General features: G+C 49.8%; 5 protein-coding genes and 1 long non-coding RNA gene across 8 annotated transcripts in view; 3 read left to right on the top strand and 3 right to left on the bottom strand.

Annotated features, from left to right (window-relative positions):
- The first annotated feature begins 12,086 nt into the window (after window positions 1–12,086).
- LOC111256861 lies at window positions 12,087–21,091 on the top strand. Of its 3 annotated transcripts, none has more exons than XR_002677177.1 (4): window positions 12,087–12,436; window positions 16,742–16,818; window positions 20,470–20,760; window positions 20,863–21,091. It is a non-coding gene; the product is annotated as an uncharacterized LOC111256861 (long non-coding RNA). The 3 variants fall into 3 exon arrangements; XR_002677178.1 differs by having other exon boundaries at window positions 20,470–20,756; XR_002677179.1 differs by lacking the exons at window positions 12,087–12,436; window positions 16,742–16,818 and adding an exon at window positions 18,463–18,542.
- Window positions 21,092–25,423: 4,332 nt separating this feature from the next.
- Window positions 25,424–27,854, bottom strand: LOC101760271 (cytochrome P450 89A2). Its single transcript, XM_022825231.1, has 3 exons — window positions 27,234–27,854; window positions 26,633–27,157; window positions 25,424–25,873 (listed from the first exon to the last, which is right to left on the bottom strand). Exons 1-3 carry the CDS (start codon window positions 27,852–27,854, stop codon window positions 25,559–25,561), a joined length of 1,461 nt encoding a protein of 486 aa, XP_022680966.1. The 3' UTR covers window positions 25,424–25,558.
- Window positions 27,855–43,063: 15,209 nt separating this feature from the next.
- LOC101780100 lies at window positions 43,064–44,393 on the top strand. Its single transcript, XM_004961701.4, has one exon. The coding sequence runs from the start codon at window positions 43,288–43,290 to the stop codon at window positions 43,948–43,950; it is 663 nt and encodes a 220-aa protein (XP_004961758.1). The 5' UTR covers window positions 43,064–43,287; the 3' UTR covers window positions 43,951–44,393.
- Window positions 44,394–56,706: 12,313 nt separating this feature from the next.
- Window positions 56,707–59,111, bottom strand: LOC101780502 (protein NUCLEAR FUSION DEFECTIVE 4). The gene is made up of 2 exons (XM_004961702.2): window positions 57,637–59,111; window positions 56,707–57,511 (listed from the first exon to the last, which is right to left on the bottom strand). Exons 1-2 carry the CDS (start codon window positions 58,791–58,793, stop codon window positions 57,085–57,087), a joined length of 1,584 nt encoding a protein of 527 aa, XP_004961759.1. The 5' UTR covers window positions 58,794–59,111; the 3' UTR covers window positions 56,707–57,084.
- A 7,261-nt stretch (window positions 59,112–66,372) lies between these two features.
- On the top strand, window positions 66,373–70,297 carry LOC101780905 (alanine--glyoxylate aminotransferase 2 homolog 3, mitochondrial). Its single transcript, XM_004961703.4, has 9 exons — window positions 66,373–66,723; window positions 68,040–68,270; window positions 68,380–68,550; window positions 68,754–68,897; window positions 68,998–69,177; window positions 69,293–69,518; window positions 69,602–69,715; window positions 69,800–69,886; window positions 69,986–70,297. The coding sequence occupies exons 1-9, from the start codon at window positions 66,481–66,483 to the stop codon at window positions 70,027–70,029; spliced, it is 1,440 nt and encodes a 479-aa protein (XP_004961760.1). The 5' UTR covers window positions 66,373–66,480; the 3' UTR covers window positions 70,030–70,297.
- A 14-nt stretch (window positions 70,298–70,311) lies between these two features.
- LOC101781311 (TOM1-like protein 6) overlaps window positions 70,312–70,424 on the bottom strand; it is a 4,797-nt gene continuing 4,684 nt past the window's right edge. The window contains exon 8 of the mRNA XM_004961704.3: window positions 70,312–70,424. This exon is cut by the window's right edge and continues 1,009 nt beyond it. The gene's annotated coding sequence lies outside the window, so the exon portion shown is untranslated.

Below are 70,424 nucleotides of genomic sequence, written 5' to 3' on the forward strand. Positions count from 1 at the left end.
TGCGCACGGAGAGGCGGCGGGATGCGGTAGTGGCGTGGTGAGCGGCATGTTGTGGTGGGGCGTGGCGAGGGCGGGGGCTGGGGCGCCCATTGGTGCGGCCTGGGGTGCGGCGCGGTGCTGGAGCGGGGAGCGCGGTGAGCTGGGAGGCAAGCGGCGCGGCAGCGGCGCGGCACTAGGTGTGGTTTGCGGGGTGAACCCGGCGTCACGTGGGGTGCTGCGTGGCCCGGCGTGGGGTCAGGGCGTCGGGGTGAGTGGGGTGAGCGGGCAGTGGCGCGGCAAGAGGTAGGGAGGTTAGCACGGCCTGGGCAGGAGGGCACAGCGTGTGCCAAGCGCCAGGCCGCGGAGCGGGCGCGTGCGTGCTAGGGAGGTGTGCAGGTGCGGGACCGATGCTAGGGCCAGGCGGCATGGACACGTGTCGTGCGCGAGGGGGAGAGGTTGACGCTGGCGCGCAGGAGCAGGCGAGTGTGGGGCGCTGGCGCGTGTGCTGGTGGGGCCAGGGGAAAAATGGCACCAGGGAGCTAGGGAGCAGTGCTAGGCACAGGAAGGGGTGCTGGGGAGATAGGAAGGGCTAGGCGCTAGGCGCCAGGGGGCCAGGGAGTGGCCAGGAAAAGAAGGAAGAAATGGAAGAGAAAAAAGGGAAGGAAAAGGAGAAAAAGAAGAAAAGAGAGAGATGGCGGCGATTGCGGGAACGGTCATGGGCACGCGTGGCGGTCTTCCGTCCGGCACGTGGCATGACACGTGGAGAGGAAAAAGGGGAAAAGAATGGACGGTGGCCGGCTTCGATGCTGGGATGGTGAATTCGCCAGGAAAGGAAAGTTTTTTGAGAGCTCAAACGGTGAAAGATTTTGAAAATGATTTTAGCAAGTGCTTTCAGTTGGTGAATTTTACAGGCATTGCATCCAAGTACTGGTGGATGCTAATCTTCTCCAGGAGAAAGAGTTCATCGATTGGAGGGAAGCAGACGACAATCCCTGGCCTCTGGAGAGCTACCCTGACGAGACAGTCATCTTCACGCATTTCGTTGAGCACGGGCTGGCTCTGCCATCATCCGACTTCTTCCGGGTTCTTTTGAGGTACTACAACTTGAAGTTAATCCACCTCAACCCCAATTCTATTTTGCACATTGCGATCTTTGTGCACCTCTGCGAGGCATTCCTAGGCATTCAGCCCCACTTCCAGTTGTTCAGGATGTTCTTCAGAGTGAAGCCCCAACCTCGAATGGACCATACGGAAGTAGTCCGGGGGAGGGGGGATCCAGCTTCGGGAGCAGTTCAAGGGCGAGTACAATGAGTATAAACTCATAGACTCCTATTCTGGTTGGAAGCAACGGTGGTTCTACTTCAAAAATCACGAACCCCGTCTTCCCAAGGTCACTGGCTGGACGAGCCGAGTACTGCCGACAGCTTTCAGCTACCATATTTAATTAAGAAGATCGACGCCCTCAAGAGAGAAGGCCTGACTGGCATCGGTGTGGTCTTCAGCTTCATGAAGAGGCGTGTCCAGCCCCTATAGCTGTGTTGCATACTAGGGTACGACTACTTGGGTCCCAATGACCCGTTGCGGATGACGTCGGAGGAGTTGTCTCTTGACAAAGTGATGGCATGTCTGAAGCGCTTCTTCAAACACGTCAAGGGCATCTCGGCGATCGTGCAAGAGCACTGCACCGCTAACCCGCCAAACCAAGTAACTACCCGTGGCCTGCAGCCACCGAGTACTGATTTTAGTGTCTATCAGTTTGCTGACTAATCTTCTGTTTGTAGGATGAACTTAATTTGTATGTCTCCAACCCTCCTCCACCTGGTCCTGACGTCACGCCCCGTATACAGTCCCTTGTGGCTACACAGAGGGTGATCAAGGAGGAGGAGGAGACGGAGAAGGAGTAGGAGGACTCGCCGAATTGGTCCTCTTTCAGTAGCTCTGAATCAGAGGCTGTTGAAAAGTATGTAGTCCAGCCCCGTCTTTCCGACAAGGCAGGGTCATCTTCTGAGACGTCCAAGCATGCAGTGAAGGACATTCTGGAGGTCAAATTGGCACCACCCCTGAAGAAGGCGCGCATTGTCAACGTCGAATGGGTGGTGAAGAAGTTGTTGGCTGATGAAGTCCCGCCTCCGGTAAGTTTGTTTGAAGGAAGAAAAGATCCTAAGGATCGAGTGCTCCTAAATTGTTTGCTTTATTTTTAACTTTGACTCTGACATGGCTGATTTGCAGATAGTTGAGGTTGAGACAAAGGTAGAATAACTGACTATAGTAGTCATGCAGGAGAGGTTGCCGACTATAGGGGAAGTCCCGGCGCCGAGTAATCAAAGAGAGGAGATGGTAGTTAAGGCTGGCAAGGATCCAACTGTGATCCGGCGAGCCACGCCAAAGAAGTTGTCGCCTACTGTTAAGGCACTGTGCCTGGGAACCAGACCCTCCATCAAAATAAAGAGGTCCACCAAGTAAGTATCCGTGTACTGATTTTAACTTGATGTTGCCGAGTAGTGTGTTGTAACACTTATCTTGTTCTAGGAAATCCACCAGCGTGGAAGCTGAGGGCCTGAGTTCAAAGTCTGAAGCCGATGGCAGTAGTCGCTTGGCCCAGGAAGTCATCCCAGAGTCCGAAGTTCCGCCGCTGGAGGAGCAGCCGGCGCCGGAGATTGTTCCAGGTGCGGTATCCCTTGTCGCAGCTCTTATGCACGACGTCTTGGTGTCACTTAATGTATCTGCAATGCCAACCCCGAGCTGCTAGTGGCCGAGCCCATCACGGAGTGTACTTCCACGGTGAGGATGGAGTTGGTGGCCCTGATGCTGAATCCGGAGGCCAAGACGGAGCCAGAGGCCGAGGTGGAGGAGGCGGCTACTAAACAAGTCAAGGCTGCACTTGTATCCCCCGAGCTGGAAGCTGATGTCGAGGCTGGTGGGGTGCTACAAGTGTTAGCAGTTGTCCCGCCATATGAGGTGGGCTGTCGACTAGTCATGAGGTGGTTTCCTCCCTGCTTTAAAAGGTTGGTCCATTGACTAGCCAGGCACTGGTCTCTCTTGGTGCACTGGATGCCGGGGAGCACGTGGAGTATTATGATACTCTGGTTCCTCCGGTGGTGAACCTGGAGAAGATCCAGCTGCTAGCGGACCCTCTGTCCATCGTGGAGATGGAGGCCACGGTGATGAAGATGCATTGTTGTGTAGGCGAATTCACAGAGGTAAGGTTTGCTTCTGCCTTGGTTTTTGAGTTGAAAATTGGTACTCAATATTGACATCAGTACTTGCTCTACTTTGCAGAAACTGATCAAGCGCTCCCGCAAAAAATCACACATGATCCAGAGGTATGGGGACACCATCCTACGGGCTGAGGCGCTAAAGCAGAAACTAGCCGAGGAGCAGCAATATTCCTCTAGGCTACTGATGAAGTATGACGGCCAGGCCGCCGAGTACCAAAACCTTGTGCAGAAAGCTGATGAAGAAAAGGACCGGCTGTGGAAACTCAACAGAGGCCTGAGGAACCAAAATGAAGGTAGGCTGTTATCCTCCGTTGTCTCCGATTACTTGTTTGGCATTGGCGGCCCTGACTTGTTCTTTTCCTTTGTTCTTGCAGAGCTCACGAAGGAGAATAAAGATCTCCAGGGTCGTGCCATTGGCTGGCAGATCTCATACTATATGGATGAGTACGACAAGTTGACCGCGAAGTATGAGACCATGGAGAAAAAGCTGTGCGTCGATGGGAAGTTCCAATTGGTAGATTTGATGGAGAAACTCTGGGCGCAGCAGGCTGAGTTGGAGGTGAAAGATCTTGCTCTCAAAGAGCTAACAGAAGCCGCTCAGCCTGTTGTTGACATGGTGGAGCCCCCAGAAGAAGGCGTGTAGCCCCCACCCTTAGCAGTAATACTCAGGGAAGTATACGATAAGATCACCGGCTACGTCAAGAAGACGGCAGAGTCCGTCTCCAAGCAGCTGCTGGCAATGGTGAAGTCATTCTACCCACAAGCTAATTTGGCTCCCGTGACAGAAGGCATCACCGAGGATTGCTCTGATGAGCAGTTCCAACAGTATCTGCAGGAGATGGCTCCTGTTGCCAAGGAAGTAGCCGGTCAAATAGAGCTTGAGTAGCTGTAAAAAAACATTAAGTTATTGTAATGTAAACAGCTCATGAAATGTAAGTTATTTTGAAGTCTTGTCGCAATTCTTGTTTGCTTATGAACTTGTTTGAATCTTTTCGGTTTAGTGCATCTAACGAACTACCTTGATGTTTGTTTGTGTTGTAGTCGTGAGTGTCTGCGCACAAGGCTACTCTTGTGAGCCTCTTCAGATACATTACGTAGAGTACCTTTAGGATGTAACTCCTTTTTGCGGAGTGTCAGTACTCGTATATCTGGGTAGTCAAACTCTTCAGGCCAGTAGACTCTTCAGGACTTCACAAACAGGAGCCTACCTTTGCAACCTCTCTAGGTTGCTCGGGTGTTGTGCTCCGAAGGCTTGGAACTGCAGATTTGTTATTACAAGTTGCAGCTAGACAGAATTGAACTCAGGTAGTATAGATAACTCCCCATTTACTTGATGGCTTCTTTTTGTGAAGGTCGTCGATGGACAGATTTGTCCAAGGAGCTGACAAGCTCTTGATTGTGTGCGTAGGCTTGCCTTTTGCAAGTTGCTGCTATCAAAATGAGTTGAATAACCCAAAAGATATGTGTGCAGACTTGTGAATACAAGTTGCGAGTAGGCAAAGACTAGTCTTTTGTGACAAAAATAACTCTGCTTTATTAAACTGTAACTATACAACTAAGGCCGATAGCCAATTTACATGAGTATGTAAACTATGTGTAGAATCAACACGAGTGTTCATTGTTTCACGAGTTGTCAACTTCTTCACCAGAGAGGGTTTTGAGTCTATACGACCCATGTCCAGTGACCTTGGAGATGATGAAAGGACCCTCCCAAGGTGAGTTTAGCTTGTGCAACCCCTTGGTGTCTTGAATACGCTTGAGGATCATGTCGCCTATATTGAATGAACGTTCCTTGATGTTGCGATCATGATAGCAGCGAATACCTTCAAGGTATCTTGCTGACTAGACGAGTGCTGCACGACGAGCTTCTTCGAGGCTATCTAAGTCTAGACACCTTGTTTCTTCAGCTGCACCTTCCTCGTATTGCTCGACTACTGGAGATTTCCACATGACATCGGCGGGGAGGACGGTTTCTGATCTATAGACCAGTAAGTAGGGTGCGTACCCTGTAGGCTAGCAGGGCTGTGTGCGAAGCTCCCAGAGGACATTGGGTAGCTCCTTGAGCCACTTGCCTCCTTTGGTGTTTCTAAGGTCGTGTAGTCATTTCTTGAGAGCTGCCAATACCATCCCGTTGGCGTGCCCAACTTGGCTGTTGGCCCATGGATGAGCGACAGAGACATACCAGACATCGATCCCGCTATTCTCGCAATACTCCCAGAACTCATGATTGTTGAAATCTGAGTCCAGGTCTATGATAATGCGATTGGGGAAGCCGTAGCGATGGACAATCTCATCGAGAAAGTCAAGTACTTTGTTTGCCTTGGGACATGTCACTGGTTTCACCTCGATCCACTTAGTGAACTTATAATCTCCACGAGTACTCGGTTGAAGCCCCCAGGCGCTGTAGGTAAAGGGCCAATCATGTGTAGTCCCCAGCATGCGAAGGGCCAAAAGGGTGGCATGGTGATCAGCTTGTAGGCAGGGACGTGCTGCTGCTTAGCAAAGAATTAGTAACCTTGGCACCGGCGGACTAGTTCTTCGGCGTCAGCGACAACTATAGGCTAATAGAATCCCGCTCTAAAGGCTTTGGCCACGATCGTTCTGGATGATGCGTGGTTGCCACAGATGCCCTTGTGGATCTCCTTCGATATGTCCTTGCCATCTTGACGTGAGACGCACTTCATGAGTACTCCTGATGATGCGCCTCATCTGTAGAGTTTCTCCCCGACTAGAACGTAGTTCTTGCCACGCCGTGAGACTTGTTCTGCTTCGTTCTTGTCGGGAGGCAACTTGTGCTACTTGATGTAGTTGATGAAGGGGATTCTCCAGTCTATGTCAATCATCATAACCTCCCGACCTGGCTCATCGTTGCCCCGATCGGTGATTTTTGAAGGTGTCGGCTCTGCTATAGATGCTTGTGTTGTTTATGGAGGAAGACCCTAGCTGGGACTTGGGCACGAGTAGATCCGAGCTTGGACAAGACATCTGTGGCTACGTTGTTATCACAAGCCACGTGATGGAACTCTAGACTAGAGAACTTGTTCTCAAGTTTGCATACTTCAGGACAGTACACATCCATGTTGTCCTTGTGGCGATCCCACTCATCATTGACTTGATTGATGACCACTAGAGAGTCGTCGACCAACAACCGCTTGATTCCCAGCGAGACTGCCAGGCGGAGCCCGTGCATAAACGCTTCGTGTTCAGCTTCATTGTTCGATACCTCCCAGAAGATTTGTAACACCTATTTGAGGTGATTGCCTTTGGGAGAGATTAAGAGCACTCCTGCGTCGGTGCTCTCGAGCTTGAGTGATTCATCAAAGTACATGACCGAATGCTCGGTCCGTTCTGCCGGTTTGGGTACTTGCTTTTCCCGCCACCCTGCCATGAAATCAACTAGTGCTTGCGACTTGATGGCAGTCCTTGACTTGAATTCCAGGGACAAGGCTCTGAGTTCTACTGCCCACTTGGAGATTCTTCCTGTTGAATCTCTATTGTGGAGGATGTCTTCCTATTGGAAGTCTGTGATGACGGAGACGTTGTGTTCCTGGAAGTAGTGTCATAGTTTCCGCAAGGTGAGTAATATTGCGTATAGCAACTTTTGAACTGGCGGGTACCTGGTTTTAGAGTCTGACAACACCTTGCTGACGAAGTAGACGGGCCTATATACTTTGTACACAAAGCCTTGTTCTAGTCTTTCGACCATAATCATCGTGCTGATGATATTAGTAGTCGCGGCGATGTAAAGCAGCAAGTCTTCATTGGGAGTAGGTGCCGTGAGGACCGGTGGCTTCGACAAGAAGTCCTTCAATTGTTGAAGGGCTTGATCCACCTCCTTGGTCCACTGGAATTTATCTTGCCGCTTGAGTAGTTTGAAGAAGGCTATTCCCGTTCCCCAAGTCTTGAGATGAATCTGTTGAGGGCCGCCATGCATCCAGTCAGCTTCTGGACGTCCTCGATGCACAATGGAGTGTGCAAGTTGGTCATGGTAGTAATCTTCTCGAGGTTAGTCTCGATTCATCGATGACTTATGATAAACCTGAGTAGTTTTTCAGAGGGTACACCGAACATGCATTTTCTTAGGTTCAGTTTCCACCGTTATGCTCGCAAGCTTCCGAAGGTTTCTTCCAAATTTGTTATCAAATCGTCGGGATTTTTCTAGTCTTTGTGACCACATCATCCACGTATGCCTCTACGTTGCGATGTAGTTGCTTTTTGAAGCACTCCTGGATGGCTCGTTGATATGTGGCGCCTGTGTTCTTCAATTTGAAGGACATTGTAGTGTAGCAGAAAGCTCCATATGGAGTGATGAACACGGTCTTGATCTGATCTTCTTCTTTGAGAGCTATCTGGTGATACCCCAAGTAGCAGTCAAGAAAATAGAGCAGAGCGCATCCAGCCGTCGAGTCGATGACTTGATCAATCCTAGGGAGATCGAAGGGGTCCTTTGAACAGTGTTTATTGAGATCCGTGTAGTCGACACGCATCCTCCCCTCGTTGTTGTTCTTCTTTCGCACCAAGACGGGGTTGGCCAACCACTCTGGATGATAGACTTCTTTTATGAAGCTAGCCATGAGTAGTTTGGCCAACTCTTTTTTGATGGCTTCTCTCCTATCTTGGGCGAATCGACGTAGTCGTTGTCACTTGGGTGTAGCTTTGGGATCCACATACAGTGAGTGCTTGATCAACTCCATGGGCACCCCCGGCATATCAGATGGCTTCCATGTGAAAATGTCTCGGTTGGCCCGGAGGAAGCTGACAAGCGCGTCTTCCTATTTGGGGTCCAGCCCGGAGCCAATTAGGGCTTTTTTGCAGCTATCGCCAGTCTCAATGTCAATGGCTTTGATGTCGACTTTACCTGTCGGCTTGACCTTGGTTGCCCCCGATTTCTTCTCTGGGATCTCGAGTTCTGTTGGGGATAGTTTCTTGGATGCGGTGAAGATTTGCATCATCGAGTTTGGCACCTGAGTAGTTGCTGCCAACTCCAAGGCTTCTGTGTCGTAATCATATGATCTTTTCAAGTCTCCGCGTAGGGAGAGTACTCCCTTGGGTCCGGGCATTTTGAGTACTAGGTACACGTAATGCGGGTTAGCCATGAACTTGGCCAGTGCTGGTCTTCCGAGGATGGCATGATATGATATTTTGAAATCAGCCACCTCAAATCGGATGTACTGGGTCCGTTAGTGATCCTTTGTCCCGAAGGTAACTGGCAAAACCACCTGATCAAGAGGTACAGCCACGTTGCCTGGGACGATCCCGTAGAACGAGGAGTTCGTCGGGGTGAGCATATCCGTTACGTCGAGGCCCATCTTCCTCAAAGTCTTGCCAAGAACACATTGAGGCCGCTACCGCCATCGATGAGTACTTATGTGAGTTTGGAGCCTGCGACTACTGAATCCAGGACGAGAGGATAGCGTCCTGGGTCAGAGAAACTAGTCCACTGATCCTTTCTTGAAAAGGCTCAATGGACATGATCTCTCAGAGGGCTAGCTTCTAGGACCGCTTTGTGGCAGTACACGGTGTGCCGTCGAAGATGACGTTGACGGTGTTGGATGGGTTCTGGAATTTTCATTGTCGTCCTCGTCCTTGTCTTCTTTGGCCTTTCCCTTGTCCTTGGCTCCAGAAGGTTCTGGCAGATCTTTCATGACTCTGTGAAGGCTATAGCAATCCATCGCAGAGTGTTTGGAGTGTGGGTGACATGGGTACTGCTTCTTCAAGAGCTCCTTGAACGGAGTCCTCTCTTGATTTTTGCCACCTTTCTTGGAGGACTAGGATATCACCATGACAGTATTGTCTGGCTTCCTCTTGCGATTTTGACCACCCGAGTAGTTGCCTCGCTTGTCGTTGGAGCGATTCTTGTAGTTCTCATCGTTGCGTTGGCCGTTATTCTGGTTGTTGTTGTTCTGACCTCTATTGCGACTAGACTCGAACCGCTCGATCTCTTTGTCTTCTTCGTCAGCCCAGGCTTGTATCATGGTCTTGAGAGACTTGATATCTTCCAAGCGTCTTCTGCTAAAGTCTTGGAACATCTAGCGATGATAGAGACCGTTCTGAAAGCACTCTATGGCGTCTTGTTCCATGATGTCCACGATAGTAGCTTTCTTGTCGAAGAAACGATGTAGATATCTGTGCAGGGTCTCACCTTGTTGTTGTTTGATTTGCGACAAGTCGATCCTATTTTCAGAACGTTGCATTGTTCCAGTGAAGTTGTTTGTGAACACCACCTTCAGTTGACTCCACGTGTCAATGGAGCCCCCTTCTAAGGATTCAAGCTATGTGAGTGGCCCTGCTTCCAATTAATGGGAAAGTATATGACTTTTGTGTTGTCATTTCCTCCTGGCGCCTGGACTGACAACGAGTAGCACCTTAGCCATTGGACTGGATCTTGCTTCCCGTCGTACTTGGTAATACCCGAAGGTTTAAACTTGTTGAGTAGAACTATTCTGCGTACTCGTTTTGAGAAGGTGGGAAACCCGTCAGAGTCTTCACCCGAGTAGTTGACTTCCTGCTCACGGTCGCGGCAGTGCCCTTCGATGATGTCACGAGCGTCACGATTCTTATTGAGCTTCTGGCAGAGGTCGCGGGGTTGCTCAGGGTCTGGATTGGGCCACGGTGGTCACGGCCGTCCAAGGGTCTTGTACGACTACCTTCTGCCCTGTGCTGGCTTCTCCTGGGGTTCTCAATTCTGAGAACCTCGTTTTGACTAGGTTTGGTGCTACTGCCGCGATAGGAGGAGGTGCGTTGGACCGAGCTAATCATGTTTTGTCGATCAAGTTGCTCGTACACATGCTCTGCCAGCACAGCCAAATTCCTAGTATACTTGTCTTGTGTCATCGCCCGATTAAGCAAGTTGATGGATGCGATGGTGGCAAAAGGTGTGTGATGGTGACGCGATTGAACCGCTTCAAACGCGTGGTCCAAGTTCATGATGGGTAGATCAGATGCAAGGAGGCGGTGATGATCTGCTCATGCCACGTTTCTTGCTCGCCGACGTGTTCTTTGACTTTCGGTCTCTTTTCCTTGCACATTAGCGGAGAGCTCATCCGTCGACATGTCGTTTGGATGTCGCTCGCGTCGTGGATGTCTTTCTGGTGGTTTTTCGCCGTCACCCTCTTGAGGAGCGATGATGGCGAGTAGTTCTCACTCTGGACAAAAACTACCCGAGCTGGATGTGATAATGTCTGTAGGGCCGTCTTCATCTTAGATAGGCGACAGAGGTGTTCCCTTCTGGTTTGGGAGAGTATCGAGGTATGCGACAAGGTGTGACTCATCGTCCTTGTCGAGAGCAGATGGTTTCATGTTGGGCCAGTAAACGAATCTGCCTTGTGGAGTAGATGTGATTACCAAGCCCTGCTGTTGCAGACCTGATAAAGGGGTTTCCTCATCTGGATCCGAGTAGTAGTTGAGGTCCTCGATCGAATCTGAGTTGGATTGGGATCTGGACCGGGAAGCTTGGTAGACAACGCCCGCATTTCGAAGTCTGAATGGGAATCGAGTTGTATTGTAGACCAACTCGCCCGATGGCTTGAGCACTAACTCGTGGGAACTAGTCCGACTGGTGACAGAAGTCGAGTTGTACTTGGACTCGTCCCTTGGGCCTCAGAAGAGGTCAAAAATTTCGTTGAATTTTTCAACGAAATCCTCTAAAGCTTGGCGATGGAGGTTGATGTCGTAGTGCTTCTCCTCCGGAGCGGGCGAGATATGGCGGTGGAAGTTTTCAGCACCGTCCGTGATGCATACCCAGGAGCTGAAGACAAATGTCGTGCCTTCTTCAAACGCGACGATTGGCTTGATGATGATTTGAGCCATCGAGTTCGCCGGTGGATATTTGGCGAGATCCTCTACCTGGCACACTAGCTGTCGGTGTTTAGACCCAGCAACCAACCAAGGGGCACCCGAGGTAGTGTTTTATACGTGGGGCTCGCCGAAGACCAGGAACTCGAAGGTGAACTCAAACACACGATTTAGACAGGTTCGGCCTGCTTATGTCGCATAATACCCTACGTCCTGTGTATTGGTTGGATTGTATTGATTGAAGATGTTTGGAGGGGGTCCTGCCTCGCCTTATATAGCTGGGGATAGTGTTACAGGTCGGTTATTTTACAAGAGTACTAGTCGGATTCGACTAGAGAATCCTACTCTAATTGGTACGAGTAGTTTCCTAATCATCGACTAGTCCTTATCCTCCACATAGATCACACCGTCCTACACCGTAGTCTCCATGTGTGACACATCTCGGTGTACAGTCCCGTATGTAGGAGTGTCCAAACCTTCCAGTGAGCTCATATATGCATAGCCCACACTACGTCAATAGTTAAGGGACGTTGAAAGGACTTTTTCCCCAAAACGGTGCTTGGAACCGGGCTGGGCCATGACTATGTGCAGTCTATTCTTCAGTCAGAGATGGCGAAAACCCACAACCCATCAGCCCTACAACCTGTTTGGAATCCGATCCGCAATTTTTGATGAAAAGAATCCAGCCGAGGTTAATTTCTGTACTGCTGTGCATGCAGGAGCACGGATGCCGACGGGGCCTGGAAGCAGGGCATGCAATGCAATGCAACAATGTTAATGGAAGTGGGGGTCACGAACGGCTAAGTTGGACGACACGAGTGAGCAGGTTCGGTTGAATAGAGCATCCTGAGGAGGAGGATGACTTAACAACATCTCCAGCACCTTACCAAAACTTTATTGTCAAAATATTTTCTCTTTTCCTCTTTAATAGGAGCTGGGTTTTTGGAGACCATTGCTACAACGGACTACAAAAAATTCATCTTCAAAATCCCTTCTTACACATGGACCCCGCCTGTCAGTGTTTCTATCCATCGAGTGGTCAGGTCCCTACCTCCTCTCCCTTGGTCCCTCCTCTTCCTCCACTCTCTCTCTCTCCCCGCCGCCGGCCTTGCATGCGCTGCCCTACCCGAACGCCTCGCCGCCGCTGGCCATTCTTCTCCTCTACTCCAAAGGCTGCCATCAGCCTCGCACGTGCCCCCATCCTCACACCTCCCGCCTCCATCCGCCCCCCTGCTCCATGGCCTCGTAGGCACTGCCCGCCACTCCCACCCTCATGGCTTCAAACCTCTTTGCAGCCGGACGTTCCCCTCCTCTGCTCCTGGCGGCTGCCGTCCCGAGCTACGGCGCGCGGATCCATGGATGGCAAGCTCCAGCCTGTGGACATGGTGAGGCGGCCCTTTCCTCCCTCCTAGAACCACCGGAGGCATGGCGTGCCGGCGGCGGAGGTAGGTAGCTCGCGGATCCCCCCATCTCCCTCTCTCGGCCTCGACAGTGGCAGCGCTGTGGCGGAACCGCCCAACTTAAGCTGGTTTAAGTGCGCCTAATCGCTGTCAGAGCAGCAATTATCCGAAACGCACCTAAAACAGCATAAGTCCGGTAGTCCGTCGAGTGTCCCTAGGACTCCTCGAAAGATCCACGGCGTGTTTCATCACCATACATCAGGATAGTATCCGCGATGGGATAATATCAACAAACATTACATTTTTACATACATAATTAAGAGGTACGAGTTATTACAAGACTTCAAGTTGAAACAAACTTAGTGATGCATAGTTAGACAAGCTCTAGGATGAAACATAAGTATTTTAGGAGAAGATGCGTCAATAATGGTTTTCTAGAGTATTGAGAGACTCAGGTCAATACTCTAGGTCTTCGGGGTCTCCTCCTCGACAGCTTCTTGGGTAGCTTCTGAAAGATAACCACAAGGGGAAAACCCTGAGTACGGGGTACTCAGCAAGTCTTACCCGACTAACCAATATAATAGTTTTTCTTTGGAATGCATGTCGGCCTTTAGGTGTGCTTGGTCGACACAATTTTTGCCGAAAAGCTTACTACGAGTGAGGCCTTAGTTTTGTCTTTTAGTTTAGTTAAGTTGTTACCTAACCATTCTAGATTATAACAGAAGTAAAAGCAATCACAGCTGTTGATTCATACAGTACTTGGCAACAAAAATTTTATATCACATGAGTTCATGCTACGAAGCTTAACAGCGATCAAGTGCATTCATAACCGAGAATTGCGGCGATCCGGATCAATTTACATCCTGCAGGAGAGTACCCCGATCACCAGCATCATACGACTGTCCAGGTCGTACTAGCAACCTCTCGATTAGTAAAGTCAATGATTAGGAACACAACTACCCGGACCCAGGGATGCACCCCCACATGGGACCCCACGTCTGGCCTGATCTCCATGTGAGTTTCAGGCTACACCCCTGCCAATCTCCAGCACGTCAAATGCGGGTACGAAGCATTCCTGATCATAGAATTTACTAACCTACTGGGCTTTACTGGTCCCATACCCAGTAAGTGATCAGAAGTTATCACTTGATCAATGGTTAAGACACGGCCCGGTCCTTAAGCAGATTAATAAGCAGACAGAACTACATCTCTTAGTTTCTGTCTGGTTCTATACTTCAAACTATCTTTCCTAAACAGCATGTATGATCAAGAGTTTTCCCTAAGGTTGGTAAACCAAGCATGTAAGCGAGTAAGCAATTCTAGACTTGGGTAGTTTCTAGGATTTGAACAAGTGGCAAAGATGTTCTTAAAACAAGGTATGATCATACACAAGAATAGGTTTCATCCAACTCCTAGACCTAGTGCATACAATAACCAATTAACCTATAACTAGTCACATGAAATAACGACTCCAAAATAGATAGGTATAAATGCACCGGGGCTTGCCTCAATCGTTAAAAAGATTAGCAGGCGCCGACGGATTCGCTTCACAGGGGACAAATTCAAACACCTCCTCGGATTCCAAAGGTTCTTCCGAAAATTCCCAGTAATCCTCTTCTGGCGCTTCTGGATCTACGGTACATACATGCAGGGGTTAGAATGCAAACTTTTTAAATAACAGACTATACAACTTCCCTTCATGATAAAGTTGCAAGCCAACAAGGACTATACGACTTATCACGAATAGGTTGTAAGTCAACACGCAAAAGAAATCTAAAAAGATTAACTTAGATTTTTATTTTCTTAATTAACCCTTCCTATAGCTTTTTCTTTTTATTTTTAGAAAAAGTGGAAATTATTTTCTAACTTGAAAATCTAATTTCTTATGGGTTAAGGATTATTTGTGATTGATAAAGCATTATTCATATTTTATACATTTTATAAATATTAAGTATTTATTTAATTACCTTAAAAGGAAGGCATTAAATAAATACCTAAATTTTTATTATTTTCCTAGGGTGTAAAAATTTTAATGCATAAAAGAAAATAAAACAAGCCTAGCAAAATTGGTTTCACTAATTTTGGACACTCCTACAAATTTCTGTGATTAAAATGGTGTAAAAACGAATTTAAACAGATTATTTTGCTAAAGGAATCTAATTTTTCCCCGAAATTCCCTCGGAAAACTTTTCTTACTCACCCCCTCTCTACCCCCTCTCACGAACACTGGGCCCCCACGGCACAGACCCCACGTCTTCTGTTCCTTCTACCCGTCGGCGCTATTCCTCCCCTGACGGGCCCCGCGGGCCGATTCCTTCTTCTTTTTCCTTTGGCAGCCCAGCACCGGCCCACGGCCTCTTTCCTTTTTCTTCTTTTTCTTCGCGACGCCGGCTTGCGTCGCTTACGTGCGGCTTCCTGGGCCTTCGCGATGCCAGCCCACGATCCAAGCCGGCCCCTTTTCTTTTCTTTCCAGCCGAACCGCGCGCGCATGCTCTTGGGCCCTCAATGCGTTGCGGCCCAACAACCGACCGCACCGCTTCGGCCTTCTGCTCCTCTCCCCTCTCTCTGTCGCGCGGGCCCGGGCGCACAGCTCCTTCTCCTACCTCCCGCCAAAAGCGCGACCGGAACAGGGGGCGGCGCGGCTCGCCGGCCGGCGCCCTCCCGGCGGCGGGTCTCGACGACGACACCAACCCTAACCCTACACGACCTCGTGCGCGGCGACAGCTTCCCTGGAGACGACCGGAGCTACCTCCTCCACGGTGACGGGCGGCGACACCCACGGCCGGTGATGACTTCTCACGTCGACGGCACAACCCACTCAAACAACTAACTCGACACCATCCTAGGACCCTAGGGACTCGACTACGACTGCTCAAGAAGGAAGAGAGACAGCGCGAGGGGGTTCTCACCGAGAGCGGGCGGTGCGACGGCAGCGGACAGAAGCGGCGGCGATACAAGGTGTCACGGCGAAGAAGCTGAGCAACAAGTTGCTAGGGTTGTTGGTGGGATGTAGGCGGAGGTGTGGACGGAAGGAATCGACGGGAGCGGCGGTGTGGAGGTAGAATTTTGCTTGGCGGCGGCGTCTGGCAGAAGAGGCACGGGCGGCGGTAAAAAGAGCGGCGGTGAAAACGGCGGCGCGGGAGCGGTAGTTATTCAAGCGTTTACCCCTCGCATGGCTGCCACCGTGGTCTACCCGTAGGCGTATGTGGCGAGGAGGTGGCCTAGCTTAGCGGCGCTGGCGGACGACCGACGACGGCGGCGGCGACACGTCTGATGCTCAGTCACCGCCCGTGATCTTCAGAGCTTCTCCGCGGTTAAATCTCAATCCGACGGTGCTCAGATGCTTTAACCAAAGTGGCAGATAAACTTGAGCTCTTTAACTTTTATTTTGATTCCGGCTCGAGATAAACATCGAATTGGCTTGAATTTGGATTGTTTTCTCGTGTTCTTCTGAGATGCAACTGAAACCTTCATTCAGTTTCGTCAGTCATCGTCAGTGCCATGGAGCTCCCTTAAAGACTTGATTTCATGATCAAATTCTTCTGCCCTCAGTCCAACTTCACCTCAAACATGCTCTACATTGTCCCATTGTTCCATTTTGCCCAAGAACACCCACCCTTCTTGATCTACATTGCTCTGAATTCGAACTCAAAGTTAATGTACTGCTGATTTTCAGACTTAGAAAAATTCAGAGTTTCAGTCACTTGTGATTTTGTGCTGACTTTGAGCTCGAGTTTGACTTCCTTCCTTTTACTGTTCCTGGCCAACAACTCATGATTATTGTAGTCCAAGATGCATACTTCAATATAGTGTAGTTGTCCTGATGCACTTAGTTGCAAACTCTTCCAGAATTCAATTTCCAAAATCAACTCTGAGGCTGTTTTCTCTGAATTCCTGTTTTCGGACGGTGAACAGTACACTGAGTTTTTCTTTTTCTTTCTTTGATTCTTCTGAGGTATTTAGCACTATTTCAATTCCAAATTTTTGATTCTTCAGTTCCAATCACTCTTACACTTGCATTCCACATTTTTGACAAATTTTTCTGAATTTCAAATTTGAAATTCAAATTTCGGTCAAAATTTGGCCGAATTTGGTCTTTTTTGTTATTTTTCTTCTTTTTCTTTTGAATTTCTTTCTGAATTCTTCAGGATCACTATTTGACTTCAAATGGCACTTATTACAAGCGCCAAGCGTTGTCGCCGTGCGAAGCAGAAATTTTTGCGCGCTAACACCAACTGTCAGTTGAGGAGTTGAGTTTTTGGTGGTTGCAAAAAAAATGGTATTAGAGAAAACTTGGCAATTTGCTGGAGCCAAATCTCATTGCTTCAATTTGGTCGCCGTTCTCTGTAGTGCCAATTTGGCGAGGGTGTGCCGATGCTTCTCATCATTCAGGCAGAAAAAGAACGAGAACCACTGCATGAACACCTGTGAGTTAATTTCGGCCCAAATAGTTTTCATTTCTCTAGTTTGGGTGTCCAGCCGTCCCGTATGCAGAATAAAATTATGTCCTAATACGGGGTATTCTAAGTCGCCATCTGAAAAATTCCTGTGGGGTTACTACATAAACACCCAAACAAGCCATAACCTATATTTTTTTTGAGGAAACATGGTAGGTGCTCTACCTTTTCGTTGTAGTAGGAAGCATGTGCGGGTATTCACAGCCTGTTCTCCGAACAGTAAAAGAGCTCAAAGAGAGCTCTTTACTATGCACAATACTACGAGGTGGTAGTATAGAGTATAGGTTGTTTTTTGTATGGGTAAAATTATAATTAGCACAACATATATTATTCGGGGATTTTTTTTCCGCGCGGTATTTTCCCGCGCGGCCGTCGCCACCGCCCACACGAGGCGCCTGTCGATCTGACAACGCTTGGCCACCGTCACTGCCCGCACGCCGCGGCGCTCGTCAATCTCCCAACAATGCCATTTTACATATTTCCAATCATACCCCTATACTACCCATACTACTCATGCATACTACATATATTACAGTTTACGGTTTTAGTAGTATACAATTAATTTCAACCATCGGAACCTTACATACGAATCCCTTTCGAACAGTAGTATAAGTTAGTATCGTGTACCGTAAAAGAGCAAGAAAACAATAGCAACAACAACAGTTGTGCGTGTATATTACATGGTTTACTGAACTACATTAATAGCCTCCCTGTACGCCATTATGTCCTGCTTGATGATACTGGTTAGTTGGTCGAGGGTCATGGCCTTATTTTGGAATACCCTCCTGCATCTCCCCTTCCAGAGGTTCCAGGCTGTGTATATAATCACTTGTAGGAGGTTTCCGTTATCTGCCGAACCTGCTTTTGTGAGCAACCGCCACCATTTACGGACTGATCGCGCCCTTTGAGCCGGTATCTGGAACTGACCCCATGGTGCGATCCTTTGCCATATGCCCTGAGCATATACACAAGCTGCCATGATGTGGACAGGCGACTCTGCCGTCGTGTGACAGAGTGAGCAGATGGGATTGGCCTGTCCTCCACGCCTGATGATGCGATCCGATGTTGGCAATTTCAGCTGCAATAGGAGCTAGATGAAGAAACGACACTTGTTTTCAGATACTATTGCCGGCAGGTGCGGTGCAAGTCTATTGGCAAGGACTTTTGCCAGGATTTTGGCAACACTGTGCATCAGACTGATCGGGCGAAAATCACCTGCCTGTGTTGCTTCCTCCTCTTTAGCGAGCATTACAACGTTGGCCGAGTTAAGCAGTGACCACCGATCCCCTATGAGGTTGTAAATCTGGTGCAATGTTTCTAGCAAATCCTTCTTGATGATTGGCCAGCCCAGTTTGTAGAAGAGTCTAGTGTACCCATCAGGCCCCGGTGCTTTTTCTGAAGGCGTTCGAAACATAGCGGCCCGAACTTCTTCCTCCGAGAAATGCGCATCTAGGTGGCTCAAGTTGTGCTGCTGTATTTGTAGTTGATCCCAGTTTATGGCAGCATTTCTTGTTGTGTATTCCCCAAACAACGATGTGTAGTGCTTGAACAACTCTCCAGCTTTGTCATCATGTCCCGTCAGTGTTCTATCTGGAGTATCTTGCGGCCGCAGTGAGGCGATAAAGTTTTTCCACCGGCGACCATTTGCTCGGAGGTGGAACAGGCGAGTGTTGGCATCTCCCAGTTTAATCTAGGTTAGCCGAGATCCCTGTCTGATTTTAATTCACCGAAGGGCTGTGAAGCCCAGTACGCGCGCCTTTGCTTTCTTATGTAGTGTTATAGTTCAGTATCTGTGAGAGCTCGTTGTTCCTGTGCCTGATCCAATCTTACTATTACTAATTGGAGGTTCCTTTTGAAGCCTCCAAGTGAAGCCACCTAGGATTCTAGGTGGACACTCTAGAAAAAAAGAGAAATTCTAGAAATTCTCACAAAAAAGCAAAATATCCGACCATTGATCGATAGATTCAAATCATCATAGCCATTAAATCATTATGTTTTCTAAAAAATTACCCACCTATACCATTATGAAAATAGCCTAAAGTAACCCCCTAAATCTATATATAAATTACCCACCTCTGCTATTATATAAAATAAACTAAAGTAACCCCCTAATCTTCATCAAAATTACCCACTTATGCCATTATAAACAATATTTAAAATAACTCCCTAATTTGCAACCAAATTGCCCACCGCTATTACTTAAAAATTTAAAGTAACCTGTTAAATTTGCATCTATATTACCCACACATGCTATTATTAAAAATAACATGATAACCCTACGTTTGAATCAGATAACCTTAATTAAAATATACAGCAATATATGATTCTAAATCGTCTATATCTTGCACTATTGGTATATGATATAATAATTAAGGTCTATACACATGATGTGTCACCATTTATAAAGATATAGAGGAAGTGATGAGAATATAGATTTCTATGTAAAAATTGTATCACAAACTTAGAGTTCATTAAACAAATTCAAGCACATACCTGCGATGCAAAGTGAAAAGTTAAAGATTATAAATGTGGATAAAAATATTATAGAGTAATTACTAACTAAAATCTATCACAATTGGATGAAGATAATAAGTATATATCTATTGTGTTTGAATATTTAACAAACGAGAGGTAGCTTATGGTAATATTTTTTAGTAATGTAGTCCCATTTTTTTCCATTGGAGACTCTGCATTAGTTCCCATGAGACAAGCTAGAAAAAAAAAGAGACAAATTCTCATAAAAATCAAAAACATGAAACACCAATCCTGTAAAATCTAATAATCATAGCCATTGATCTATTATATTTTCTAAAAAGTTACCCACCACTATCATTATGAAAATATTCAAAAATGAGCTCTAAACCTATACCTAAATTACCGAGCTCAGCTATTATAAAAAATAATCTAAAGTAATCCCATAATCTTCATCCAATTTACTAATACATATCATTATAAAGCATAACTTAAAATGTCATTCTAAAATTTTATCTATATTACCCACGTAAGTTGTTATTAAAAATAACCTAAATTAAACATCTAAACTTAATCTAATTATCTTCATGTGCATCATACATAAATGTCACAAATAAACTAATATATAATTCTAAATTACCTATTTATATCATTATTAATATAAAAATACTAAGTTAAAGTATATACACATGATGAGTGTCACCATTTAGACCATTTATACATGTACGTGAGGAATCGATGAAAAATATTGATTTGTATGCTAAACATAATGTATGGAGGATTGGAGGTGCGATACAAAATGGAAAAAGTATGAATATGGATGAAAAAGTGCATAGAGTAATTATTAATTAAAAATCAATCACAATTGGACAAAGATAGGTACATATCTATATAAGTATTATGTTGATGTATTGAAAAAAATAAGAGAGTAGTAGGTAATCAATTTTGATTATTAACTAGGAGTTTAATTTCTAAATAATTTTCAAATACAATAGCTTCTAAAAATATTAGCCCGTGCGGGAGCACGGGTTGATGGACTAGTAGCCGTATAATTTCTGTTGCAACATCGGCTTGGAGTTTCAATGGCATTATTTGTTGTTTGCTCCATTGCTTCAATGCCTTCGCTAATCTTGCTAGTTTGATGTGCAGTACTCGAATTTTATCTACCGAGTGGATCGGCTTCTCCCATGATTGCTGGACCACGGTAAGGAAGTTTGGCAATTCTCCCAAGTATGATTCAAAACAAAAGGTGTTCCTTCTTTGCTGTTGCAGCATATACGAGAGTAGGAGAGGAGAGTGATCTGACATTGAGGATGAGAGAGCTTGCAGAAAGCAGTTCGGGTGGCCCATTTCCCATTGTTCAGTGTAGAACAGATGGTCGATTTTGGTGAAAGTCGGGGTGTCGGTGCCACTGGACCAAGAGAAATGCCGGCCGTGTAGGTGCAGTTCTCTGAGCTCCAGATTATTGAGTACTGTCCTAAATATGTTCATCAATCTGAAGTTAATACGGCTGTTGCTCTTCTTGGTTTCTCGGTATATTAGGTTGGAATCTCCCATGACAGTCCATTGCGGCAGCATTTCAGCACGCGTGGATGTTAGCTCTGCCATGAATTCCTGCTTGTCATTGTCCTCCTGCGGTCCATACACTCCTGTGAGGCTAAATGTATTGCCATTTGCCATGTTCTTTATTGTAGCTGACACCATGTATTTACCCACGAGAATGTCCTGCATTATATACTGATGTAAAGAACATGCGATGATCACTCCCCCACTTATGCCTACTGCTGGTAGAACTGCATAAGCCCCAACAAACTGAGGACCCAATGTTTCAGTGATTGTTTGGTCAGTTACTGCGGATAATTTTGTTTCTTGGATGCACACCACCGTGGCGTGATGGTCAGCGATCATGTCCCTAACCACCTGACGTCTCACCACTCCATTTAGGCCCCTCAGATTCCAGTTGAAAATAACACAACTGCTATCATTCATTGAGCACAGGGATTACACCATGATGGAAATAAGTTCCCAGCCTAACCCTTCGAATGTAATAGCAGATGTGCATCGTAGATGCAGTGATATGCCTCGACCACCGTAGACTAGATGAGGTGATTTTCTTCCACACCATCCTGCCTTGCCTCCTACCACTATTCCATCCAGCTACATCACTGTTATTTGAATTTGGAAAATACATAGATAAACTAGTTGTTGACGATCTCCGTGGCTGGAACCTAAGCGGTTGCCGCGCCCACCGTTGTGCTATCAGAGAGGAGGTCATCCACGATAGCCATGGCATGTGGCGGCAATGGATCCTTGAACATGCTGACGAGGCGTTTCTTGTGAACCTCCTGTAGTGTCTAGTTCTCAGGGAGGATGTCCAATTTCTTCATAAGCACCACCTGACAGCGAACCACTGAGTTGAGCTTGGCAATTGGTTTGTCAGCAAGACGCCTGCTTGAACGGCGCCCAACCTTGACGCCCGCCTCATCCTGTTCCTGTTCCGCCTGCATGGACTCTTCCTCATTCTGTTCATCCTGGGCTTCTTCCATCTGCTCCTCAGTGACCTCTTCATCCTGCTCCTCTTGTGCTTGCTCCATCTGTCCCTCAATGTCCAGCTGCAGGGTTATTGCTGGTAGATGTGTAAACAGCGGCGGCGCCGGCGTAGTGATGTGTTCCTGCAGGAAGATTGCCATGTCCAACTGTTGCTGATCCAGCAACACCACTTCATCCTGGCCCTGAATCAATACAGCCACCGCAGGCTCCTGTTCCTGATCCGGCACGGCTCCACTGGTTACTAGCACCGGCCGACTGTGTAGAATGTCTTCAACCGAGAGTGGTGTTTCCGGCGGCGAGTCTAGGAGCCCCGAATGCAGGTGCTGGAACTCAGCCATCGGATCCAACATAGCATCTGTCAACAGAACACCTTATCCCTTCTCTTGCTGCTTGGCAGCCCATACAGCTTTCTCTGGCCCAGTTAGGAATCGGAGGAGTGGAAGGTTGGAGTAGCATCGTTAGTTACCATTTGGGCCTGCTGGACGGCCCAAATGCTGTTGGGGTCATACCTGCGGGAGCCCACTGGGCTCAGGATGCGGCGCGGCGGGTCAGACCCACCCTCGGGCGCACCACCAATCTTCAAACAGTGGAGTTCTTCCGTCAACGCTCCACTGTCAGCCGGAGCACGCGTTGCAGGGGTGCTGGGCCCTACAGAGGCTATGCTCCCTGATAGGCGTGCGTCCTGACTCTGTCCCTGCATCTTCTTTCTTGTCATGTCGAGGGCCTCCTCCTGGTTGGGCAGCTTGGAATATTGTCCCCGTGGCCACGGCTATAGTTTTGCAAATGGGCCGCCCGGTCCTAGCCTGACACTAACCCGTCCTGGCCAAACACTATTAGGCCCGAAGGGTATTCGTGCCGGGCCGGGCTGGCACTACGTGCCCAGGAGGCGGCCCAGGCCCAGCCCGATGACCTTTTTATCGGACTGGCTAGCCCGCTAACACGACGGGCCATGCTGTGCTAGTGCCCGGTCCGGCACAAGCAGCGGCGGCAGCCAGCCCCCCGCGTCGACCCCCGATGGCGGCGGCAGCCGGACCCCGCGTCGGCCCCCGATGGCGGCGGCAGCCGGACCCCGCGTCGGCCCCCGACGGCGGCGGCAGCCGGCCCCAGCGACGGCCCTCAGCGGGCGGCGGCGCAGCTGGCCCCCCGTGGCGGCCGGGCGGCGGCGGCCCCTGGCGGCTGGCCCCCCTCGTCAAAAGAAGGTCGGGAGGGAGGTGGGAGGACCAGGGGAGGCTGGGAGCTTGGGGACGGGCCGACGACTGGGAGGTAGGGATGGCCGAATGGAGAGAATTGAAAGGATAAGTTAGGGTTCTGCATTTATATGGTAGTTAGATCGGGCCGCATCGGGCCGGTCCAAAAATCATGCCGGGCTCGTGCTGGCCCAGCGTACTAGGGAGGCGGCCCAGGCCCGGCACTATCATCGTGCCATGCCAGCCCTAGCACTATTCACTTCGTGCCGGGCCCGTGCTCGTGCCGTGTTTTTTAGTGTCGGGCCTCGGGCTGCCCAACGGGCCTAGCCCATTTGGAAATCTATACCCACGGCTGCTCGCTCCATGGCTCGCCTGGCCACGTGAGCCGCCGCCATGCACAGGCAATGAGGGAATCCATAAAAATTATTCAACAAGTCCCCAGGAACCGTTGGGTAGTGGGCCGCCTCTCCCGCTGCCGTCGGCGCCGACCCGACGAAGGGCGGATGTGTTGGTGTTGGACTCGCTGCTAGAGCCGGCGTCGTCGGGCGATGAGTAGTCCCTCTTGCGGAACACGAGCCGGTCATGAACCGGTGCCCGCACAGGCGCCTCGTCTCCATCCCGGACACCCGCCGCCCAGTCATGCTGATACGACATGGGCCAGGTATCGCCGGAGGAGGGGCCCGGGGATGCCGGCAGCCGGAAATCGACCACCTGGTCGATGTGGAGGAGCACCGGGTAGGAGGGGAGGCCAATTGGGCCCAGCGCACACGACGAGCATGGAAGTGTCCCTGTCCATCATTATGCTGGTAGGTCTCCGGACAGCCAGGGGGGAGGGGTGTTCTTTAGCCGGAGGAGACCAAACGTGATGACATTGGACTGATCGTGGTTCTAGATGCAGATGTTGAAGCAACCGTCCTCACGAGCAGCTCGGACGGTATTGTCCCCGCGCTTCAGCAACGTCTCAGGTGGCAGCAGTCTTGCGACCGTCCAGAGATGCCGCGCATGCAGGGGAACGTCCTCGAGGCAGAGACGCACCTTGTAGAAAACAATTGTTGCAGTCGCTTGTGTAGCTGGCATCCGTGGCATGAGGTGGTGGCGGAGGTTTCCAATGCACAAACCTCCCTACCAGGAGCCACCGATCGGTGCTCTGGAGTTGGCAGCTCGACGATGGAGGACTCCGGAGTGTACAGCACAACAACGACGAGGTGGTGGTCGAGCCCAAGCGCCCGGCCAAAGGTTCCAGGCGATCGTGGCGCTAGACGGTCGGTCACCGTTGCCCATGTCCACTGCCATGACAGCCCACGCCTGGAGATCATGAGCGCGGACGAACATCTCAGGGGTGAAGGGCGCGTAGCCAAGGACCGCGGATGGGCGCTCACTGGGGTCGCCCAACACGCGATCCATGGCAGGTGATTTCTACTGGCGTGCAGTGGTGGACAGCGGCGGGAACTGAGCTGCGTTCGAGGAGGTGGGGTGCAGTAGTGGGCAACGGCGGGAATTGGGCAATGGTTGGGGAAGGTGGAGGTGGAGGCGGTGGCTGGGTTGGTGGTTTTGCTGGCGGTGAATGAGCTCTACACTGGCGAGCACGGTGACCAAAGTTGAAGTAGAGGATGCATCGGGGTGGTTCACGGCATTGGTGGACCTTGTGACCCGGCGCTAGACACCTAAAACAGCGGTCGGCGGCTCGCTCATGGAAGAGCTCTCGGATGGGTTTGTTGGTTGCTGACAGGGGTCTAAGATGGTGGAACATAGAGATACGCTAAGAGGAAAGCCATTGTTTGGCCTCCTCCTTGCGCGTTCGCTTGGATTTGGCCGTCTCCCACCTATGGCCATCCTCCCACTGATAAGGCAGGGCGGCAGTTGCCGGGAAGGTGAGGCGGGAGGCAAGGGGGGTCTGGCCGCGGCTGGAAAGTGGAGTCGGGGTTTACCTCCATTAGGACCGACGATGATGGACCTCAACTTTGGCCTCATTTCCATCTGCACAGATGCTCTTGGCCCTCCCATCTGTGCAGGCGACGCAGCGGAGGGAAACATCGCCGCGGCACTGTGGGAGCTGCAGCACCCCGGCTGCTGGTTGGAAGTATTACCTTCTTCATCTTGCACACTCCAGGTCTTCGGCGTGGACAGGAGCACCTCAGCTCCTTGAACGACGGTGGTGGTTCCCCTGACGCATCCAGAACCCCGGAGAGGGGCTCCGGGCTAGGGGAGTAGGAGAAGTCAACCAGATCGGGGGGCGGCGAGGTTGGGTTGGGTGGGAATAGGGGCTGCTGGCGGCCGGAGTGGCTTCCTGGCGATGGGGAGGCTGGGGTGCGTGGGTGGGGGGTTCGGCCATTGAGTTTCAGCGTGCCATAACGTATACAAGGAGGTTGGAGTAGACCTCTTCATTATATTTCATATACTTTGTGATTGTGGCAAATTAACTAGTACCAGCAATTAAAAAATAACACAAAGACGTAATATCTTCAGTCTTATGGAAGACACATAAAATACAATACCCAACATCATGCTAGTTTAACCCTCGGTACAACCCGTGCGTGGAGCGGATTACACATGGTGGTGAAAAAGCCATGGTCTGCTTTCAAATCGACCGCTTCCCCTTCGACCGGATGCCACTCGAAGGCCGTGACCAGATTAGCGAGGAAGTACTCCATGTGAAGTGTCGCGTATCCCATTCCCGGGCATATCCTTCGTCCGGCCCCAAACGGCATCATCATCACCTTTGCTGCCTCCTTGGTTCCAATGGTCAACCGTACGCCTTCTCCTTCCCCGCCAGGCATGAACCGGTCCGGAATGAACTCTTCTGGGGATGTCCATATCTATTGTTTTTTAGAAGAAAATGTTGTTTAATTAGATAAAAGCTCAATATAAACCCATACGGTTGTAAAATGTTTCACTTTCTGTTCTCAAGTTCAATTTGGGTTAATTTGTTGGAGCCAGCAAACTATTCAGTTTCTGGAAAGTCCTTAAATGAGCCTCTCCACCAAGATATACGGTATATCGTTTTTAGTACAGAGGAAATATGCAAGAGATGCCATAGAGTTTCAGTTGATTTATTATTATGTCATGTCAGAACTAGCATCCCATGTTAGGAAAAAAGTATAGTTGCGTCATGCTATGTAAAATTGTCTACAAAAGATTGTGGTTTGATGTCTAGGACACTGCAAATGTGTGATTTTGTCTGAATGACTATCACTACGCTGTGTCCTAGAGATGAAACCACGTATTATCGATCCATCTCACAAAATCAACGAATGCAGTGTCTTTGGCCTAAAAGCCAAAAACTTTTATTGTTCTCTAGGCACATTAAAAATGCGACTGCGTAGAGATGCTCAGGTCAACAAATTAGATTGGATTTTATGAACTGAAATGAAACAATATTTATCGGTGTCTGTCTCACAAAATCAACGAATGTGGCGTCTTTGGACTAATAAACCAGAATCTTTTAGTGTTCGGTAGGCACATTAAAAATGTGACTGCGTAGAAATGCTCAGGTCAGGAAATTTAATTATTAGATTCCATGAACTCAAACGAAATACCAGTTTTTTTACAAGCAAATTAAATAGTTTTACTTGTACCTTGCTATCTCTGCCGATTTCTTCCAGAGAGAAGTTGACCAAGGTGCCCCGCGCGACCGTCGTGCTACCGACCACCACGTCGCGGCTCATGTGCCGCTGCACCGAAGGGACCGGCGGGTGCCGCCGCAGCGACTCCATCACCACCGCCCGCAGGTACGCGCACGCCTCGCCGCCGGCCGCCTCGACCTCGCCGTGCAGCCGGCTCTGGATGTCCGGCCGCAGCACAAGGTTCGCCAGCGTCCACTCCAGCACGGCGAGGACCGTCCCCGTCGACGCGCCTAGGTACTCTGAAACGAGGCCCACCATCTCACCGTCGGAGAGCTTCCGCCGCCCGTGTGGGTTTCCTTCGTCCGGGACCTCGAGGTTCAGGAGAGTGTCCACGTACGACGCCGCCGCCGCCGTAGTCGTGCCGCCGGTACATCGCCACTCCTGGCGTCCTCTGATCAACGGGAGATACAGCTCTTCTTGCCTCCGGCGGGAGTGGACCAGCTGTTTCCATCTATCACGGTACAGCAGCCTCGCGACCTGAGCGAATCACAGCATGGATTCAGACGAGCAAAATGTAACCACACGTGCGCGTGCAATAATGGACTGGACGAACCTTCTCGAACGTGGCGAACACTCGGAAGCTGGGGAGGATTCGTAGGAACTCCTGCTGCGCGGCGCGCATGGCCTCGACCAGCGCGCCATCCACGCCGTCGCCGAAGCACGTGGCCGCGTTCAGCGCGAACAGCGCGGCGTACAGGCACTCGCGAACGGGCACGGCGCCGCCGCCGCCTGCGGAGCGCGCTGCGATGCCAGCGACGAGGGCGGCGAGCGCCCGTGCGCGGTGGGGCGCGGCGCGCGCGAGTCCGCGGACGGGGTGGAACGCCTCGGAGGTGAGGTTCCGGCGGAGCGCGACCCAGTGCGGGCCGTACGGCACGGTGGTGATGATCTGCAGCCGGCCGTTGGAGATGATGGTGGTGGCGCCGCCGCCGGCGGGGCGGTCGGAGAAGGCGTCGGCGCGGCGGACGAGCGCGTCCACCGCGACGGCGCTGTCCAGGATGACGGTCGTCGGTATGTCGCCTAGGCGGATGCCAAGCAAGCGGAGGATGGACTCCTTGTTAATCACCGGCCACTTGCTTGCGTTGAGATGCCTGAGGAGATTGCAAAGCACCGCGATTATCAGGGTGGCAACAGAAAGAACGAGGGGTGAGATGACATGTAGAAAGCTGCCTTCCATGCTGAGTTTCTGAGCTCATGCATTTCACAATTCACAACGCGATCGAGCTACATATGCAGTATGCAGATGCGCTCGTACCACCACATTTATATACGTAGATGCTGCAAAAAACAACTTCGTTTAGGAGGAACTTATGGCACTTGTTAATTTGTTGTGATTTTTGCAATAATTGGCATGTACAATTTAAAGGAGAGTATTAATTAAATTGCGTTATTGCTTGATTTTGGTTTCTTAAAAAGTTAATCTCAGTTAGTGCTTTTAGCGCCAAACCGTGTAATCTGAATATGCTGTGAATTATGATTGGATTGTATTGAGCCTTGGAGCATGGTTATATTATATGGAGTACATAGCGACTTGGATACCAGTGATAGATAAAAATTAGAAACATTCTATCCTACTATAATAATAATAATCAGATCCTTCAGATCATTATCCACATACTCTATCTATAGCATGCACAATATAAGAACTAACATAAGAGTCTAACCGGTACAGAATATGACCTGATCGGTTAATCTCAAAGATAATTATATGCAAGTGGCTTGGAAAGTCAGGACTCCGTGAAACCGACAGGACAACTACAGTACATATGCTTTCGCATATACTAGGCAACCACCTCCATTTAAATTTAGAGATGCATCCTGACTATGCCCTGGCTTAAAAGTTATTTTTATCATCAATTAAACTAATTAACCATTTCTGAAAAAATGGTGCTACTATGATATATATTTTTAAGAAACACAAACACATCATTAATGCGCACACAACCATGTTCTAGCTAGATTTCATACTCTTTTAAAAAAATTATTGGTGTCAGCAAGTGACGGGTCCATAGACCCGGGGTCCCCAATGAGCCCGCTTTTCCACAACGCTCGGCCCAACAGGCGGCGCAGCGACAATGCCGCCTGGGCCAGCTCAGATACACGATGCCAGCCGTGACCACGATCCGGCCACCGACCGGCGCCTCCGACCAGAAGGCCTAGTCAGGGCCGCGACGACAGTCCAATCCGACCAAGTTCCCCCAACCGGGGATATGCCTCTGCTTGGACCGACGCACATCGCTCCCTCCCGACCGACACGGTCAGGATCGACCGGGATGACCGAGGATGCCCGCTCGGTATCGGCCCGGGGAGCTGGTGGAGCGGATAAGGGAAGACGCTCAAGTCAACCACCGTACAGAGGACCGTACCTCGCCACGCCCTCCGCACGCAACGCATAGTGCCGCCCTGCCACGTAAGGCAAACACTATGCTACCTGCCCGTCACGACGGAGCGAACTGATGAGATGAACAGGGATGGAGGGCGATGGCCATCCCGTACCCAACGACGTGGGTACTGACAAAATTAGGCAGTGCCCGTGCAAATTTTCTTTCCCTCTCTCTGACTTGTAAGGCTATCCCCTTGAACTATAAAGGGGGCACGCTCTCTCTATCTATCGAAGACTCTTTGGCTCTCTCTCGACACTCCGACGCTCATACGCACTCGAACACTCTCTCCAACACTTAGCGCACGTTTGAGCCTCCGTCACTCTCCTCCACTTGGACCAGAGCACGACCAGGCCTCGAACACCCCCTTCTCCACTCCTCGCTCATTTGTACCCCCACTGCAAACTTCGAGCACCTAGGCTCAAGAATACAATCGACAACCGACCCCCGACTGGACGTAGGGCCCATTGCCTGAACCAGTATAAATCCTGAGTCATTGTGTGCTAGGCCATATCCGATCTAACACACGGCAAACTACGTATATTTACCTGTCGGCCAGATTCCGCACCGACAGTTTGGCACCGTCCGTGGGCAGACCACCGTGCGTTCGCATTTTCGGTCTCGGATGGATCACCTTCCTACCATTCTCGGCATGGCGAGCTTGAGCGAATCGATTTGTTTTGGCTCGCTGGAGTTCCCCACGCCCCCGCTTGGTGGGCTGTGGGCTCCCTCCATCTTTGCACCATTCCAGACCTTCCACTTCGGGTGTCTGAACTTCGCCACCGACCAGCTCGGCATACTCCACCTCCACGAGGAGGCGCTCACCCCTGCGACCCCGGAAGGACGAGCACCCTCCATGGGCCTCGGGCCACTCGACGACCTCGACGTCGAGGCACTCGCGCTCCATCTCGAGTCCATGTTTGGCTCGAACCCCACGATGAGTGACGTGGACATTGTCCTGTACTCGTTGTTCAACACCTTCCGCTAGCTCTCCAGAGGGCCCTTGTTGTCTCCGCCGCGCTTGCCACGCAGCCGGTTCCCCTATGGCCTCACGTCCTCTGCGGACACATACGCATGGGGGCTTCGAAGGGCCATGATGTCGCCCCCTCCCATGTGCGAGTTCGTGGGGATGGCGGGCTACGCCCCCGCCTTCTTCCACAACCTCTGCGATGAAGAGGTCGAAAGCGACGGCTCCAGCATCGGCGACCTAATGGCACCTAGCCGTCCTCTGTCGCGGGAATGCGCTATGGCGGACGCCCCGGAGCAGCCACCGGAGGTGATGGAGTCCTAGCAAACTCACACCCCTCCGGACCCTCACGCGGAGGCTCTGGAGCGTGCGCAGGTGCATGGTGATGAGTTGCGACAGCAGCGGCTGAGCCGGAAGCCACCTGCGCCGGCGCGCCCCATGAAACGCTCTGAGCCACGCGCACGCAACCCGACGGGCGGCGCTCGAGGTTGCACCCACCAAGTCCAGCACAACATGTTGGCTGGAGGAGATGATTCCCCTCTGTTCGCTCGGGCTGGCCAGAACATCGCTACCGCGGTGATGCTTCTGCGCAGCCTCCCCGAGCCCGTCGACCCCCAGGAGCAGGAGATTCACTAGAACCTCAGGGCACTGGTGGAGACCGCCGTCATTCAGCAGGCGGAGAGCTCCGCATTGCGACAGCGGCATGCAGCCTCTTGCCCGACTGGGGCATTAGGGCCACACCTTTCGAATCGCTCTGTCCACCCACCACATAAGCCGCCTCGAGCGGGGTAGGGCACCGCGGTCGCGCCGTAGCCCATCTCGGAACCTGCTCCACAACATCCCCAGGTGTGCGAGCGGCTCGGGCCAACCCGTGACACTCGCAGCATGCCAGGCTCAGCACGACATCGGTGTCAACCGAATGGCGGTGAGCGCGGGCAGCGTGGGCCCTAGCAGGCCCAATGAGGAGTATGAAGGGATGCACCCTAGGTGTGGCTGGCGACCGAGCGACCAGTATGGCGACTGGAGCCCTAGCCTGGACGGTCTGGGACCACAGGCCTTCGGTCGCCGCATCCAGAAAGCGCCATTCCCATCGTGCTTCCGACTGCCCACCAACATCATCAAGTACACTGGGGAGACGAAGCCCGATGTATGGGTTGAAGACTTCCGGCTTGCCTGCCGAGCCGGTGGAGCGGATGATGACTACTTCCTCATCCAGTACCTCCCCATTTGCATAGGGGAGTTTGTTCGGGCATGGCTCGAATTTCTACCACCCAACAGCATCCATGACTGGGCAAGCCTCAAGAAGGTCTTCGTTGCGACGTACATCCATCCCGAGAATTCTTGGGACCTCAAAACCTGCAAGCAGGAGCCCAACAAGTCCCTGCGGGATTACATCCGCAGGTTCTCAAGGCAGTGCAACTTCCTTCCTGATGTCGTCGACATAGATGTCATCAACGCATTCCTCTCCAAAACAACCTGCAAGACCCTAGTCCACAAGCTCGGCTACTTGAATCCCTGTACCACCCGTGACCTGCTCGACATCACCACAAGCCACACCTTCGGCGAGGAGGTGGTCGGGGCAGTCTTCAGCAGTGGTTGAGACAAGGGCTAGGCCAAGCATGAGGCACCTACTAACTGAAGGACAACAACGGCAACATCCTCACCAACTCATGGAACATTGAATAGTTACGTCTTTTCTTTCCCTAGCTCGGTTTTACTGGTCATTTCCATTCAACGCTTGCTCCTACAACACCCTAACTCGAGCACTCTCGGCCTGGGTCGCTCGAGGGCTCCACGAGGGTGCAATACCACCCCCTCTTTACTTTCACGCAATCACGCACTTCGCCCAATCGAAAGGGCGTCCCGTTCCTCTAAGTACCCAAAGTAGCTTACGCTCCAGCCTCCTGATCGATCAAACCCCACCATGACCTACAGTCATGAGCAGCTGAGTCTCGCGGGCCACACCTAGGTTCTAAAGGTTGCGGCCTACGGTCAACAGGCAGGTTTGAAAGGAAAAGGGCAAAAAGCAAAATTACTTAAGGGTAAAAATGAGAGCGGGCGGGACAAGCTCCCCCTCACGATTAAGAAGATTGCGATCACAAAAGAACTTAAATTATTTACTAAGGGGCTCTTAGTCCCCCACGAATTCATTTTGATACAAAAAATAACTATTTCTATGAAATTTTACTACAGCCCCCTCCCCCGATCGCGTCGGCTGGCGGTGTGGCTGGCGGGGACGAAGGCGCCTCAAGTGCGGTCAGGACGGCGCTCAGCTCCAACCCGGCCTCCGCCACTTCAACAGGATTGGTGACGCCTTCTTAGCCCATGCTTGCGGCCTCCACCAAGCGGCAAGCCTCCATCACCCACTGCGCGGTGGTCTGCTCAGCGACCACTTGAGCGTGCGACACCAAGGTCTACCCTAGCTTCTGGATCTCGTTCGTGCTCCACCCGCTAGAGTACCCTCCACAGACGGCCTCGAAGTCCAGGTCGGGGTAGTGGGTCACCACTAACGTCAACACCCCCGATACCCCGTAGAACACGCTGTCAGAGATGAGCGCCCACCACGTCCAGGATCTCCGCGAGCTGGATGGCGGGCGCGCTAGTGCTCGGGCCTCACCCGAGCACCTCAGCGACCACCATCTGCGCCATGTTGCGAAGTTGGTCGAGCTCTGCCTCATAAGCGGTTCACTCCTCCAGAGACTAGGCAAGCGCCTCTGCACTCCGACCGACCGCCGCTCGGGCCGCCTCTAAGTCTGACACCAGGGCTGCACAAAATGCCAAGTCAATAAAAGGCAAAAATGGGTACAATCGCAACTCAAGCTTCCAAGACGGTGAAACTTACCCTCCTTTGCAACATCGGCCGCGCGGCGGTCCTTCTCCGACTACTCTAGCTCCTGCGGAAGAAGGCCAATTTTTTCACCCAACTTTGGTTACGGATGACACAGTTAGGAGCCAGGAAAAGAAGGATCAAAATGATGACCAAGGGTAGGAAAGATACATACCAAGGTGGGCATTTTCACCGATAGGAAGCCCGTGCTCTTGCTGGGTCACCCTCTCACGCAACCAAGCGACCGACACCTCAACCTCGAGTAGTTGTCCCCAAAGCGTGACAACCTCCTGCTCCGACGACAGTGCCCTCTACTCCAAGGATGAAGCCTGCTGCTCGACGTGCCCTCAGGCCATCCGCTTTGCCTCCAGAGCCTCCTAGCGCTCCCCGACCGCCACCTCGGTCTTCGCCAAGCGGGCATGCACCGCGGCAAGCCTCTGCTTGGCAATGGTCGCCCGCTCGACTGCGCGACGCTCCACCTCTTGGGCTCGGTCTTGGAACTCGCGGCGGGCAGCCTCCAGCTCATGAGTGAGCTCATCGACCCGCCGCAACGCCGCCGCCTCCCGCTCCAGCCGACCGTGCTCCTCCCAGAGGAACTGGGACTTGCAGGCTGACATCATCTCCAAGCCCAACAAGACAAGAGCAGGCGCGCTAAGATGACCATTGAATGCCAAGAAATCAAAGACAAGACCAGGATCACAGAAAGCCTACCTCTGCGACACGAGGTAGGTCGACGAACACGGCCTAACGGGCGAGTTTGACCCTCTCTAGGGCCTCCTCGAGCCTCGCCGCGATAAGGGTGAGGTCGGACTGCACCGATAGTCCGCTTCACCCAAGCAGGCCCTAGAGCTCCTGCTCCTTCCCATCGCGGAGCTTGAACTGGGCCTTTCTCGGCTCGCCCAGCTGGGGCCACACCAGCTCGCGGGCCGCTCCTGACCCGCCGAAAGAACCAGCCGCTGTAGCGCCAAGAAACGCTGGCATCACCGCCCGCTCCTAGGACGGCGGGACGCCTGGCTGCGCCACACCGGTGTCCTCCTTGATGTCGGAGAGGATGTCCACCACCAGGATGTCGCAGCTCGCTCGTAACTACTCTCCCTCTGCCCCGACCGCCTTCGGCGCGCCACTCCCAGTCAGGATGGGGAGGTCGCCTACCCAGGCCTAGGTCTCGACCATCTCGGGGGATGGGCTGGCCTTCACCACTGTGACGGCAGGCCCGACCGTGGGCCCTCCAGCCTCCTCCAATCAAGACCAGCCAGGCAAACCATGCGCCCCTCCACCGGGCGAGGCAGGGAGCCTGGCGTCCCTCCTCTCTTCCTCCGCGCCCGGCGGGGAAGGGATCACCAGAGTTGCCGCCGACGCGAGCCCTATCGCTGCCACGGGGACCGCCACGCTCGCGACCGATGGGGGAGAAGCAACCCCCATCAAGGGAGGTCGGGCCACCACCAGCCTACTCCCCCTTTCACCCGTCACGACACGCTCCAAGCTAGGCCCCAACTCCACGTGTAGGGGAGGTGGGGTGATCCCCAGCCGGACCGGTGATCGGCCGCTACAAAAGAAGGTATAAAGAAAGTTAGTCATGCCTAAAAACTTAATCATGCAGACAAAGAAAAGTATGATCACATACCTGAGCGGAAGAGGCTTGAAGGCCCGGTCGGCCTGCGACGAGTCGACCGGATGATGAACGCTCAGGGCTCGCAGCCCGTGCCCCCTCGGGTCAACTAGGGCCGGAGGCGACCCGGTCGACCCCCGACCCGGCTGCGGACAGCTATGGCCACCAGCTCGTGGTGAAACCACAGGAGCAGCCTGCGGGGCGCCCCTCTGCTGGGGACCAGGTGCGCACGCCGACCCTAAGGGTCCTGGCGAGTGATCACGTCCCCCCAACCGACCAACGCGCTCCTCCATGCTTGGTGCAGGGGGGTGCGATGCCAGTGGCACCTCCGAATGGCATGACGACCGCGCCCGCTTTGCTTCTCGGCCACGGGTGGCGTCCTCGCCCGCGGTGCGCTTCCTTGACTCAGGGGTGTCGAAGGGCGCTCCCATAGCACGCGCACCGCTGACAAGCGCGGCCGCAAGCTCACGGCACTCTGCAAGGCAACGGCGGTGCCCCCGTCCTCCTCTGAGGAACTCATGTCATCACCCGACTCCATGGAGTCATCCGACTCGAGCTCTGCCTCCACGTCCTCCTAGCGCTCACCACGGCGGACCCGCCGACTGATCTTCTGGCCCTTGAGGTATTTCCTCTAGCCCTCCTCCTGCTTCTTCTTCTTCTTGGCAAGAGCGACCTCCCTCTAAGCGGCTTGCCGGGCCGTGCCCTTTGCCCCTTTCGGGAGGTGCGGTCAGGACTTGAAACGTTTAAGCCCCTACAAAACAAACGATTTCAGATCAATCGAAAGATCAAAGTGAAAAGAAAGGATCGCATGAAGGAAACGTACCAATTTTGATGGCTAGTTGCCATGGAAGGGTCTAGGCATCCCGTCGAGGGTCAGCTGCTGCCTCGCTTGCAGCACCCGACCAAGACGCCCCCAGTTCTCGTCCCCTGACAACTTTTCCAGCGACGCGCCATCTGGATCTGACACGCCGGAGTACTCCCACATCTGCCATTTTCTCTCCGCCAACGGAGTGATCCGTCGATGGATGAAGGTCACGAAGACCCGCGCCCCGTTGAGGCCCTCCTCCACGCACTCCCGCAGTGCCGCCTCGATGACTTCCAGCCGTTTCAGTTGACCGGAGGTAGGACCCCACGTCCAACTATCTCTCCGCTCCGGCCTCACCCCGGTGAAATTTGGGAATGGAACCTCCGTCGGATTCCTAAGGTAGAACCACTCACCGTGCCACCTCCGATTGGAATCGTTGGGGGAGTATGACGGGTAGGCAAATGATAGCTTGGCCCGCTTCTGCAGAGCGAACCCGCCGTGGGGTGGCTTCGAGCGCCTTCTCTTTCTCGGCCAGAGCCCACCCGCAGAAGATCCGTCGAAAAAGATCTACGTGCGGCTCTATCCTGAGTAAAGCCTCGCAGACGGTGATGAAGCTGGTGATATGCAGCACCCTAGTTGAATTGAGGTGCTGCAGCTGCAATCCTCACTCGTTGAGGAGCCCGCGCAGGAACCAGTGCACGAGGCACCCAAGCCCGCGCTCGTCGAAGGCAAGGAAGGAGACGGATTCATTGGTCCAGGGTTGCAGAACATCTTCCCCCGGCGCAGGAGCCCTCCAGTGCTGCTTCTCCTTCGGCATGAGCAGCCCCTTCTCCACGAAGGTGGCCAGCATGTCCTCCCTCACGGTGGATGGCCTCCAATTCGACATTGCACACCTAGATGGACAAACGAATCAATAAGATCTCCCTCTCCCTCTCTCCACCCTTCTTTCTCCTAAGGTTCATCGAGGCGCGCAAAGGAGCTTGGTGAAAGCAAGAAGGAAGGGGAAGCGGCAGCAAAAGGGAGGCGAAAGGCCGGGGAAAAACCCTCCACCTTCCCCCTTTTTAGTGGGGAAGGCCGCGCAGAGTCCTGACTGATGGTACGTGGCCTGGGCAGGCCCCACCCACTACTGCAACAGAGGCACGAGAAACGAGGCACGATCGCATGCGAACGACCCTCCGCCTTCCTGAGCAGGGTTTGGAGGGGCCCACCACCAAAATCTCCATCGAGAAGAGGCCAGTGGGCCACCCGAGTCGGTCGGGCGGCTTGAGCATCTACCGGGAGACGGGTCAAGGAGCAGTGGAATGCCACATGGGGGCTATGCCGACTCCGTCACGAACGACGGACCCGGATTCCACTCGGACATACCCGTTAGGAGCTCACTGAGCCCGCCACTCAAGCCATCGAGGCAAGTGGCGTTAGCTCAAACCCGCCGGTTGTAGAAACCGCGGATGGGGGCGATGCATAGAAACCCGACCAAGGTAATTTTACCAACCCTTCGTTTTCTTTCCCATTGCAAGAGCATTCATTCATTCATTCATCTCATGCATGCATACATTCATTCATTCATCCATCTCATACCTGCAATCATCGTATCACATTGCTTTGCGTTGTGTCACAAAGCAAAAGTCAGCTCATTCGAAATGAGCCGCAACTGACCGAGGTTCGAAGGCCGGTCTAAGGCCGGTCTACGAAGGACTCGAGGCCGCCTCGCGTCTAACGGAGCTAGGGGGGAAAAGCAGGCGGAGGATGGACTCCTTGTTAATCACCAGCCACTTGCTTGCGTTGAGATGCCTGAGGAGATTGCAAAGCACCGCGATTATCAGGGTGGCAACGGAAAGAACGAGGGGTGAGATGACACGTAGAAAGCTGCCTTCCATGCTGAGTTTCTGAGCTCATGCATTTCACAAATCACAACGCGATCGAGCTACATACGCAGTATGCAGATGCGCTCGTACCACCACATTTATATACGTAGATGCTGCAAAAAACAACTTCGTTTAGGAGGAACTTATGGCACTTGTTAATTTGTTGTGATTTTGCAATAATTGGCATGTACAATTTAAAGGAGAGTATTAATTAAATTGCGTTATTGCTTGATTTTGGTTTCTTAAAAAGTTAATCTCAGTTAGTGCTTTTAGCGCCAAACCGTGTAATCTGAATATGCTGGGAATTATGATTGGATTGTATTGAGCCTTAGAGCATGGTTATATTATATGGAGTACATAGCGACTTGGATACCAGTGATAGATAAAAATTAGAAACATTCTATCCTAAATAATCAGATCCTTCATATCATTATCCACATACTCTATCTATAGCATGCACAATATAAGAACTAACATAAGAGTCTAACCGGAACAGAATATGACCTGATCGGTTAATCTCAAAGATAATTATATGCAAGTGGCTTGGAAAGTCAGGACTCCGTGAAACCGATAGGACAACTACAGTACATATGCTAGGCAACCACCTCCATTTAAATTTAGAGATGCATGCTGACTATGCCCTGGCTTAAAAGTTATTTTTATCATCAATTAACCTAATTAACCATTTCTGAAAAAAATGGTGCTACTATGATATATATTTTTTAAGAAACACAAACACATCGTTAATGCGCACACAACCATGTTCTAACTAGATTTCATAATCTTTTAAAAAAATTATTGGTGTCGGCAAGTGACAGGTCCATAGACCCGGGCTCCCCAATGGGCCTGCTTTTCTGCAATGCTCGGCCCAACAGGTGGCGCAGCGACAATGCGCGCCTGGACCAGCCCAGATACACGACGCCAGGCCGTGACCACGATCCGGCCACCGACCGGCGCCTCCGACCAGAAGGCCTAGTCGGGGCCGGGACCACAGTCCGACTCCGACCAAGTTCCCCCGACCGGGGATATGCCTCTGATCGGACCGACGCACATCGCTTCTAACCGATCGACACGGTTGGGACCGACTGGGATGGCCGACCGGGGACGCCCGCTCGGTATCGGCCCAGGAGCTGGTGGAGCAGATAAGGGAAGACGCTCAAGTCAACCACCGTACAGAGGATCGTACCTCGCCACGTCCTGCGCACGCAACGCATAGTGCCACCCTGCCAGGTAAGGCGAACACTATGCTACCTTCCCGTCACGATGGAGCGACCGGACAAGATGAACAAGGATGGAGGGTGTTGGCCATCCCGTACCCGACGACGTGGGTACTAACAAGATTAGGCAGCGCCCATGCACCTTTTCTCTCCCTCTCTCTGACTTGTAAGGCCGTCCGCTTGAACTATAAAGGAGGGCGCTCTCTCTCTATCTATCGAAGACTCTCTGGCTCTCTCAAGACACTCCGACGATCATACGCACTCGAACACTCTCTCCAACACTTAGCGCACGTTTGAACCCCCGTCAATCTTTTCCACTCGGACCAGAGCACGACTGGGCCTCGAACACCCCCTTCTCTACTCCTCGCTAGTTTGTACCCCCACTGCAAACTGCGAGCACCTGGGTTCAGGAATACAATCGACCGACCAATCCCCGACTGGACGTAGGGCCAATTGCCCGAACCAGTATAAATCCTGAGTCATTGTGTGTTAGGCCATATTCAATCTAACGCGCGGCAAACTACATATATTTACCTGTCGGCTAGATTCCGCAGCGGCAGCAAGTAACAGCATATTGTCGGTGATTATTTGTTACCACTCTGTTCGTTTCAAATTATAGGTCATTTTAATTTTATCCTAAGTTAAATTTGGATAACTTTGATCAAGGTTATAGAAAAATATATTAGCATCTAGAATATCAAATAAATGTACAACGGAAATATATATGATGTTGTAGGTATTTATTTTTTTTATAAACTTGGTCAAAACTAAAGAAGTTTTATTTATGACAAACTAAAATGACTTATAATTTGAAAGGAAGAGAGTAATTTATTTTTACCATTAGAAAATATCCAGATTAAAATGTACGGTAGTCTCTTCCGAAAGTACCACGAGAGACATAATTTAAGTCATGCAAGTACTACTTCCGTCCCATAATATAGCTACTTCTATCATTCAAATTTTGTCCCATAATATAGTTACTTTTAAGTTCCCAAGTGATATATGTGGCCGGAGAGGTCTAAAATACCCTTCATGCATGCAAATTAATTATGCCATGCATATGTGCATGCAAGGTTGCCACCAAATAAATAGGAAATGTATAATTAACCTCTTAATTAGCACATGAAAACTAATGAAGGGTAATATAGACTTTTAATCTACATCCTTAATCTGTCTAAAAAAACTCTAGAATAACTATATTCTAGGATGGAGGGAGTTTATGGTTTGATTTGTTACTAATCTAAGCAATAACAACATCTTACTATGTTAGTGGTTTGCCAATAATGAAACTGTAATGACTTAATTTAAGTCATCCAAGTATATATTATTTGCTAATTTGAGCTGTAATCAGATGCAATAATGAAATTGGCATGCCAAGTAGTAAGATGATTTGAAACTGACTGGAGAGCTAATATAAATGCATGCTTTTTGCATGCATACACCAATAAATAACTGGCGACCCATGAGAAATGAGAGAGGAAAGGACCCATAGAACAGTCCACCGAGCAACCTCCACCTAGGTCAGCCCAATAAGATCCACACACCACATGTCGGTTTATTTGTGCTAGTAAATCTGAGCCGGTATGAATAAGTTATTTGTGCCAGCTCATGATATAAAGCGGTAGTGATAATTTCCCCAAGCGTTATTCATTGGCAAGGATATCTCGAAAATTATTCCTGCATGGAGAATAAGTTATAAGTATCTTTGCCTGCTCCTAACAAAAGATTGGTAAGATAATTTACGAGTTATTCGTGATGGCTCTTGACAAACTTTATATGAAAATTGTAAGTTTTAATGAGATCAACAATTTTCAATTGATTTTTATTTAAATTAATGTAAACATCCAAATAGATGGCTAAAATTTTAGATAAAAGAGTCAAAAGAAATAAAACTACACATTGCACAGCAATGAAGTGAGATGGTTAGGAGAGATGGCCCGATGGTTGAGGCCATGGGATTGAAGCCTAAAAACTACAAGTGCACGTGTTTTGCGTGCAAAATACGTGACTGTGACGTGTTGCGACGAGTGGCTGTGTGTGGTAGCTCTGAGGTGGACTTTTATATTTAGAATTTTTTTGACTGATTTCGTCCAGCCTTTTATATCTAGAATTTTTTTGGCTGATTTCGATCCAACTATCCATTCTAGCTTCTATTACCACGCGGGGGTACGAATGCTCATGAGTATGTGTGTCATCAGGGGTGGACCCAGGGCCCGGCGACCCTGGGCACCTGCTTGGCCTCCAATGAGCGGAAGTGCATTGCATCATAAACTTGCCAGAGGCACATAGCAAGAGCAGACATCACACCATGTCTGCACACTGCATCGTCTACCCAGGCTCAACAAAAAATCCGGGTCATCATTGTATTGTTTGTTCGAACCAGTATAAATGGAAGTTTGGAACCTCACACATGAAGGTTTCTATAGTAACGAGGGACCATGAATGTGATGTGATGGCCCAATTCCACACAAGTGAGATCATATTCTTCCTCGTGATTCCTCACTTTCATCACGGATAATTGCATCAAGTCGGCACGAGTACTCATGACTATGTATGTCATCAACACTGTTGGTTAGAACCAATATAAATGAAAGTTTGTAGCCTAACGTCAGTCTCAGTACACGGTTTTATTTTACAGTTACTAAGATTGAGAACTTGGTATGAGTGTCATGGGATGAAACTTCCCTCTCTTCTGATCAAACTCCCTCTCCTCTCTCCTCATAATGATCTTGCCAAATCAGCAAATTTACTAATATGGTATAAAATTTAATGTTCATGAAACTCCTGGAGAGGGACATAAATGCGATGGCCCAATTCCACATGAGCGCCATCATCTTCTTCCTTGTGATTCCTCACTTCCATCATCACTCTCTAAGCTATCAACCCCACCGAAAACCAATGATAGACCATGGCTCTTCTTCCTCCATCATCAATCGAAATCGGTGCTGCCTTGCTTCACCGTCGCCAACACTCGATGTAACATTCTCTACTACCACCATGGCTAGTGACATCTTGTTGCTCTCCATCGCCCACCTAGCGCTCACCTCGTTAGACCACTCTTCCACCCCGGTCCTCCCGCAGTCCCACTGAATCCGCCTAAATAGTACCACAACAACTCCTGAAATGGAACTTTGGAGTTGAAATCTAAAGAACAAAGGTGGGGAAAGTCGCTGCAGGCGTCGGAGCGAGTAGAGACCATTGGTGCAAGCGGTGCCTAGAGGCGCGACAATGTAGTAGGGTTGAAGGGAAGAAGAAAATTGAGATGATCAAATGTGGCAACCAGATGAGACTAGAGACATGACTCACGAGCACATGCAAATCTTTAAGCTGATACATATGAATTCCTACGAGGAATACATTTTTCACACACATCATAGTCTAACTACGACCACTCCATATCCAAATATAATTCACTTTCTATTCAATATTTTCTTGCGACCGTTAAAAAAATAGCGAATCTTGACTCAACATTTAAGGTAAGTTAATTCAACATTTTACAAGGATCATATAGTAGTCATGTCTGGCTTGCTCGCCATCTCATTGTAACCATCTATCTATTATAACACTAACACGGATTTCAAATAGACAAACAATGAAGGTGTAAGCTAAGTTCTTGCGGAGGATGGAATAGGCACCTAGAACTGTATAGCTTATCGGCCCATTAGATAACTCAATTATGATGGGCCTAATTTTTGTGTAGGTCGTCAGCCCGTTTTAGTAGACAGGGAGGGGTCCTTTTTCTGGGCCAGAGTTTCTCTCAAGCAAGTTCTTCAGTTGGGAAATTACGTGGCCCGTGTTTTGTCTCTTCAGGTTCAGTTGCGGGGCTATCTATTTTACCTTCGTCTCAAATTTTTTTTGGCAATCATACATGCTTTTGTGTTTTGTCAAGTCAACGAGAGTGCCTATCTGTCATTCTGTCTAGTATGTGGCTGTCTGCACATGCAAGATCCGAGATCCGTTCAACACTCAGCAAGACTGACACTAGCTGAAATTCTGTTTATCCGTTTTAAACGCAAAGCATTCTTCTTCCAGAATAAAAGATCGAGCCATTCATGTGACTGATCATGGTCAGACCAAGGAGCTTCTCTTTTCATCGTTGTATATACGGGCTGTGCAGCTTGCTGCCTTACTCTGACCGCAACCACCAGACAGTGAAGCAAGCACCTTTCCAAAATTGCAAATGTGACCCATATGCTATGCGCGTGAGTATCTTTTCCGAGGAATTCGATCAGCAGGAGGCACAATCCTCGCCGGAAACGGGATAGAGGCATAGAGCCAACCCCCTCGCTCTTCAATTCAACTGCTATTCAGTATTCGCTGTACGGGCCCCTCTGCAGTTTTGTTTTCCCTGTCGTCCTTGCTTTCGCATGGATTATTGCTCCTTTGAAAAATCAGGGCATGCAGAACGAGACGGGCGTTGTTGTTGAGCTTTATTTTCAGCACGGTGCCGAGCTACAGCTACAGTGCTTCCGGCGGTGCAAGGCAGGACCAGCACGATGATGGGGATTGCTTGAAGATGTCCAGGACCTCACTCTCTCTTCTCCCTCCGAAATATGACGCCGAGGACTTCTCGACCACATGTCACTGTAACTCACGGAAGATGGTGCAGACTTGCAGCTAGGTAGCTGACACAGTCTCACGGGTGCCGCTGGTCACAATAATCCAGTGACATTGCGGCACTAATCCAGTGCCGTGGCGAGGAACTCAGAAAGGTGCGGCACTGTATCGTAATCAGCAAGTGACCCACCGAGCGGGCACGATCTCCCGTCCCCGTCCCGCGTATAAAACCGCGCCATCGGATCGCTCACCGAGTTCTCTTCTTGGATCGCGCCGCTCCACACACACCCCCACGCCGCAACGACTACTACCAACCACCACCACTGCCCACTGGCCGCGCACCCCGCTCGATCGAGATCGAGGCACGGCCAGGAAGAAGAAGATGCCGCCAGCTCCCCGTCCCAGCCCCGGCGCCCGCGGCGGCGCGGCGACGCCGCCCAGCAAGCCGCAGAGCCCGCTCCGCATCACGCACGACGGCGGGTTCTACGCGCGCCTGCTCACCAAGGAGTCCTCCCTCGGCAACCCGTCCTTCCGCTACTACGGCGCGGGGCCCGGCGCCGTGCCCTTCGTGTGGGAGTCGCAGCCGGGCACTCCCAAGGACGCCTACTCCTCCTCCCGGATGCTGGCCGCGGGCGCCGCCGCGCCGGCCATCACCCCGCCGCCCTCCTACCACCTCCGTGGCGGCGCGGCGCCGGGCCACGGCTCCCGGCGCCACGGCAGGGCCCGCGGCAAGTACTGCGGGTACAAGCTCAGGTGGGTCAAGGTCGGCTTCATCGCCACCGTCTTCCGCCGCCTCGCCTTCGGTAAGTCCTGCAGGTCCTCGGCGGCGGCGGCGGCGTCGGTCAAGTCCTCGTCGTCCACCCGCTGGCTCTTCTCCGGCTCCAGCGCCACCGAAGCCCGCGACCAGGAGTATGGCTGCGGCTACGAGCCGGCGCCGCCGACGAAGAGGGTGCTCTGCCTCGGCATCCGTCCCAGCCCATGGCTCGTGCAGTTCTGCGGCGGCGACCGCAAGGAGCCCGGCTGGGTGTACGGCTGGCGCCCCTAGTCGGCCGGCCGCCGGTCGCTGTCGAGCGAAGCATATGTCCACCGTCCGGTCCGTGTCCATGTCCATGCTAAGTGGTTGATCGGGGCACATCGGGCCGCCCTAATTTAAGTGATCTATAGGAGCTAATTGTTCGTGCATATGGGTGTTCCCTGTTCGATCCGGTGTCCGTCATTGTGCTTGGAAACAAGATAAGGTGAAAGCTGTTCGTTTCGGTCGTTTAGTGCCGTCGTGTTGCCATGGCCGGATATATTGTATACATGCATCTTGTAACTAACACCTCCGGGACGTTTGCTGGTGTTGTCTAGCTAGTGGTGTATGCAATGCATTTTGTCGATCGTGACGGGAGCTGACAGTTCACGTGTTCCGAAACTCTCGGTGTCAGGAGTTCTTCCATCTGCATTTGGGAGGGGTATGTAGCTCTGATGGAGCTAGTTCAGAACTCAGAGCACTGTCTCAAAGTGGCCGGCCGTTTCTCACTAGCTGCAAGTGCTGAGAAGTGAGAGCCTGAGATTGATTAGTTGATCCGACCGGGACCATCTTCCATCCCCTTTCGTAATGCAAAATATCATGAGTAGTATTTAATAAAACTGTATAGCAAGCTTGCACGGTCTTACTGGATCAGTAGAATGTCTAGGCACAGCAATTAGCAAGTGCTTCTTCCATCCTTGAAATATAAAACGTGGTGCGACTTAGTAAAGTCTCAGAAACTGTCTTTCACTCTCAATTGTCAATAACTAGTCCATCAACCCGTGCTCCCGCACGGGCTAATATTTTTAGAAGCTATTGTATTTGAAAATTATTTAGAAATTAAACTCCTAGTTAATAATCAAAATTGATTACCTACTACTCTCTTATTTTTTTCAATACATCAACATAATACTTATATAGATATGTACCTATCTTTGTCCAATTGTGATTGATTTTTAATTAATAATTACTCTATGCACTTTTTCATCCATATTCATACTTTTTCCATTTTGTATCGCACCTCCAATCCTCCATACATTATGTTTAGCATACAAATCAATATTTTTCATCGATTCCTCACGTACATGTATAAATGGTCTAAATGGTGACACTCATCATGTGTATATACTTTAACTTAGTATTTTTATATTAATAATGATATAAATAGGTAATTTAGAATTATATATTAGTTTATTTGTGACATTTATGTATGATGCACATGAAGATAATTAGATTAAGATTTAGATGTTTAATTTAGGTTATTTTTAATAACAACTTACGTGGGTAATATAGATAAAATTTTAGAATGACATTTTAAGTTATGCTTTATAATGATATGTATTAGTAAATTGGATGAAGATTATGGGATTACTTTAGATTATTTTTTATAATAGCTGAGCTCGGTAATTTAGGTATAGGTTTAGAGCTCATTTTTGAATATTTTCACAATGATAGTGGTGGGTAACTTTTTAGAAAATATAATAGATCAATGGCTATGATTATTAGATTTTACAGGATTAGTGTTTCATGTTTTTAATTTTTATGAGAATTTGTCTCTTTTTTTTCTAGCTTGTCTCATGGGAACTAATGCGGAGTCTCCAATGGAAAAAAATGGGACTACATTACTAAAAAATATTACCATAAGCTACCTCTCGTTTGTTAAATATTCAAACACAATAGATATATACTTATTATCTTCATCCAATTGTGATAGATTTTAGTTAGTAATTACTCTATAATATTTTTATCCACATTTATAATCTTTAACTTTTCACTTTGCATCGCAGGTATGCGCTTGAATTTGTTTAATGAACCCTAAGTTTGTGATACAATTTTTACATAGAAATCTATATTCTCATCACTTCCTCTATATCTTTATAAATGGTGACACATCATGTGTATAGACCTTAATTATTATATCATATACCAATAGTGCAAGATATAGACGATTTAGAATCATATATTGCTGTATATTTTAATTAAGGTTATTTGATTCAAACGTAGGGTTATCATGTTATTTTTAATAATGGCATGTGTGGGTAATATAGATGCAAATTTAACAGGTTACTTAAACTTAAATAATAGCGGTGGGCAATTTGGTTGCAAATTAGGGAGTTATTTTAAATATTGTTTATAATGGCATAAGTGGGTAATTTTGATGAAGATTAGGGGGTTACTTTAGTTTATTTTATATAATAGCAGAGGTGGGTAATTTATATATAGATTTAGGGGGTTACTTAGGCTATTTTCATAATGGCATAGGTGGGTAATTTTTTAGAAAACATAATAGATTTAATGGCTATGATGATTTGAATCTATCGATCAATGGTCGGATATTTTGCTTTTTTGTGAGAATTTCTAGAATTTCTCTTTTTTTCTAGAGTGTCCACCTAGAATCCTAGGTGGCTTCACCTGGAGGCTTCAAAAGGAGCCTCCAATTAGTAATAGTAAGATTCTTCGTATGCTACTATGTTTGGAGCCAAAAAAATCACAGCCACAGAAAAGGACTTTAAATGGCCATTGCTATTTCTATAAAACAAAATTTACATTACGTGAGGTTGTGATTCAAGATTCAAAAGACTTTAAATGTCAATTATTGCCACCTAATTATACTTCTTATGTTTTGAGACGGATAGAGTAAGATAATCCGACTGCATAGAGTAAATTTATATGGTATGATTCTGTAGAAGTACAATAAGATCCGACTGCATAGTCTTTTCAGGGTAACACTATTTAACAAGTACTGACATGGCAAGGCATAATTACGTGGAAACAAAAAAAATGACGTATGTGACATTTAATTAATGTATCAGTGTTATAAGATCAATGGATTTATTTCAAGCGACGAATAAATAGGAAATGTGAAGATTATAGGTTTTTCTCCTAATAACTATATGCTGTGTTAATGTACCGTGGCTTTTAGCTCGAGCAGTACACGTGATCAAGCGTTGTAGCTGCTGCATGTCCGGGGTGCTGCATTTGTATGACTTTACGTCTGCAGTATCGAACTTGAATGCAGAGACGCGCAATAGTGATTCAGTTGCCCATCTACATAACACAATCAATAATGCATCAAAGAAAATCGGAACACGCTGATGCTTTTCACTGTGCTGTATCCTCCCGTTTTGAACATATATTTTGGATAAGGTAAATTTATTGGCATCAGAAAATCACGTCAAGGTTATACGATCGCTACAAGGACACTTTTGGCTTCCACATACATTGGTGGAGGTACAACTCGACTAAAGTGGGCACCAGCCAGTCAGCCACCAAGCCGTTCTGATCTATGTTCGATCGTCTTTCCATGTTTCCTTCCACTTTTCAAATTGTTGATGACTAATCTGTAGGCCTACATGCTATACTGTAATTTAATCAAATGGTACTTTGTCCTCAATCAAGCCTATTTGATGATTTTAGCTCTAATTTGACAGGTCATATGGTTTGCAATTTTACAACATTTTTGTTTGCAAAACACAGTACCTTCAAGAGATTGGACTAGCAGGTCTCAGATTGACCAAGCCACCATAGACGTCACGTACCAAAATAATTCCTAAAAAAATCTAGAAAAATACAAACAACGATGCCTAGTTGCATACTCAAGCTTAGGTGAAACGGCTACTTGGCTCGTGAGTAGTGATTAATTACTCTAGCATTTTTGTACATGTTGATGTAGGGCAAATCAAAGACCCCCGGCCGCCTCCGCCCCACAAACAAAAACGCATTTCATAACCATGAATGCTTCGCTCCGTGTTAATCTTGGCAATCTCCGATCCGTCCAACGCGTATGATGCTAGTCCTTGATAAACATGATCACCATTTTTATCGTGCTGTGCTCGTCTTGCAGCACAGCACCATGCAGATCGAATCTTTTTTTTTTCACGCGGTTAAGTGTACTACCTGCGGTCGTACGTGTCGCGCCTTCATCACCGAGCCACATGCCATCAATACACAATCTGCCAATTTTACGGCCCTGCCGGTACCAGTCTACATAGATTACACACGCCAGCAGCCAGCTGCAGCGCCACTACTCTGCGTCTGCGTACATTGCTCATGTCTATCGCCGCATCAAACGAGCATTATCGCCTGTCGGCGCTGCGCCGCACGTCCGTCCGGCGGTGCACAACTCTCGTTGGCATCTCGCCCTAAGGGCGGCGACGTCCGGCGTCGTTTTCCCCTCCCCTCCCAGCGCGTAGACTTCGCGGCCTGCAGCACGGGGACCGCGGGTCCGCGGCCCTGTTGCAGTGTTACGTACGCACCTACTCATGTCCCATCGACAGTAGTCGTCCTGCTGGCGCGTCTTGGCGACCCAGCAGCGGCCGGCCGCGGCATCCCACCAGCAGGACACATCGGAGCAGAGCAGCGGTTGCCGGTGGGAGCTGGTGCGCCGGCGCGCGTATAGAGTGTGCATACTGCATAGGGCCATTACTCCCCGCCCTTTTTTAGGGCGGGCACGGTCAGTCCCTTGGCCGGTACGCAATCCTACTACCGATGATGCGTGGGCATCTCGGATCCAGCGAGCCCATCGAGCAGGGATGCATATATCGGGATCGGCATTCGCCGATTGGTGGTGTACTGGGCGCTAGCGCTGCAGTTAAGAGGGGCTGCGACTTGAGCACATGCTGCATGCTGGCCGGATCCAGTTCTGCTCTCCCGTTTTGTACAGGTATCCTGTTTGCTGGTACGACGAGGCAAAGAGTGTGGACCCGGATGATATGACATTGTTGCGCGGGCGTAAGCTTCAAGATTGGCGAGCTAATCGATCGGTCGATCTCCAAGCAGCATCCGGCAAACACGAACCGACGACGGGGGATGATGCATCAAGCACGTACGCCTAGTCGCCTACACCACGGATTACACAGTACTGGCTGCAGGTCATCATCAGGTTCCTTCGGCAGAGTACTACAATTCCAATTCGATCCCGGCGTGCTGTCGCATTTGCACAAAGGAAAAAAAATGTAATATGGAAAAGGCGTTATACGATTGGTGTCAGGTCCCGGTGGATACATGTACAAAAGAACAACGGAGCATTTACGTACTCACGACGCAGCACGGAAGTCAGATTGCAAAAAAACCACCGCCGCTGCTCGCGAGGTTTTCAGCGTTTGTTTACGCAGGTACAGAGATACTAGATGCTTGAAGCCAAGAAGGGCTGGTAGTAGGTCGCGAGTCGGCCAGCGGCCACCATAACTTCGACTGCTACACGCTGCATGCGTTACGCCTGTGATCCTACAGTGCGTCCGCCGTGCGTGGTGACCACACGTGCAGACGGGCAGGCTTCATGTTTGGTGTGGAGCGTTCCAGCTCCAAGACAAATAATCAAGACATGATCGAAGCTATGTGGTCGGTCCTCTGCTGATGGCAATGCAGGTTACGCTGCGAAAACGTGAACCACACTGTGACCGTGATGCTGCGTGTTTTGGCTTATCCACCGGGGGAGTAGCTTACCGGTCGACTGGCGTCTGTTTCTTTGAGAAGGAGAGCCCCTTTTTTTTTCTTTTTCATTTTTGATGAAGCAAAAGTTGTGGCGGTGATGATTGGGCTGGGTTCAGACCGAATCTACGGTGTAGTACTGTTACTGTCCATCCCATAGACGCCCACACGTTGTGGTTGGCCCACGATTTGGTGGTTGTGGCCTTGTGGGTCGTGCCAAAAAAAAAACACCGCTCCGTGATTAGGCGTGGGCTCATAAAATAGTGACAATTTCTTTCAGCCAAAGCCCAGGAACGTTGCGGGTCACTTTTGAGCGGTAGGCCCAAACGACGAGTGAAGGTCTCTTCAGTAGGCCCAAACAGATGCTATTTTTTTAATTTCGGCTGTCTTTTTTATTTTCTTTAAAAGCTGTCTTTTTTATATTTTTAAAACTTGAATTCTTTCTCGTACCTTGCTTCTTTCATATTTTGAAGTTCCTCCTTGACGGGTACTGTACCAGGATACCGGGATAAAGCAACTAAGCACCAAAATGCCAAAGGGCTCAACACCTAGAAGTATGCTGGAGGCGGCCAAGGAGACACCGCGGCCCACCTTCCGACCTCCCCTGATCGGGGGTTGAGGGCCGAAAACCACCAGTCCCACTCCTTGACTTAGAAAGACCTGCGTCGTACTGGAAGCATTAAATGCGGGGCATGACCTTTCTGACCATCCCAGCGTGGGGACATGACCACGTGGAGGAAGCCGACCTTTAACTAGGGGGTCCAAAGGTGAGGCTACACCCCTTGAACTGCTCAGGATGACTCGCAGGATAAGGCCACGCTTGGCCGTACGCGCCCACGTGCCCCGATGTCATCATCACCCTCACCGCCAGGACGACCCGTCAAGCTCAAGGTCATGCCACTACGCCAGACCCGGTACGGGCCCACCGGCGAGGCGGGACCCAGCGTCGGTCGTAACGACACGGATTGGCCGTGGGCAGGTCGGGGGAAAGCCGAGGGGAGCGGCACGCCCCGCCTAGGCCGCTGACCGGGGCTCACCCACTCATCTCCGGTGCGGACTTTAGCAGCTGCTTCCATCCCATTCAAAGCCATAGGGTTGGTGGACGGGATGGGGCATGCCGCGGAAAGCAGGTCAGGCCGTGTGTAAGCGGTCCACGCCACACAGGAGCCGCCGTACATGGCGTGCGAAGCTCACGACCGGCCAAGAGGACAGGACAAGGAGGCCTCTTGGTGCAAGGCTACCCCACCACGCCACGACCCCCGACCTTCGAGGTTGGGGACCCCCTCCATTTCTCAACATTGTTGGCCGCTCCCTGGCCTATATAAGGGAACCGAGCCTCCTTTCTCTCTGATACGCATTCAGCGTATACACCCACACATCGTACGAACGCTTGCAAGCACCCCATTGTAAGCCCGGTGCACTTGATCCAAGGAACACGACTCCTGCCGAAACTGGATGTAGGGATTTTTCCGAACCAGTATAACTTCTTGTGCTAACCATCGAAAGTGAGGAGAGCACGGCGTACAATCACTGGTCGGCGGTCCGAAACATCGACACTCTTCATTTCATTTATTTTTTTAAAAAATAAATTTTATTAAAAATGGGTTCCTTCACTTTAGTCCCTTTTCACTACGACACATCTCTCTCAGAGAATTTGAAGCGTAGTATAGCTCCTGATTGAATTCGCCACTACACTGTTTTCACATCTTGCTCAGCATATTGTTTCAAAAATCTTTCCCAGTATATAGCCCGGACGAGCGTAAATCATAGGCGCATAGCCATAGCCACCCACCATGATGGAAGGGTACATGTCACGCAGGCCCCAAGCTACGGTCCGGGCTCCCATGTTCCCCTTGACGTGTCCATCCACGGACGCACGCAGCATGATGCCACATCCTTTGCAAGATTGCACACCCCAAATATCTCGTTCCCGACCAACCAAACTATAGCACAAGTCACAAACTCCTCTGTCTCATGCAAAAGCAGCAATGCTTCGGGTGAGGGGAAAAAAATCTAGTGACGGCGCACCCTCCAGGAGGCACGCATGCATGTGCCGGCCATCATCGTGCACGCATGTTCGGCAGCTATTTTCGTCAGAGCGAAGCCGCAGCTGAGCTGACGATCACCCCTGACCTAACGAGAGCTAGCCGAGGATCTCGGACACGTCTCGGCCTGATTGGAGGCGGGTCGCGTCACATCATCTGCTGCATATATCCTCCTGCCCCCCTTCGCCGCAGCAACCACTTTTGTCAGCTAAAGCTGATGCCCAGGCATCAATTAGATAGTCTGTGTACCGATCATTAGATCTGCCGTCTGCGCTTGCTGTTGCGCCATGGAATAGAAGGGTCTATAACCGATACTATGTGCAGTGCTGACAAGACAAGCAGGATGATGAAAAGCTGTCGTTAAACCTGTACCTGTGCGCACAACTGCACACCAAGCATCACCAGAAGCAAACAAAAAGCACGCAGCGAGACGCAGTTGCTGAGGAAAGGTATCTCGAACACATGCATAAATATAGATAAAGTGAAAAGAAAAGGTACACTGTAATTGACAGGCACTGTTCGTCTGGGAATTCCGGGCGTTGCATGCATCAGGGCCTGCATCAGCGTGATGCACGCGCGCAGCACAGCACCGGCACCCCGGGCCGGAAATATCGAATGCGGCGGATCGGATTATCCTTGCACGCTCGTACGGATACATCCAGAGACGTTCCGGTCAGGGGATGCTCTGATGGCTCAGGCGCGTTTTGTTCCGGCCCTGCCATTGGCATGCGGCCGCCGGCCGCACGCTTGGACCACGGCAAGGCCACATGGACAGCCAGAATTAAGACGGCAAACCGTCGAGCCATATCTAGCTACCTAGCGAAGCGTCGATTTCATGGCTTATTTCTATTCGGTGTTTTCAGCAGGAGAGAAAAAAGGAGCCCGTGGTTTATGGCATCACGGCCGCGTCACCGTGACGCTCCGGGGAACTGACCGGCCGGGCACGTCGCCGTCCACCGGTGTCTCAGTGTGCTCAGCATCTCGCGGATAATCCCCTCTCGTTGCCGGTGGTGTTAGCCGCACAATGGCCCGTCACGGTCACGCCTTTCCGGGGTAACCAACATGATTGTGCTCCGCTAGTGCCTGCAGTTGTTTACTTGTTTCTGATGCGCTCTCTAATAAACTGGGGGGTAGAATCTATATATCTCAAAACATAAAAAGAAAAAAGAATCCGATACCTTTCTATTTCGTGCTCGCTTCGTCAGCAGCGCGAGTAAAAAGATTTAGATTTGGATCGCGCGTAGTATATCCGTTGGCCCGGCCGGACGATCGAGACGAGACCCAGACCTTCGGAGCGTCGTACACGGTGGAAAATAACCGGTCGTACGCCGCGCCCGTTCAACGGCGTCCACAGAAGGGTCGTCGCGCGGTCGCTTCCGGCCTCGCTCGTCGTCTCTCTAGCTCCTCCACCACCCGCGGCTGCTGGCTAGCAGCCACGGCACGCGCTCCGGCCCACGCGCGGAGGCGTGCGACGCCGGCTAGCTAGCTCGACCGGCGTCCGCGTCGACCGATCGATGCCACAATGTTCCTGATGAAATCAACATCAGTGGAGCGGCCGGCGCACATACTGGCCGACTGGTTAGAGAGACCACACCGGATTCAAATGGCTAAAAGCGCCGTGCATGCAGTAAAGAACACGTTTATAGTAATAAGTGGACTGTCAACGTAACGGGCGCTTTACTTTCTCCTTTCCTTGACCCTTTCTTACTACTGGCAGCATGAACGCACGCTGCGCAGTGGAACATGGGGGAAAGGAGAAGAGAAAAGAAAAGAAGACGAGGTCCCGTCCCGTGTCGCCAGGCACTAACTCGCGCAGTGCCGTCTCTCTCGGCCGCATACTGCCGGGGGGCTTCTTTTGGGGGTGAGACCGGTATTTACTGCAGGTCTCGTCGTCGTCGCTGCCGACGTCGTCGATCACCTGTTCGCGTCTCTCTCGCTCTCTCTGTGCTCCGAATCGGAGCATATGCATGCATGGACCACAGCGTCGGATGGACATGGGGCGTGCGATCGCATGCGATCGAGGGGAAGGCGGCAAGGAATCTTGCGAGGATCGGTAGAGGGGAGGGACGGTAGGTCACGGTCTCTCGCTTTCTGCTCGCTTGCACCGGCCATGTTGTTTGCTGTAACAACGGTGGTGTGTATTGTGTGTGGCTAGCTAGTGGCGGCAGACGTGCCTGGCCAGGCAGGGCAGCGTCCGCGGCCGGGCCCCCATCTCGTCGTCTCGTCCGTTTCTCACGCGTCGATCTCTGGCTCGGATGATGTTGCCATGCGTTCTGACTACGTGTCTCGTGAAACATTCCATGTACCACTTGCTATAAGTGGCATGCACTACATGCGTGATGATTTTTTGTCACTCATTCCGGGCGATGGCATTCGGAGCGTTATGGAATCAGCTTAGGCTTTAGCCGATTAGGCGAGACGTGTCTATCGATCATGCATATGCTGAACATTATCCACAAACGCAGCATACTACCGGTTCACTGATCTGGCCAACTAACCAACCACACGCAAATTAAATCAGCTCACCTGAAAGACACTACTGCACACAAACGAGTTTGCTGATGGAAAGGAGCGATCTGTCAGCACACCCCTGTAGCAGATATGCATTGAATTTGCATGCATGCAGTGCCATTCCACTGCATCACAACTAGGTGTCCCGCGCAAATAGCGAAGGTAACTAGTTTTTTTCATACTAAATTTTGCTTTTGCTTTACTTGAAGTGAATTTAGGGCCTGTTTGGTTCCTCTTGCTAAACTTTAGGTGCTAAAAGTTGCTAAACTTTAGTAGCCAAGGCTGTTTGGTTCCCTTTGCTAAAAGGCATTTAATGAGCTATAAAAAGACCTATCTACCCTTATTAAAGGTGCGCAGGAGGGGGGAGACGAGCAATAAATGAGGGGTATAGGTTGTTTGGCAGTTTAGCAGCTAAAAGTTGCTAAACTTTAGCAACTAAAGTTTAGCAAGGTGGAACCAAACACCCCCTTATTCAATTTTTTTAAAAAAAATTCTCATTATTTTGTCTACATGGTTCATACCAAGGTATCAACTTCTTTTATCTTCATATTTTTTAGCGCAAAATATATATTCGTGATGAAAGGGATATCATAAAAAATTATTCACGAGATATGGGTGAGTTAGTAGTTTTTATGTGTAGTCCATTTTTCGGAGGAGTACACCCAACCCTTTCAATTGTTAGGTCCAACTGGGCTAGCTCATAGTTTTTTTTTCGAATAGCAATATAGTGTAGTCAGGTAGACGCACACATACACACATATATTTATTTATGTATTTGATCTTGTATTGGTGAATGAATTTATTTTCAGGTTGATCTACCCTTCCATTTGGCGGCGGTGGGCTTGTAGCAGAGGAGGCACGGCGGGTGGATGGAGAGGAGCGGATAGGACGGGTTGAGGGCGTTGGACGGGGAAGCCGGAAGTGGATGAAGAAGAGAGGGAGAAAGGAAATCGGACGGAGAGGAGGAAAAAAATGGAGGAGGGGGTGCACAGGCGGACCGAAACGTATGACGTACGATGTTGTGTCTCATTCTTGGTTTTTTTAGCTGTAGAGATCGCAAGTGAGGCCACGCCACAGCAACCGATGGAAGACCAGAAGTAATCGCTGTGAAAACATTGACGTGACCGTGATGCACCTGGAAGAAACAAAATGTTGACGGAGAGACCACCAGAAGAGACTCATGTAAGCTTGATCAGCTTCAATGTGACAGTGTCGTCGCGTGCTGAAGGGACGTTCACCTCTGAGTCTTAGGACATGACGTACATGCCATGGCATAGAGATCTGTTGCAACACTAAGGACTAAGGAGTATTTTCAGACCGCAATCAGCAGGCCTAAGGAAAAAGTCTTGATAGGCGAAGAAGAAGACACGCTTTGAAATTTAACACCGTCCTTTTGTGCTCTTTCCTTTATTTTTAGAAATAGGAGGGACAAGCTCCTCTTAGTTATATATTAAAAAGTCAAAAGATGTTATAAAATAAACCATACTTTTTAGTTATTATGTTTCATATAGCAAAAAATGTTTCAGATATTCTTACTTCATACCTAGCTATTATTAGAGCTAATAGTCCACCAACTTTGCATCTGCATAGGCCAACAATGTTTTTAGAAAATACATGGAACGCAAGTGTGGTTAATTTTGAAAATGTTTTAACTTATAAAACACATGATTAATAGAATACTGGAATATCAGTGATATAGGATTTAGAGGGAATTGAGGTGCATATATTGACCATGCTTTTGTACTACGTTACACTCCTCTAATAGATTAGGGTACAAAGTTATTTGTGTATCCTATTACTCTAATCCCAAATATAAGCCAACTATGCTCATACAATGCACCAAAGAAAAAGGACCATCAATGACTCCAAAGCACGTTTTGACCTCTACTTTTCTAATTTACCCCTACATAAATGCACCTAACCAATATACTCCCTAGAAATGTAAGATGTCTCAGTTTTGCCCTATGTGAAATTCTTCTAACTTTGACCAACTTTATAAAAAATGTACAGCACCTACAACATCAAGTTAGTTTCATTAAATCCGCCATAACATGTCTTGATGGTGCATTTATTTCGTATCGCATATTTTTCTATATGGTCAAAAGTTTCCAAATAAGATTGACTTAGGATTAGACTAAAGCGTTGCCTAAGTTATTCGCATTGTCCGCCTTAGTTTGCATGGACAGTCACATAACTAAATATACTTATTATATATATTTGAGAGCAGAGGAAGCACATAAACCTTTTACTAAGTAGCAAAACATCATGATTCTCTTAATTATTGAGGTATGAAGTGCTAGGGTAGAATTATGTTTATTTTGTTTTACAAAGTTCAAATGCATCTATCTTTCAAACAACATGTCTTTTTTTTCCCCAAACTGCTTGAACTACGATGTTGCTCACAACTAATTGAATGAAATAAGTTGCATCTCTCATCAATACATTATCACATCTTTGTTTTTTTTATAATGAACAGGAGGGGAGAGTGTTCCCACCGGATTTCCATTAATAGTAGCCAAAGGCGCTCCAGATTACAGTATGTCAAGTTTTTTGCTTTGTGGCCAGTGTATTGCAGCAAAAATATAGCCCCGATTATGGATGGAGGAAGCACTGGACATATAGGTTTGGTCTGGCGGCGGCGCCTATACATGAAATGGGGCGGTGTAATAAACATGATGGTGTTGAAAGTATTTGGTTGATGCACCGAGTGGAGTTGCTTTCCCTTGGCAACTTTTGTCCGAAATGGTCATGTATAAAAAAATTTGCTGCCTTTTTTGAGAGATGCAGTAGAACCAACAAGAAATTCGCTGGATGACCTCAAACATGTTAGAAACTGTGTTGGAACATACCGTGCTGATATCGCAAAAAAACTTGCGATTCCCAGCATCGTTTACATGCTCTCTGTTTCTTTTCATCCGTAAGCATACACATTGCTTTTCAGAGCCTCCAAGGGACTGTTTTGTAAGTTGAGTCATCAACAAACTAATAAAACAAAAGATTCTTACAAAGAAAGAAAAAAAATGCTGCACTACATCACCTAGCAGTACTCTCTAGATATTTTATTCCCCCTCTTAATTATGTGGCACCTAAACAGCTAAACTCACTCACCAGAGAAACTTCTGGTCCCTTCTTTATGATCATCATCTACGTTAGCCAACCAGCGCCGCACACGCCTGGCGCCCTAGCGTGGTAGCCGCCTCCCGGCGGAGCCGCGCGACCGCGCGTACAGCACCATGCACAGCGCCGTGCCCAGGGCGCAGGTCGCGCCCCAGAGGAGGAAGGTGTCCCGGTAGCAGGCGGCGCCCATGCAGCGGTTGCCGCCGTGAGCGCCCCTCTGGTACAGGTACGCGGCCAGGTAGCCGAAGCAGAGCGAGCCCAGGGGGATGTTGGCGACCACCACGTTGTGGTTGACGCCGAAGTTCTTGGTGCCGAACAGCTCGTTGGTCGCCGACGCGGCCACCGAGGTGATGGCGCCCGTGCACGTTCCGACCACGGCCGTGCTGGCGTACAGGGACATGTTCTTCGGGTGCAGAAGGAGGAAGAACGCGCCGGACATGGGCGCCATCAGCGACGCCATGGACGCCGTCCTTGAGAGGGAGTAGCCGCTCCTGCTCATGCACATTTCCATTTTTTTTTGTCAGAACTAGTACAATCTGATGCATGCGACGTTGTTGCGTGCAAGATGATCTAGTGAGGAGATGATGGCATAATGAACAGAGGTAGCGGCGCTTACTTGGCGGTGTAGTAGTCCAAGAAGGCAGGAAGGAGGCGACCGAAGAAGCCGAACGAGGAGGACAGGGAGACCAGAGTGGACGCGTCGGCGAGTCCTCGCGACTCGGCGATCTGGCCCAGATTGTTGAGGAAGACCAGCCCCAGCGTGCCGCTGAACATGTAGCTGAAAAAGTAGAGCCAGAAGTCAAGTTTCCTCAGCAGTCGGAGCCCGCCGACCTCCTCTTGACTACTCCTCTGTGGTTCGGCCTCCTGCCCCTGCTCCTCTTGCTTGTCCTCCGCCTCAAGCTCGACCACCGACACCGACACCGCCGTCTCGGCCCCGTCGGAGTCGTGGTCGTGGATCCGGTTCTCCCACTTGGTCTCCCGTATCTTGGCCATGCTCTCCCTGACCCTGAGCACCACAGGGATCAGCAGAGGCAGGGCGAGCAGCACGAAGAAGCTGACCATGTGTTCTCTGGTCGAGAGGCCGATGGACTTGGCGCCTACGCTGCCGATGATGGCGCAGGCTCCGGTGGCCAGGGTGATCGCGAACATGGCGAGGAACGGCGCCTGGGTCCTCTTGGTGTCCTTGCGGAGCTCGACCACCCGGAGCGACGGCGCCGCCACGAGCGTGACCGCCATAGGGACGACGGCATTGAGGAGGAGGTACACCTTGGTGGTGGAGTATCTCGCCCTCGCCGCCCTGGGGAGGGTCTTGGCCATGGTGGTGTAGAACTTGGCGCTGAGCCCGAGGTAGCTCGTGGCGAGGCTGACGGCGACGCGGCTGTCGGAGGGGAAGTTCTTGATGCAGAGGAGGTAGCACACGGTGTTGATCCAGCAGATGCCGTTGCCGGCGAGGGAGGTGAGCACGAAGAGGTGCCAGTACGCGAGCCCGGGCCTCTCGAGGAAGAGGAACTGGACGCCGTAGCCGACGAGGCCGAACGCGGCGCCGGTGAGCGCCACCGCCCAGAGCGGGAGGTGCAGCGCGGCCACCCCGGCGAACCAGCCGAAGAGCTTCCCGGCGTCGGAGGCGGCGGCGAGGAAGTTGAGCCGCACCTGGGAGATGCCCTTGATCTCCTTGAGCTGCGACGAGTAGACGGGGAAGTCGGCGTTGGGGCCGTTCACGGTCTGCAGCCAGACGCTCCCGACCAGGCTCAGCCAGTGGGCCGATGAAGACATAGTGGTCAGTGGGGAGGATTTTTCCCGATATGCACGCGCTCGCCGCACCGATCGAGGTGTGGTACTTATGCGATCTCGGCGAGTGGGGGGCGCCGGCCGTCGACGGCGATCAGCAAACCACCAGCGGCGATGGCGATGGCTGTGGCTCCGATGTGGCTATGTGTTTTCCTGTTGTCCATAGTGCGCTGCTCAAGCCGCTGCTTATATAGCGCTCCGGGGCCTGGGCCAGGAGGAACGACTGGTAGTGGTGGCGTGGACATGCACGCACCTGACGTGACGGAGATGGCCGGCCAACGGGCCAAGGTTGGCAACAACAACGTACGTACACGAGATGGCAGTAACAACGCTAGCACTGAAGATCATGGGACACGGCTCCATCAGGTCCGCAGGTGCGAGACCACAGTAGTGCACCGTTCAAACCGTCGGTCCGTCCGTCGTCAGTTGGAAGCTGGGGACTCCTGCCATCGTTCGTCAACATTGGGAGCCGCTAAGAACTTCTGGTGCCGCGGCGCGGAACGTGAAGCGTGGGCTGCGTAGCCGCGCCGGCGCGCGGTTCACGGCTCGGAACGCCTCGGAATGGAAGTTCGGTGGCCGAGTGGTCAGCCGCCGGCCACGACGGCAGCGCGGACGGCCTGGTCGATCTCGTCAGCAGAGACGACCCGCGTTCCACGACGTGTTCATCCGTGCTGGGGAACGTGTTTGGTTGCAAGGCGAGGAGGTATCATATCATGCTGTCAAAGCAGAGTTTAAGAGGGTAGCGAGAGACGGCGAGGTTCGTAACTGCAGGGCGCAGGAGCCAGCCAGCTACCCGGGTTGGCTGAGGTAGCGAAGCCTGTGTGGCTCCAGAGTTCGCAGCTCCTGACGTTTGTATTTTTGCAGCTGGAGAGCTCAGCCAGTCAGCCACAGCTAACGACATGCGGTACGGTTTGATGCTTCTGGCGCGAATCGTTTCACACACTAGCACACAGGCCGGCCGGCTTACCAGCAGGTACAGATTTCGTATCAGTATGTGTACGCTACACGTGCACATATATCGAACGTAGTCATCCGGTCCTCGATCTCCACGTTTCGTAAAACCAAATCAGATGTCGATCTGATGTGGTTGGGTACGGGTTCAGTTCCGTGTGCGGGTACCTTGGATTAGTTGATTTAGGACGTCGTCCATGCATGGTTCATGTAATCTAGCGGTCGGGTGGTCATATTCAGTTGGTTCAAGAAAGACTTCCGACTTGGATTGTTGCACTCAAAAGATGGCGTTCCGATGAGTTACACAGCGTTTCGATGCCTGCCAGGTTACTAGTCACCTCCGTACATAGACAGAGAGGATTAGGCAAGTGTCTGTACAATCATTCATATTTTATATACGAACCTCGAACCTGTACAACTAATGAGGTAGGTAGCTAGATCAATTGCAGAGACTCTATGTGTTCATGTACCCATCTGCTAACCCTCCCGTCGTTTCAGCCTGAGTAGCTTGACATTATTTTACCGTGGAGAGAAGTTCGTAATGCTGATCAGCATGACAAAATCAAATGATGATGACCAGGCCGAAACGTAAGACTTGAATCACGAATTAAGACTTCAAAGAATATTTGCGACGATCTTGCATCTGAAAGCCTGAAAAACAAGACCGAAGAGTAAATCATTAAAGCATGGTCACCTTACAAACGCACTAGAGCAGGGTATCTGCTTTTCACGGACCCCTGCATGATGCATCTCACTTCTCGAACCCTCTTGTTCGTCACATGACGTGCATGCCCCAGGCCCCAGGCCTGCAAGCACAGCTAACAACTAGAACTGATGAAGAGTAGGAAATGTATAGCTAGACTCGAGAATAGTCTCTTGAAGGGAAAAAAAAAAACTCTACTTACCTTCTACTCGTATGCCAACAGATCAGATGTTGGACGCACAAACAGCGAGCTGACTAGCTCAACTAGTCCATCTCTAGCTGTGCTCCCGCACGGCTAATTTTTGTCCACGTATTAGAAATTATGAAAAAAATGAAGGCACATATCTAATGATCAAAATGGTTTACATTTCACTTAGCTTTACTTCATTTGTTATTTGTTAAATATTCTAATACAATACTCATACAGATAAATATTTACATTTAATCTTTTTAAATCTATATACCTTTTAATCCATATTTATATTTTTTCTTTTCATCGCACCTGCGTAATTGAACATTTAGTTGTGAGCTACATATTTAACATGAAAATCGATGTCCTAATATCTTCCGTATATACATAGTCTATATGGTGACACAAATCATGCATATAAACCTAAAGCTTATTTTCTGCATTAAAACACCAGAATAGGTAGTATAGAGCAATACGATTGCTGTGCAAATAATAGCATGTATTGGTAATTTAGATTCAACATTAGGGTTAGTTTTGATTTTTAAGAATGGGATATGTGGTTATTTAGATGCAAATTTAGGGCTGCTTAATTTATTTTTTTATAATAGTATAAGTGGTTAATTTATATGAATATTAGAATATTATTTTTTATGTGGCAGAGATATGTAGTTTAGATATAGATTAGGGGTATTTTAGACTATTTTCACAATGACAAAAATAAGTAATTTTCTAGGAAATACCAATGACTATATTTTTAGTCTCTACCGGATTGACGGTAAGATGTTTATGATTTTTATAAGAAGTTTTAAAAATTATATTTTCTAAAAAAACACGTCTCGTGGCATGCGTGCATTTATGAATCCTCATGCAATAGACTGACTGAAAAAACATAGCATCACAAGCAGTAGCGATGATATCAGCAGGCGCACGGATGACTTGCAGCAGGATCTCCAAGACCAGTAGGAACGCACGGGCGAATGCGCCACGCACCACCACGGCCCAATCACCAACTCCGTCCACTTCCAGTCACTTTGCGCGCACGTACCTGATTAACCAGGTCGTCAGGTGGATTGGATAAACACATGCGGGTCCTGCACTCGCCATTCCCCCATGCGTTCTTCAGAAGAAAAATTTGAGGCCTAGGGAGAGTGCACAGCGCCGCCCGTATCTTTGTGGTGGGGTTACATTTATCTGCCCATGCCGAGAAACAGAGAGCAGTGGACTCTGCCGGCAAAAAGGTCCAGGGCGCGCTGCTGATCTGTTCTGCCCATCATCCGCTCGATCCATCGCGCCAGGCCACGTCACACTTGCATCATCTACGTCTAATGCCGGCGTGGAGCAAGACGAGGAGAGGAGACGGTACGCTGTGCTAGTCGCAGTGAAATTACTTGGCTCCAACAAGCACTGGTCGCCTCATGATCACTGGTTTCTGCAGTTTTTGCCGGCCGGGTGCAAGGGATGCAGCGAATCGTGCAGTGCCGGGCAGAGGCTAGAGCCTGAAGCGAGTGTTTGGTTCCGTAGGAGGTACTAAAATTCCTATTATATCGAATATGTAGATACTAATTAGGAGTATTAAATATAAATTAATTATAAAATTAATTGTACAGATAGAGATTAATTTGCGAGACGAATTTATTAAGCTTAATTAGTCCATAATTTGACAATGCGATGCTACGATAACCATTTGTTAATGATTGATTAATTAGGCTCAATAGATTCGTCTCGTGAATTAGTTTCTATCTATATAATTAGTTTTATAATTAGCTTATTCAATGTGACATAAATTTAGACTTTAGACCACGAAACCAAACACCTTGACCAACTCCCGAAGAGAGCATTGCAGCTCCGCCGTGGGGAGCATCGGAGACTGCGCTCGCTGCCCCTTCGTCTCCCAAACATCCATGTCGGCCCGGCCACGGCCAGGATCACGTCCGCGAGCCTGGCCAGCTAGAACTCTAGAAGGTCTGCAGCCAGCAGCAGGCGGTGAGTGCTCCGCTTTCGCGTCGTCCGCGTCGGCGTAGCTGCGCGCGCGTGTCTTCGCTAGTGCCGCCCAGCGGCCGGTGCGCGATCGAGCGTGCGTGCCCGGCCAGGACGGGGATGTAGTGTACGTACGGTTACGGGGCTCGGGTTCGTGGTCGCGGCCGGGGCGCATACTCATTGCGCCCGGGACCGCGGGGAGAAAATCATTGCGCCCATCATCCCCCGGAGCGAAAGATATGTGCACCGGCCGCGGCCGGCCGGCCGGGAAGGCGCGCTTTCTGGCTGACGCGCTGGTGCGCTCGGCTCGGGTAGTCGGGTGCGGCGGTGCCGGCCCGCTCGCCGGGACAACGCGGTTGGTGCCGTTTGTGCTTGTACACGGCGCAGGTGGTGGTGGGATTGGAAATATTGGATTCCCTCCCCTCGGTCCAGTAAACGGCGGCGGCCGGTTGGACAGAGCAGCCCGCGTGGGATGCAGGCGGGCCAGGCTGCTGTGTAGACGCATCCGGAAGGCGCAACGGCCCAGCAGTGTTAGTTACGTACGAGAGGCGTCGTTGAGAGGAGGCGCGATGGCGGCCCAGCTACGGGCGAGGAGATGATACGACGGCCCGCGCGGCCGCGCCCCCACTGGGTGGATCAGGTCCTGGAAAGGCTAAAAGACGAGGTGGGGATGCAGCCCGAAAGGCCCCCGTTGGAGGTCCTGGCTGCAGGCCAGTACGCCCGATTAGTTTCCCGGGAAGTAGCAAAGCTAACAGCTTTGGTAGAGCATCTCCAACAATCTCCTTTTTTTAACAGCTGATAATAAAATAGTGCTCCAGCAATCTCCCTTTATCTTTACCTTTTTTCAATAATTATTGGAACAACCTAATAATTCACCTCAACTCTCCCTAAATAAAGGAGGAGGTGTGACTCTCCCAATACGGCAGTTGAATTGGGATGAGATTATTGGGAGACTGCAAGCAACTCTTCTGATAACAGTGAATGTAATATTAGGATATTTTTATTAACTAATTATTAAGGAATATTTATTGGAAATGCTTTTACAACCGCTACCAGTACGTCACCTCATCTAGCCAACCTAGCCAGTTTGTCACCTCATCTAAGCCAAATTACATCATCTAAAAAAACTCAATCAAGTAGCGATTTACATAAAATTAGGTCAAAGTCCTCTAGAACTATTAAAAGCAGGAACATCGTAACGTGTCAAATCATTGATCCGAAACCAACAAAAAAAGACTGCTGGGATCAACAACTACCAAGTAGCACGTGCAAGTGGAGGTAATATCGTAGCCATCGAGGGAGTCCGTTCCTCCAAATTTTAAGTCATTAAAAGAACCAAAGCATCTCAAGTTTGACCAAATTTATACAATAAATACTAATATTCATTATACCAAATTAGTATCATTAGTTTCTTTATTAAATATATTTTTATATATTTTTATAGTATACCTATTCGTAGTTTATGATCCTTTCTATAATTTTAATTAAATATAAAATAATTTGACTCTTTGAATGATTTATGATTTGCGAACGGGAGGAGTACAGAATAGTCAGTTCAGGAGTGCCCATCCTGACCCCGCAGATTCCTTGCATGAGTCATGCATGACATCAGGTAATCTAACCCCTTGCGCCGCTCGTCCTACTGCACTGATCCATCAGCGCCATAGACTCTAGAGCTAACATGGTGCACGTGTGCGGCCAGGCTGCCAGGGTATGGATCGCCGAATCGACGCCGATCATGCCAAGGCTCCTGCCATGCCTCTTTCCCTCTGAACATAATTATTCTCTGGCATCCTGCTAAATCTGTGTATATTTAGTCACAGAAATATCATAGATGATTCTGATTACATCAACTTATCAACTAAAAATGATCTCTGCGATTACATGCTCATCTTATAAGGATGATGGATGCTGCGGGTTGCTGAAATGCTATCTGACGAGTAGTTCACTTTCCTGCCACTGATTGTGCGGTGAGCCCACATTCTGCATGCGCTGCATAATATAATGAACCTCCTGAGTCCTGAGTCATCACTTACGTTTCACGACGCCCAACTTGCATACGGCTGTCACTGACTGCCTGCCGGGACAAGCAAGCCGAGCGCATCGTCAGCTGTGTTGGATCAGGAGAGTGACTCGGCACCACTTGGCCAATGCATCCGAGCCTAGCCAAAGAGATGTTGATCGATCGAAGACATTGATGATAGCAGGATTAGTACCAGCAGCTGATCGAGAACACGAACGCAGGAAACCTTATCGAGGTCGTCTCACAACGCAGGCTTGCACGTCCGAGTCGAGGTGTCACTGCTACACTCCATGTCCCTTAAGAAAAAAATGCTGTTCACAGAGGGCTCGTGCTGAGTCAGTGAGTCCGTAGAGAACAGAGAAGGAAGTGAGGAGAGAGATGCAAGACAGGACAGCATAGTTCAGCTAGCTGACGATCACGTCAACATCTGGACGCCGTAGAAAACTAGAAACCCACGGTAAAAACCATCAGAGGAACAAGTCAGCAGTCATTGTTCTGCAGAGTTTCAAGCTAGGTGGACATCAAGTGATGATTGAAGCGTTCAGTTTATCGTTTTCCTGCGAAGCTCGCGGCAACAACCGCAAACAGATGGCGCGGTGGCGCCCATCCCGGGCCGTCGAAATCAGGTCAGATTTGTCCCACACGTACGCTAGGTGTCACCGGGGACCTCAACTGGGGCATGATAGGACAATAAGATAAGCGACCAATAGATGATTCTAGAAAGGACAATCATCTTATCAGACTTATATTTTTTAAAAAAGTGAGAAACACACTAGGAGCAAAAGGTACCATGTAGGTTGGCCACTGCTTCCTAACTGCGAACTGAGTGTGCATGCATTAGCTTTGTATTTGCAGAAATCTGGAACTGAAACCCGAGCAAACATGGAAGAGGAAGACGATGGTGAGGGCCTGCCGGCCTGGAGAGACCGGAACCGGGAGCTCGGACAGGGGTTGCAGCAGCTAGTTCTCCAGTTTTGCCGATCGTTCACGCAGCAGACCCGTGAACAGCTTGCCTCGACCATGCCACGGCGCCTACACATGTGGTTTGTTCTATCGGTTGGGACAGCGACGCTAGCTGGCAGTTAGTCGATGGTGAAACGCACCTAGTAGCAGCCAGGGCAACCTTGGATTCACAAATGACAAGTCGCCTGTATGCCGGCAGAGCAGCGGCTAGCCTCTGAATTCTATTCTGCATGCGTGGATGAAGTGAAGTTCGACATGGATCGGAACCAACAACATTATTTGGATATGCATGCCCAAACAGCTTACTCTAGAGGATAGCGTCACGTTGCTGGTTCCGATCGGTTTGGTGTGCAGCTGGTGCTGGGCGAGAGTTGCGCCATCTGTTGTCCCTGCGTGCCGTGTTCCTCTTGCTTTCTTTTAGCGCCGAACGTGTGTGTGAGCTAAACGGTGGTGTGATTTCATTGCAATTTTATAGAAACCAGTCCAAATCAAACATAACATAAATAACAAACTGAACACAAGATCATGACATGGACGATGCATAAAATGTATACAAATTCTTGGCGTTCCTGTCACCGCACCACCCCGGCACGTCTCGTTCTCGCACCAAGCAAAGACCTCCGCCGCCGCCGCTCGCCGATAGCGGGGAAGGGTAGACTGGTCATTCACCCACCGTCGTCGTCGTCCTCCCACCCACTGACCCACGTCCCACCTGCAAAAAACCCATCTGGCCATCTATTTATAGGCATTGCCAATGGCCTCCTCCGCCACCGCCAGCATTAACCAGCAGCTCACACACACGCGCCGCGGCCGCTCCGGGAGGTCCCCACGCACCCGCGCGGAGTGAGAGAGCCGCACGCCGGACATGCAGCGCCTCGCCTCCTCCCGGAGGCTCCTCCGGGCCGCGCTCGCCCCCGCCGCCCGGGCCAACTCCAGCCTCTCCGCGGCCGCCGTCGCCGCTCCCGCGCCGGAGAATGGCGCCGCCTTGCCGAGGATGCCGGCCTTCGACTACACACCGCCGCCCTACGACGGGCCGCGGGCCGAGGAGATCTTCCGGAAGCGGGCCCAGTTCCTCAGCCCGTCCCTCTTCCACTTCTACGACCGCCCTGTACGTTCGCCGTTCCCCCCTCAATCACCGCTCCAGTTTTGTGGGAAGGAACCAGATCGTTCCGCCTCTCGATTCCAATCATTTTCCGGGAAACCGGCATCGATCAGATGAAGTACCTCAGTTTAAAATGAACTGTCCAACTGCAACATTTTTCTGGAACTACTGCAGTTTAGTTCCAATTCTGCAACAACCATTAAAGTTCTGCACCAGGCGCATGAACTGTAATTTCCTAAGTGTTCTACCTTTCTGAATGATTATCTCTTGCTGATGGCTTTTGTTTTTTATTTGTTTGTTTATTTTTTATAGGGGAAATGTCGTCTTCTTGGTAGTCCTTTTGCAGAGTAGTGATCTTTGTCGGTTTCCGATAGGTTTGGTAGGAATGCCATATCCCATGTGCTCCAATCTTATCTCAAGTAAGGTGCGATCTGATAATAACTTAGCGAGTTCTGTCGCTAGGTGTCCTTCAGAATTCCCAAAGATGCTAGTAGCCACAAATTCTGCATTGCTGGCAGGACCACTCGAATCGGAGTCTTAAGTGAATCAAGAAAAGAAACTTGGAAACTTGTAGTTGATACTCACTGTCTCTAGAGGACAATGTTTTTCTTTTCAGTCGTACCACTAGATCCTTTTGCCATGTGCAGAATGACAGATGGGTTGAGAAGTGATAGATGACCTTTGGAGATGGGCTTTTCCTGGATTGTTGCAATGGCGTAGATAGGCGTCCCGATGGTTTGTGAAAATAGAGGGCCGCGCAGTTTTGCCTGCAAACTTGTAATGAAGCAAATCAGGGTTTTATGTGCTTCTAGTGACTAATTTACGTAACTATGTTTTGGATTTCTTAGATCTTAGCACACATATGCCGAATTACATAGACAAGGTAAAGATTGGATTCTTGTAGATAGTACCAAACTGTGTACCTAACTTGCTGACTCCGGTTCCATTGGAACTCATGTGCAGCATTCAGAGAAGCACGTGTGTCACACATTGAGTAATTTTAAAAGGGATACATATCTATTTGATAAAGTTGGCACAAAGGAAGAGAAAACAATCAGAATGCACTTTGAGGTCACTTGCGTCTCCAAAAAGAAGGAAACAGCAAAGTTAACCACTGCATGTTGTCATTGTGCCATTACTTAATACCTGAGGCTGGCAGACTCAGTGCCCTTGTAGGATTTTATATAAAACCCGATCAAGTATGTTAGTTTTTCCAATCAAGCAATGCATGCTAAAGTCTGTCAGTGCCACATCATTATTGCTTTTTTTTAAAAGATCCTATACTGACAGATGATCATTTTATTATGCAATAATTGTTGCAGTTGAACATAGTTGATGGAAAGATGCAGTACCTATTTGACGAGGATGGCCGTCGTTACCTGGATGCTTTTGGTGGCATTGCAACAGTTTGTTGTGGGCACTGCCATCCTGATGTGGTTGAAGCCATAGTAAACCAGGCAAAGAGGATCCAACACTCCACAGTTCTGTATCTCAATCATGCCATTGCAGATTTTGCAGAGGCACTGGCATCCAAAATGCCCGGTGATCTGAAGGTATTCCATAAGAAAAAACTTCAAATATTTCTGTATATAAAGTTTGTTCAGGACTGACATGTTCTTTTGGATGATCGAGCCTCACGGAAATTGCTGTTGTTCTTTTCAGGTAGTTTTCTTCACAAATTCAGGAACAGAGGCTAATGAGCTTGCATTGATGATTGCACGGCTTTACACTGGTTCCAATGACATTATCTCGCTTAGGAATGGATACCACGGGAATGCTGCTGGAACAATGGGTGCTACCGCTCAATCCAATTGGAAATTCAATGTTGTACAGGTAGGTGCCCCTTCCATTTTCAGTACTGCATTAACGTGAAACCCACATAATTTTTAATTGGAACACCATATCAAACCAATGAAGTTCCGTAGCTATATGTGCATTGGTCCCTTGTTATTTGCGCCACTGTACTTTAAATATCCATTTAGTGTCTTGTTTTGTGGCAAAACACCATGATGATCGCTAGATCACAATGTGTCCAGACGGGAGTACACCATGCGCTTAACCCAGACCCCTACAGGGGCGCTTTTGGCTCTGATGGGGAGAAATATGCCAGAGATGTTCAGGAAATCATTGAATTTGGGACTTCAGGGAGAGTCGCTGGTTTCATTTCAGAAGCCATACAGGTATGCCAATATCAAAACATCATCTAAGCATCTTCACTATTCTAAGGCATTCCAATGAAAAGTTATTTTGTTCCCTGAACACAATATGTTTTTCCCCAAGGGAGTTGGTGGAATAGTGGAACTGGCACCAGGATACTTGCCAGCGGCATACAATATCGTAAGGAAAGCGGGTGGTCTCTGCATTGCTGACGAAGTTCAGGCAGGTGTCGCACGAACTGGAAGCCACTTCTGGGGATTTGAAGGCCACGGTGTCATCCCAGACATAGTTACCATGGCCAAGGTAAGCCTGAATACCCTCCATGATGTTGAGGCTCCATGCATATGTGATCATGTTGTCAAAATGCACCTCCAGTGTATCGAGCCATTGGCTGAATTTTCCTGCTGTTGATCTTCAGGGTATCGGAAATGGCATACCGATAGGAGCTGTTGTGACAACGCCGGAGATTGCTCAGGTGTTGACCCGTAGAAGCTACTTCAATACCTTCGGCGGTAACCCTGTCAGCACTGCGGGTGGGCACGCTGTTCTCAAAGTGCTGGAGAAGGAGAAGCTCCAGGAGAACGCGTTTGTTGTAGGCTCCTATCTGAAGGAGCGGCTTAACAAGCTGAAAGAGAAGCATGACAGTAAGTCAGCAAGGCAAATAACGAGAAACAATAAATCAGGCCATTATCACCTGCTGCTTACATTTTACCGGTCTGTTCTGCAGTTATTGGTGATGTTAGGGGGAAAGGCTTCCTACTTGGAGCTGAGCTGGTGACAGACCGTGAAAAGAAAACCCCAGCCAAAGCTGAGATCTCACATGTCATGAACCATATGAAAGGTAGGTGTGTTGAGCTTCGACTACTTTTCCAGGTTTGCAGCTAGATGCAGAGCTGTCTCTGATCTGAGCTCTGTTCTTGGACAGATATGGGGGTGCTCGTCGGGAAGGGTGGTTTCTACGGCAACGTGTTCAGGATAACACCGCCGTTGTGTTTCACCAAAGAGGACTCCGGTAAGATCTGCATCTCTGCTGAAGAATCCATCATGGATGAACCTGTGGTCCGTGATTGTGCCACAGAATGACGAATGATTTCGTGATTTCGTGTTGCAGACTTCTTCATTGACGTGATGGACGTTGCACTCTCGAAGCTGTGAGGCAGACAGCGCGAAGATATACCATTGCATAAATAAGAGACGATTTGTGAGACAGCACCTCGTTGTCTCGTAATCTGTCTCGTGTGGGGGTTTCGCCCCGCCTGCTGTTCCTTTTTATCTAGCTTGTAGTTCTGAATAGCAACTCCCTTGTTTGAGACCAATAATTTAGTTCTTTTCAGATGTTATGTACTTATGTAAGCCCTGCATTTCTGTTATCTAGAAACGGAGATACAGCTTGATACATGCAGTACCCACATGGGAATGGAGAAGACTCATACGGGAGACAGGCAACGGTTATGGATATCAACAAGCCATCACGAGAATGTCATTGATCATCTGCAGCAATGACGCTCCACCATCTCTAGTAAAAATACGCACGCCCCAACCGCGAAATT

This window comes from Setaria italica, chromosome III, assembly GCF_000263155.2.
Source record: "Setaria italica strain Yugu1 chromosome III, Setaria_italica_v2.0, whole genome shotgun sequence".
Classification (NCBI taxonomy): domain Eukaryota; kingdom Viridiplantae; phylum Streptophyta; class Magnoliopsida; order Poales; family Poaceae; genus Setaria; species Setaria italica.

Bases quoted from the DNA above. Each gene is read 5' to 3' on its own strand.
- LOC101760271 (XM_022825231.1), bottom strand. From the start codon at position 27,854: ATGGAAGGCAGCTTTCTACATGTCATCTCACCCCTCGTTCTTTCTGTT. The intron at 27,158-27,233 runs GTTCGTCCAGTC...TGATTCGCTCAG, and splicing joins TGTTCGCCACGTTCGAGAAG to GTCGCGAGGCTGCTGTACCG. The intron at 25,874-26,632 runs GTACAAGTAAAA...AAAAAACAATAG, and splicing joins AAATCGGCAGAGATAGCAAG to ATATGGACATCCCCAGAAGA.
- LOC101780100 (XM_004961701.4), top strand. From the start codon at position 43,288: ATGCCGCCAGCTCCCCGTCCCAGCCCCGGCGCCCGCGGCGGCGCGGCG.
- LOC101780502 (XM_004961702.2), bottom strand. From the start codon at position 58,793: ATGTCTTCATCGGCCCACTGGCTGAGCCTGGTCGGGAGCGTCTGGCTG. The intron at 57,512-57,636 runs GTAAGCGCCGCT...GTGCATGAGCAG, and splicing joins TTGGACTACTACACCGCCAA to GAGCGGCTACTCCCTCTCAA.
- LOC101780905 (XM_004961703.4), top strand. From the start codon at position 66,481: ATGCAGCGCCTCGCCTCCTCCCGGAGGCTCCTCCGGGCCGCGCTCGCC. The intron at 69,519-69,601 runs GTAAGTCAGCAA...TCTGTTCTGCAG, and splicing joins GCTGAAAGAGAAGCATGACA to TTATTGGTGATGTTAGGGGG. The intron at 69,887-69,985 runs GTAAGATCTGCA...TTCGTGTTGCAG, and splicing joins TTTCACCAAAGAGGACTCCG to ACTTCTTCATTGACGTGATG.